Source organism: Piliocolobus tephrosceles, chromosome 1 (assembly GCF_002776525.5).
Source record: "Piliocolobus tephrosceles isolate RC106 chromosome 1, ASM277652v3, whole genome shotgun sequence".
Lineage (NCBI taxonomy): Eukaryota > Metazoa > Chordata > Mammalia > Primates > Cercopithecidae > Piliocolobus > Piliocolobus tephrosceles.
In genome coordinates this window covers 220,913,948-220,986,036 of record NC_045434.1, presented here as the reverse complement: position 1 = coordinate 220,986,036, position 72,089 = coordinate 220,913,948, and the positions used below count along the sequence as shown (strand labels likewise).

Genomic DNA, 72,089 nt, shown 5'->3' with positions numbered 1-72,089 from the left:
GTAATCCCAGCACTTTGGGAGACCGGGGCAGGAGGATCATGAGGTCAGGAGATCAAGACCATCATGGCTAACACGGTGAAACCCCGTCTCTACTAAAAATAAAATTTAAAAAAATAGCCGGGCGTGGCGGTGGGCGCCTGTAGTCCCAGCTACTAGGGAGGCTGAGGCAGGAGAATGGCATGAACCCGGGAGGCGGAGCTTGCAGTGAGCTGAGATCTCGCCATGCACCCCAGTCTGGGCAACGAGAGTGAAACTAACAAAAATAAAAATAAAAAAAGGAAAGAAGAGAAAAAAGGAAAAAGATTGCTGCTTATTGACAATTCACCTAGCTACCTAGAAGCTTAGATGTTGATGTACTTGGAAATTAATGTTATTTTCATGGCTGCTAATACAATATCTATACTTTAGCCTGTGAATCAAGGAGTGGTTTTGACTTTCAAGTCTTATTATTAAATAATAAATGCATTTTGTAAAGGTATAGCTGTCATAGTGATTTCTTTGATGAATCTGGATAAACTGAATTGAAAAACCTTTTGGAAAGGATTCACCATTAATCCTTTAATGATATTTCAACCTCCTCCCGTGAATCACAAATGTCCTTAATAGTAATCCTTAAATGCCACTAAGGACATTTGTGATTGATGGGAGGAGGTTGAAACATCAACATTAACAGGAGTTTGGAAGAAGTTGATTCCAGCCCTCCTGGATGACTTTGAGGGCTCAGGATGTCAGTGGAGGAAGTCCCTGCAGATGCGGTAAAAATCGCAAGTCAACTAGAATTAGAGCCTTATGATGAGATGAAATTGCTGTAAACTCATGATGATACTTGAACAAATGGGAAGTTGCTTCTTATGGATGAGGAAAGAAAGTATTTTCTGGAGATGGAATCTGCTCCAGGTGGAGATGCTATGAACATTGCTGAAATGACAGCGAAGGATTTGGGATATTCCATAAACCTGGTTGATAAAGCAGCTGCAAGGTTTGAGAGGGCTGACTCCAGTTTTGAAGGAAGTTCTACTGTGGATGAAATGTGATCAAACAGCATCACATGCTACAGGCAAATCTTCTGTGAAAGGAACAGGGTATCAATGCAACAAACCTCATTGTCTTATTTTAAGAAATTGCCACGGGCATCCAAACTTCAGCAGCCCCTACCCTGAGCAGTCAACAGCCATCAATACAGAGGCAAGATCCCCACCAAGAAAAAGATTATGACCTGTTCAAGGCTCAAAAGATTATGACCTGTTCAAGGCTCAGACATTTGTTAGTATTTTTTTTTTTTAGCAATAAAGTGTTTTTAATTAAGGTATGCACACACAGTTTTTAGACATAAGGCTATTAACATACTCATTAGACTACAGTATAGTTTAAACATAACTTTTATATGCACTGGAAAACCAAAAAATTTGTATGACTAACTTCATTGCAACATTTGTCTTCTTGCAGTGGTCTGGAACCAAGTCCACAATACTTCTGAGGTGTGCTTGTAGGTTTTTTGTTGTTTTACGTTTTGAGATGAGGTCTCACTCTGCCACCAAGGCTAGAGTGCAGTGGCATGATCATAGCTCGCTGCAGTCTCGAACTCCTGGGGCCAAGTGATCCTCCCATCACAGCCTCCTGAGTAGCTGGGACTACAGGCATGCAATACTGCACCTGGCTAATTTTTATTTGTAGAGATGGGGTTTCACTGTTGCCCAGGCTGGTCTTAAACTCCAGGGCTCAAGCAATCCTCCCACCTTGGCCTCCCAAAGTGCTGAGATTATAGGCATGAGCCACCACACCCAGGTTATCTGTAGTTTTTAAAACAAAAATATACTTTAAAAGTTAAAATATATTTTTACAAATGTATATATCTACCATAATAGTATCACACAGAATGGTTTTACTGCTGTAAAGATTCTCGGTGCTCTGTGTATCCATCTCTTCCTTCCCCTTGGTTCATGGCAACCACTGATCTTTCTACTGTTCCCATAGTTTCACCGTTTCCAGAATGTCATATAATTGGAATCGAACAGTATGTAGCCTTTTCGGATTGGCTTCTTCTCCTAGCAATACGCATTTAAGTTTCCTCCTTGTATTTTTTTGTGGCTTGATAAATCATCTCCTGTTAGCAGTGAGTAATATCCCATTGCCGTTATACTTTTGTCAAGATTCAGAACGTACAACGTGAAGAGTAAACGTGAATGTGCACTGTAAGCTTTGAGCGATAATGAAGGGTCCAGGTAGGCTCCTGGTTGTCACAGGTGCACTCCTGTGAGGCAGGAAGCTGTAGTGGGGAGGCTGTGTGTCGGGAAAGGGACACATGGGAAGTCTGTACTCGCTGCTCCGTTTAGCTGTGAACCTGCACTTCTCTAAAAAATAAAGTTTATTTATTAAAACTAAAAAAAAATTAAAAAATTAAAATTTACAATATGTCATATAGTTTCCAAATCACAAGACAAAGACATAATAAAACAAAATGTAGAAAACAACAAATATAGGAATAAAACATCAGTGACAGAAGGCAGAAGACAGAAAAGCGGAGCCAAACACATTATGTAATTATTAGTTATATTCATTTATGCTAACTTATACTGATTTAACATATTATTTTTCACTAAATGGCATTAAAGGAGGTTTGAGGAATTTGCTCATCACCTTCTGGATGAGAGGACTCAATAATATTAACTCATTAATTTGCTGTAAATTATTTTAAAATATGCTCACATTTCAATACAAATTCCATGAAGAATATTTTGGAACAAGAAAATGTGATTTCAAATTCATCTGACGAACAAACACACACTGAGAGCAAATATTACAAAATAAATCTGTAAGATATTTAAGGTCATTATAACTTTTCAAAATTAAACATTTGATATGGCACAAAAATAAACATATAAAAGAAAGAGAATTAAAAACACAGAAATTTTGTGTAATTCTGTGTAGTAATGGGGTAACGCTTTAAACCTACAAATCAAGAATAATTATCCCATTGGTGGTATGATTAGAGTAATAAATGAAACTGCCTAAAATGTAAAGTTCTTACACATTTGAACACTATGTAAAAAACACAAGACAAACAACTGGGGACATTTTTACAATTATCTTACATAAAAGTTAAAATCCTTATGACATATACAATGTATAAAACAGTATGATTACTGCTATTAATACCATTACGATTACCTAGTCTTCCCGCACACCAGTCCTCTTCTGGTGCCCTGTGGTGAAACAGAGCCCTCCCTCTCTGGCCACAGGGAGGGATCCAGCAGGAACCTGAGCCAAGAAAGGCTCCAAACCCGGACCCTGCCTAAACCCACAGAGAGTGTGAGCCAAGCCGGGACCTCACAATCCCTCCTGCAATGCAGATACGCACTCACGGCAGAGGTTGGGTCCCTCTCTGGAAAAACTGTGTAACAATTATTGCAGAAATTTCTTATGTTCCCAGACACATGGAGAAAGCTGGTATGGAAGACTGATGTCCACGTGCTAAGAGAAGCAGTCACCATGACACACACACTGCACACACCACACCATGTGCACACGCACACATACCCCACACACACCACACCATGTGCACACGCAAACCCGACACCAAACAGCACACACCACACCATGTGCACACGCACACACACCACACACACTGCACACACACCATGTGCACATGCACACACCCTCCACACACTGCACACACACCACACACCCCACACCCACTGCACACACACCATGTGCACACATACACCCCACACACACTGCACACACACCATGTGCAGACACACACCCCACACAGACACCACACTGCACACATACCGTGTGCACACACACACCCCACACACACTGCACACACACCATATGCAGATACACATCCCACACAGACACCACACACTGCACACACACACACCCCACACACACTACAGACACACCACACGACACACATGAACCTCACACACATCACACACACAGCACCACACACACCACAAACACATCACACACATACCACACACATACACATACAATACACAGACACCACACACAATACACAAACTACACACCCACACCACAATGCACACACACACCACACACATAATACACAGTACATCCAGCACACATCACACACACGTCACACACACACCCTGCACACACGTCACACACCTACACCCCCACATACCTCACGGCATACATACAATCCTCACTTTTTGGAAATTAATTCAGTTTTTACAGAGCCTGAATAGTAAAATATTTTATTGGCTTTTGAACGAGCCAAGAAAATGCAGATAAATACACATGTGTAACCCCAAGGGCACAAGTAGCACGATGGAAATCACAACAGGAGATTAAACGCTGTAAATTGTTTATCGTTTTAAAAAAACGAGTCTTTCTCATTTTACTAGAAACTATTGACCAGAGTAAACTAACGAGATTCTTACTGAGGTTAAAAGACTTTCTGGAAAAACTTCTCCTTGATGAAATTGCACTTAGAACATCACTTCCATCGTGAAGTATTTCTTTAAGATGTTCTTGGTCCCTTTCCTGTTATGTGGAATTGTCACTTCAAATTTTAAAAGTGACTTTGAGATGTTTTTCATCTATTATTTTAAAAACGTTGAAGTGGTTTTTAATTCTGCCTTCAACAGAGATTGAGACACTTCTGATTACGACATAAAACTGAATGCGTTACTCTGGCAGGCTTTCTCTTCTGCAGCACAGCTGCCATCATTATTAATAAGGATTGAACACATTTACTTCATGCAAAATCTGTATTGCCTCCTTTATATAGAAATCTAATTCTCACTATAAAGGCAGATAAAAGTAATCCCTTCAGCCTACAGATGTCTGAATGGTTTACCAATGCACTTAGACTTTAAATAGCATTTATCGAATGTGTGTATATATCTACACAGATTCATACGAAGAACATGTAGTTTAAAGCATTGCAAATTTTATGCTTTTAATGAGTTGTGATGGTGATTAGTATTTTTATCACATTTCCCCAAAGATAGGCTAATTACTGTTATCATTTCCAGCTAGAAATATAAAATGTATTCTCTATTTTTTAAGATTTTGAAATATAACCCTTAGAATATAATATCTGGGTATAATATCTATGAAAAGCATGATATCAATAGTCAAACAGTATGTATTTATCCATAATGAACATTTTCTCTACAATAACATCTATCTTCTTTACCTGATGGGCACACAAAAATCAAGGTTTCTAACATGGCTAGACGTTATTTACATGAAACTGGAACCACCATCAAGTGCAGCAGAAACTGGGCAAGAGGCCAGAGTACACAATGCATGCACACGCGCGCACGCACACACACACAGAGACTTGCATTATTGTACTTACCTAAGTGCCTGAAGAGGTGGATGAATGTTCTCCACAACAATGATTTGTATGGGGCCTACTGGAAAGTATGGCTGTAGTTTGAGTGAGATGCCTATAGGAGATTCAATCTGGCCACTATTTATTGAGTATCCAATTTTGAAAATACTAACAGAAGGCTCGTGAGATAGAAATTTCCCTCTAAATCTCTGGGAAGGGTGCTCCTCGATTCTGTAGCAAAGAGTGGTGTGGCAATTGTAAGACACATCTAATATCTAAACCTTTGGTTTTTAATCCAAAATCCTTATGGGGGTGACTGTGTATGTCAATTTGAACATTCCCATTAACAAGATAAATAGCCAGCCCGCCTCTATAAATTAATAATTTACTTCACCTGCTCTATGTTTTGAGGGCTGTGCTTCTCCTTTGACAGTCACAAGATTCACCCAGGGATCTCCTTAAAATGCAACACCATAGACCACACTCTGACTAGCTGGGATAAGGGGTCAGAGCATCGAAATGAGTGTGTAGGAGACTGTGCTAAGATTCTACTGCTCATCTGGGCACTGGCTCACCATACAAACAAAGCTGAGGACCTCCAGTCCTTGCTGGAAAAGAAACTCACATTCATAGGATGTGACTGTGCATATGGAATATCTGTTGTGTTCCGGACATTGTTCCAGACACTAGAGATAAGAAATCAAATAATCCCTTGTCTCTATCTCAAAGGAGTTTCCCACACAGTGGCTTCTGGAGGTCTCTGAAACTGGATTCACTTTCGGGTTTGATCATGACATTTATGATTTGATATTGCCATTCAACCCCGTGACATATTTTTTTTCAGAACCTGCTAGAACAATTGACTTTGCTCTCAGCATTACAGAGCTACTTGGGGGCAAGTAAATAGCTCTCTTACTTTTGTATGTAAACCAGATAGGAATAACTTGAAGGATTTTTTTAACCATCTTTCTTTGTTTTTGTTTTTGAGACAGGGCTTCAGTCTTTCCCTAGGCTGGAATGCAGTGTGGTGTAATCTCAGCTCACGGCAGCTTCAAACTTGTAGGCTCAAGCGATTCTCCCACCTCAGCTTCCTGAGGAGCTGGGACCACAGGCACATGCCATCACGATTGGATAATTTTTAAAATTTGTTTTGTAGATATGATTTTTTTCCACGTTGCCCAGGCTGGTCTTGAACTCTTGAGTTCAAGCGATCCACCCATCTCAACCTCCCGAAGTGCAGAGCCTTGTTTTTAGTTCATTTTGAACTGTTTTATAATCGTTTTGAATCTATAAATTTGGATTCACTCTGATATTTACAGATTTACCATCCTACTTCCCACAATGCTCATATCCTTGATCCATTACAATAGACACCTCGTCCATCTCTGCTCACAGCCTCGATCCATTACAGTAGTCACCTCGTCCACCTCTGCTCATAGCCCCTTTATCCATTAGACACCTCATCCATCTCTGCTCACAGCCTCGATCCATCACAGTAGCCACCTCGTCCACCTCTGCTCACAGCCTCGATCCATCACAGTAGCCACTTTGTCCATCTCTGCTCACAGCATTTATCCATTACAGAAGCCACCTCGTCCATCTCTTCTCATAGCCTAAACTAATCTATTAGTTTAGTTTAGCCAGAGGGAAGAAAACGAAGCCAACGCGGGTCCAGAACACACATTTTATAAGAGCATAAGAAATTTAAAAATAGCAAAGTATATCATGAAGTTTGTAATAGATATGCATGATTAAAATTACTATTTTAATCAATATATTCCATAAATGGAGAAATTTAAATACGTGAAAAGACAATTTTATTATCAATGTACAATTAATGTCAAGAATGTGGCTTATGTTTTTATCTTTGCAAAACGTAGGGGCACTTGGAAGGAAGAATTTATAATCGTGGGGAGTGCATACGATACTGGAGGGAGCCTTTTGACAAGGGGGGAAATGGCACCATGAGATATGCTATGGTCATAGCTATGTGGGAGCACAGCTAGCTCTGGTCTCCCCCATCCACCCACTGGGCAGCGTTCAGTTACCAATACTGAGGTAGAGCTCACTCTCCCAGGTCAGAAGAGAAAATCTACACTGCAGTCAGAAGCCACTGTGTGGGAAACCCCTTTCAGATAGAGACAAGGGATTATTTGACCTTTTCTCTGCAGTGCCTAGAACAATGTCCAGAACACAACAGATACTCCATATGCACAGTCACATCCTCTGTATCTGTATTTTTTTTCCAGCAGGGACTGGAGGTCCTAAGCTTCGTTAATATGGTGAGCCAGTGCCCACATGAACAGTATCATCTTAGCACTGTCACCTGGACACCCATTTAAATGCTCTTATTTTAGCTAGTCAAAGTGTGGTCTATGAGTTTGCATTTTAATAAGATCCCCCGGTTAATCTTGTGCATGTTACAGGGAAGTACTGGGGTCCTACATCGTATGTGACAGGCTCTCACAGTCACCATCATCACGGGAAGCTGCATTTAGAGCATTTAACTATATGGGCTCTGAAATCAGATGACTTAGGTTTAGCCTTGCTTCTACTTCTTACTAAGCAGAGAATTCTGGGGTGAAAACTTTACGAGGCCCAGTTTTATCACATCCAAATTGGAGGCACGGGGAAATTATAGCATTTTGCATAGAATATCGTTTTAAGTATAAAATGAAATAGTATGCAGGAAGCTTCTGCCATATGCTAAGTGCACAATAATTATTAGTTAATAGTAACTCATTTAATCCAAAGAGGTCTATAGATTTGTACATAATTTTTTGTGACTACCCAAATTTTCATAATTAATCTAGATTTAAAATCAAGGAATGTTCTTACTTGTAGTTGGCAATCAGTATGACATACCAAAATCATATGTATTTTATTGTTGGTGGGGATATAAGAAATTTGCCATCAAAAGAGGGAGGATAATCTTTGTTTGCAGACTCCAGAAAGCTGTCTCTCACGTAAGAGTTTGCAATTTCTGGGGGAAAAGAAGAGAAAGTTGATTGTGTAAATAAACATTACCATAGAGTCTTCTCTATGGCAACATCAGAAATGAAAGCTGATTCTCATCTTCCTAACAATCTGCAAAGATGAGTGAAATGCAAAAGACTGAGCATCCAGTTAAAGAAGGAAAGAACTTGAGTGGCACAGGAGGAAACCATGTTGCCGCTAGGGAAATCAACATGACCAACATTCCTCTGCCCTCCTCCGAGCCTAAGGATGGGTTAAATATCAGTGGCTGACCTCAGATAATGGAATGAGCAAAAGAGCTATAAAAATGCCTGCATTACATAACTAAGAGGGTGGGAAGGGAATTTTTTAAAAAGGCAATTCCTAGTTGGGTTCCTTCCTGTTTACCCCATTGGTGACGAAGCTAGTGTTGCCCTAGGATTCTGGGAATGGCTGCAGACACAACAAACACTGAGCAGACGAAATTCACAGTAATTTACTCATCACACATACTCAGCCCAGCAGAGGAAGACACTGCATCTACGCAGGTCTACCCGGGGATTGCACTCTGGAGCAGAGGGTGAGGGAGGCAGGCCTGGTAGAAATCAGAGGGTGGGGAAACCCCTGGTCCCTTGAGGGATATGCTTGACTATTTCAAAGAGTTTTGCAGTCTGGTCGGGGCATGAAAGCCATTACACTGAGGACCTGGTGGGGTGCTGCATGAAATTTTAGGTGTCACAATACAATTGACCCCTGATGCTTTAACATCCGATATTTACTTTAATGATGACTAATATTTTAAGAGGCTGAGAGAAGGCTGTTGAGACACTGTAATAAGTGCTTGCGGCATGAGAGGTTAGTAAGGCCACAGTTATGAGTAATGAAATGTGGAAGCAGATGCAAAGCTACTGCCCCATTTGTTTAGCAGGAGGCAAGAAAGGAGGCCTCTGGCAGCACAACTGTGTTCCTAAATATTTGGGTGACTTCATGCATTCCCCATGCATTGGTTCTGGCAAGACAAGCATGTTCGTAAATATCTGGGTGACGTCACACATTCCCCATGCATTGGTTTAGAGATCTGGGGTCTCTGGCAGCACAAGTGTGTTCGTAAATGTTTGGGTGATGTCCCGCATTCCCCATGCATTGGTTTAGAGATCCGGGGCCTCTGGCAGGACAAGCATGTTCGTAAATGTCTGGGTGACATCATGCATTCCCCACGCATTGGTTTTCATGTTTCCAGTTAGTTGGTTGGCAAGTCTGATATTACTGATCCACATGCAGCAGGCAGCTTCCTGTACGGAGCTACCTCCACCCCTTGGACAGTCCAGGACTGAATGGTTGTCAAAAATGCGAACTCTTTTGATGTCCATTAAAGGCAACTGAGGGAACTGTGTAGCACTGGTGTAAAAGTGCACTTTCCTAAGGAGTATGAACTTAGAGTAATCAAAGCCTGTGGCAATAGTGGAACCCAGCAGGGCATCCACTCGCTGCTTTGTAACTTAAATAGGAGTTCTTTGAGGAGCTCAGTCTATCTCTCAACTACAGCAGCTGCCTGCAGCCGATAGGGGCAGTGGAAACTCTACTGGACATCTTCTTCACAAGCCCAGCACTGTGTTTTCTGATGAGATGTTGCCTTGGTCCCCACCAGTAGTGTCTGGAACTCTGCAGGGGATAAGGAGTGTCCCTGTAAGATCCATACTGTGTCCCTGGTTAAAATAAAGGCATCTGTTACCTTGACTGATATTCTGAATATCCCTGAGACAAGAAGTTTCTTTAACTCAATGGGGAGCGGAGGTGGACAATTCTTGGCAATTGCCAAAAAGTTTGTAAAAATGTACAAATGGGGCTAATTGTTGGCCCAGCATCAGTGCTGAGATGACCATCTAAAGTTTGGCCAGTTGTGCTGAGGCCTGGGTGTCATCCTTTATCAGGGACATCCTAGCTGAGGGAGGAAAGGCAGCAGCATCCCACTGAGCTCCATCATGTCCGATGATGCATCCATTCAGAAGGCGGACGAACTTCATTGCTGGTCACTCGGGATCCCAAGGGGCCTGGGAGAGGGGTGACGTCAGCACCACAGCCTGAGGACGAAGGAGGCCAGTGCTTCCTGCAGATGAGAATGGCAGGGGTTCCAGATTTGACTCCATCCTGAGGCAAGGAGGTCTCTGCAGCTGTGCCAAGGCTGTGGGGTGCTGCTTCCCAAGGCTTGATGTCCAGATGGGCATGAGGGCTCACAGACATGGACACAGAGCCCTCTGTTTCCAGAAGGTCCAGTATGTGGTCAGCAACTACTGCCCTGATGCTGTACAGCACATGGCCAAAAGAGGGCAGGTTTGTTTTCTACATCAGAAGCCCATGGACAACTTGTAGCCACCATATGCAATCCAGATACTTCAGGAAGCATGAGAAGAGGTTGCTCAAGCATCTGCAGTGTGTTCTCTGATGAAATTCATAGGAACACCTGTTAAGTTAAATTTGGACCGATTCCAGGATCGCTTGAGCCCAGGAGTTCAAGACCAGCCTGGGTAACATGGCAAGACCTTTTCTCTACAAAAAAAAAAAAAAAAAATTAGCTGAGTGTGGTGGCACACACCTGTGGTCCTAGCTACTTGGAAGGCTGAGATGGGAGAATTGCTTGAGCTCCAGAGGTTGAGGCTGCAGTGAGCGGAGATCATGCCACTTCATACCAGCCTGGGTGACAGAGCAAGACTGTGTCTCCAATAAACAAAACACAAATTAAAGAATGTTGGGCTTGTATTGACTTTGTGGACGCTCAGAGAATCAATAACTGTTTCTTGAAAGTGTCAGGAATAGAGCAGCCGCATGTTTACCAAGGAATTTTCAGGAACTGAAGCAAAGTGGCAGGCCCTTGCACTATTGTGCTGGGGAAAGGTCCATTCCCTTTGTGGAAGCCTCCTTGTGTCTGTGTGTCCTTAGTGTGTAAAATGAATTTTCTCTGAGAATGATGTGATCAGTATGTCACACCTGTGCTCCTGTAGAAAGGTGGTTGTAGTGTGATCTTGTCTGTGAAGCCTGCATGCAATGACAAGGCTGCCAAGGCATTTCATGGGTCACCTGGTCCCTTCAGAGATGAAGGCAGGCTGTGACTGAGACTCTGTTAAAATAGGTACAAAACAGAACATGTTATCCAAATCTATAACAACAAAATACTTACCAGTTGCATGGATATATATATAGGTTTATTATGAGGAATTGGCTCATGTGGTTATGGAAGCTAAGAATTCCCAGGACCTGCAGTCAGCAAGCTGGAGACCCAGGATTGCCAATGGTGGAATTCCAGTCCAAGTCTAGAGTCCTGAGAACCAGGAAAGCTGATGGCGTAAGTTACAGTCCAAGTCTGACTTCAAAGGCAAGAGAAGAACTACATCTCAGCTCTGAAATCATCAGACTGACAGAGTGAATTCTCTCTTCCTTACCTTTGTGTTTTATTTGGGTTTTTAATGGATTGGATGAGGCCCTCTTACCACTTTACTAAGTCTACATATTCAAATGTTCATCTCATCAAGGAACACCCTCACAGACACATGCAGAATGTTTAACCAAGTATCAGGCAACCCAACTTGGCAAATAAAATTAACCATCATAAGGTGAAAGATGTACACGATCTGAAGAGAAACCAGCGATGCAGGGACAGTTAAACATCTGCAAGTCAATAAATGTGATACACCATATAAACAGCATTAAAAACAAAAATCACATGATCATCTCAATTGACGCAGAAAAAGGATTTGACAAAATCCAGCATCACCTAAAACCCTCAGCAAAATCGACATAGAAAAAGCATTTGACAAAATCCAGAACTCCTTTATGATTAAAACCCTCAGCAAAATCAACATAGAAGGCACATACCTTAAGGTAATAAAAGCCATATATGACAAACACGCAGCCAACATTATACTGAATGTGGAAAAGTTGAAAGCATTCCCCCTGAGAACTAGAACACGACAATGATGCCCACATTCACCACTTCTATTCAATATAGTACTAGAAGTCCTCGCCAGAGCAATCAGATAAGAGAAACAAAAGTTATCCATATCTGTAAAGAGGAAGTCGAACTGTCACTCTTTGCTGATGACATGATCGTATACCTAGAAAACCCTAAAGACTCATCCCAAAAGCTACTAGAACTGGTAAATGAATTCAGCGAAGTTTCAGGATACAAAATTAATGTACACAAATCAGTGGCTCTGCTATACACTAACAGTAATCAAGCTGTGAATCAAATCAAGAACTCACCCCCTTCTACAATAGCTGCAATAAAAACCTTAGGAATATTATAATTCCTATAATTATAATAGTATATTCCTACAATTGTAACTTGCATACAATCTTTGCAGATAAAATCTTAAATATATCTGGAACACTTAACCGAAGAGGCAAAAGATATCTACAAGGAAAACTACAAAACACTGCTGATAGAAATCACAGATACAAACAAATGGAAACACATCCCATGCTAGTAGATGGGTAAAATCAACACTGTGAAAATACCAGACAGCCAAAAGCAGCCCTACCCTAAACCTAACCCTACCCTAACCCTAACCCTAGCCCCATCCCTAACCCTAGCCCAATCCTAATCATAACCTGACCCCGACCCTTTAATGCTGAACATGACGTTGACCCTAACACTTGACCCCCGACCCCTACCCTAACAATAACCCTAACCCTAAAGCTACCCTAACCTCTGCCCCGGCCCTAACCCTAATCCAACCCGAACCCTAACACCTAACCCCTTAGCCCAAACTCTAACCAAAACCCCTAACACCTAAACCTAACCCCTAGCCCTAACCCATAGCCCTAATTCTTAACCCCAATCCTTAGCCCTAATTCTTAACCCTACCCCTACCCTAAACAGAACCCCTAACACCTAGCACTAAACCCTAACCTCTAACCCAAACACTTGCCCTAACGCTAGCCCTAGCTCTAGCACGGACCTGGCTCTAACTGTAACCCGTAGCCCTAACCCGAAGCCCAAACCCTAACTCAAAGCCCCGACCAAAACCTTGACCCTAACCCCTAACCTTAACCCTTAACTCTAATCCCTAAACCAAACCCTAGCCCTACCCCTACACTTAACCCTAAACCAACCCTATGCCTAACCTTTACCCCTAACCATGACCCTGACCCCAGCCCCAGCCCTGAAGCTAATACCTAACCACAAGCCTAATCCTAGCATTAACCCTAACTCTTAACTCCTAAACCCTAACAACCCTAACTCTAACCCCTAACCCTAAACTTTAACCCCAAACCCTATCTGTAACCTGACCCTGAACCCATATCCCTAACCCTCTAACCCTAACCCTCATCCTAATTCTAAGCCTTCACCCTAACCCCAACCCTTACTGTAACACAAACCCTTTAATCGTAGCCCATAACCCTAACCCAAACTCTAAACCCTAACCCTAATCCGACAGCAACCCCTCACCGTAACTGCTAACGCTGACCCAAAACATTAACCCTAACCTTAAAATGTAACCGCAACCCAAATCCCAAAGCTGACATATCCTAATCCATAACCCCCAACCCTAATTCTAATCCTAACCACAATCCCTAAACCCTAACTCCTTATGCTAACGCCATCCCCAACCCCAACATTATACCCTAATCCTAACCCTCACACTGACAGCAACCCTAATTCTCACATAACAATCGTAAACCTATCTTTGGATTCTAAGCCATGACCCTGAGTGACCCTAACCCTGCTCCCTTGTTACACATTCCCATTTCACGATGCCGTATTTGGAATCAAGCCGTGTCACTCCACTGCTGCAAAATCCTATTTGTCAAGATCCTGTATATCTTACCTTGCCTCAGAGGGTGTCTGTCTTTGACACGTTCTTCAATACTGCTCTTCCCCATTAAACTACTGTACTCAGGGGAAAAACGTTGCCACACTTGTGTGCACCACTTGCCATGGATTAACACACGTCCTAAAGGAGTAAGCCAAGGATAGACATTCAGTTCGATATTTTTATTTTTAATTTTTGTTGGGACATAGTAGGTGTATGTGATTCCTTCAGTCTTAAAGCAGTCACCTTCTCCCACCTATGGCTCCCAAGGCCATCACAGGGGTCCTCAGCACTTCAGTATCACAGGATCTGAGAAAATGTGGAAGGCTTTATGTCGTCCTGTGTAAGGGCCAGACCCGTAAGGATCATCACTTGCATACTTTGTTTTGTTTTTGAGACGGAGTCTTGCTCTGTCGCCCAGGCTGGTGTGCAATGGCGCAATTTTGGCTCACTGCAACCTCTGCCTCCCGGGTTCACAAAATTCTCCTGCCTCAGCCTCTAGAGTAGCTGGGATTACAGGTGCACACCACCATGACAGGCTATTAATTTTTCTATTTTTTAGTAGAAATGGTGTTTCACCACATTGGTCAGGCTAGTCTCAAACTCCTGACCTCGTGATCTGCCCAACTCAGTCTCCTGAAGTGCCGGGATTACAGGCGTGAGCTACCACTCCCAGCCACATGGGTACATATTCTACTGCAGAGCTCAGTTATCTGATGCACCCACAAAAACAGAGGGTTGAGAAATGCAGTCTATGTGTCCAACAGAAAAAGGTGTGAATTTTGTAGAACACATTTAGCCAGTCTCTGACACACAGGATTTCTCTCTTGTGTGAATTTCCTAATACCATTACATTTTTTTTTTTTTTTTTTTTTTTGAGATTGGAGTCTCACTCTGTTGCCCAGGCTGGAGTGCAGTGGCACCATCTCGGCTCACTGCAAGCTCCATCTCCCAGGTTCACGCCATTCTCCTGCCTCAGCCTCCTGAGTAGCTGGGACTACAGGTGCCTGCCACCACGCCCAGCTAATTTTTTTGTATTTTTAGTAGAGACGGGGTTTCACCGTGTAAGCCAGGATGGTCTCCATCTCCTGACCTCATGATCCACCCTCCTCGGCCTCCCAAAATGCTGGGATTACAGGTGTAAGGCACTGTGCCCAGCCCACATTCATTACACTCTTAGGCTTTCTCCCTTGTATGAATTTCTTGATGCCTCCTGAGGTCTGACTTCTGCTAAAAGGTGTTTCCAACACTCATACAGCCACAGGGCTTTCCCTGTGTGACTTCTCTGACTGGTAGTAAGGCTTGACTTGTGGCTGAAGGATTTCTCACACTGGTTACATGCACAGGGTTTATTTCCTGTATGCATCCACTGATATGCTGTAGGATTTCATTTGCTACTAAGGCTTTTCACACCTTCAGTATGTTAACAGGCCTCTTCACCTGAGTGAGTTCTGTAATGTACAGTGAGGGCTCACTTCTGGTAGAAGGCTTTCCTACATTCTTTGCATTCATATGGTTTCTCACCTGTGTGAGTTCTCTGATGTCTATTGAGAGTTGACTTCTGGCAAAAGCTTTTCCCACATTCTTTACATTCATACGGCTTCTCCCCTGTGTGAATTCTTTCATGTATCATGAGGGATGACTTCTGGTAGAATGTTTTCCCACATTCCTTACATTCATGGGATTTCTTCCCCATGTGAATTCTTTCATGTACAGTGAGGGCTGACTTCTGGAAGAAGGTTTCCCTACATCCATTACATTTATAAGGCTTCTGACCTGTGTGAGTTTTCTGATGCCTGCTGTAGTTCGCCCTCTGACGAAAGGTTTTTCCACATTCGTTACACTTGAAAGGTTTTTCTCCTGTGTGAGTTCTCTGATGCGCGGTTGAGCACTGACCTCTGGTAGAAGGATTTTCCACATTCATTACATTCGTAGGGTTTCTCCCCTGTGTGAGTACTCTGATGCATCCTCAGGTTTGATTTCTGGCTAAAAGTTCTCCCACATTCATTACACTCATAGGGTTTTTCCCCTGTGTGAGTCCTCTGATGTTTAGTGAGAACTGCCTTCTGGTAGAAGGTTTTCCCACATTCATTACACTCATAGGGTTTTTCACCTGTGTGAGTACCCTGATGCATCATAAGGTTTGACTTCCGGCTAAAGGTTTTTCCACATTTATTACATTCATATGGTTTCTCACCTGTGTGAGTTCTCTGATGTATAATGAGAACTGAATTCAGGCAAAATATTTTTCCACATTCATTACATTCATAGGGTTTTTCTCCTGTGTGAGTTCTCTGATGTACAGTAAGTTTTGACTTCTGAGCAAAAGTTTTCCTGCATTCTTTACATTCATATGGCTTCTCACCTGTGTGAGTTCTCTGATGTACCATGAGGGCTGACTTATGGTAGAAAGTTTTCCTACATTCTTGACATTCATATGGCTTCTCACCTGTGTGAATTCTCTGATGTACAGTGAGGACTGACTTCTGATAAAAGGTTTCCCCACATTCATTACACCTATATGGTTTCTCTCCTGTGTGAATTCTCTGATGTACATTGAGGGCTGACCTCTGGTAGAAGGTTTTCCCACATTCCATACATTCATAGGGTTTCTCTCCTGTGTGTATTCTGTGATGATAAATAATGGCTGACATTTGGCAGAAGGTTTCCCCACATTCATGACATTCATAGGGCTTTTCCCCTGTGTGGATTCTCTGATGAACAAACAGGTTTGACTTCTGACAGAAGGATTTCTCACATTTGGTACATGCAAAGGGTTTCTCCTGTGTATGTGCTCTCTGATGATTTGCAAGGTATGATTTCTTAATGAAGGATTTCTCACATTGTACACATTTATAGGGTTTCTCTCCTGTGTGTATTTTCTGATGTTTGGTAAGCTTAGACTTTTTACAGAACACTTTCCCACATACACAACATTTGACATTTATCTTCCGGGAAGTGAGTGCTGACTTATCGCAGGATTTCCCACGCTCACTGTAAGTACATGCAGTCTCTCCACCATGACCCTTCTCTGCCTCAGTGCTGAAGGCTTTTCCTTGTCCGCTATACTCAAAAAGCTGCTGCTCCATATTAATCTTGTTATGGTGACTAAAATACTCATGACACGTGAGAGATTTCCCAGTTATACTTTGAACATCAGGTTTTCCTCCTGCCTGCATTTCATGAGGCTCAATCGAGATAAATATGTTCTGACTTACATTTAACTCCTCAGGCCTCTTTCCTGAATAGCTTGTGTTATTTACCATCATATTTGGAATATGGTTTAAGCTCAAATTAAGTATTTTTCCTAATTCAACTGTTTCCTTGGTTGACGTTTTGCTGTTGGTGATTGCAACTTGCCATATATGTCTATGATGAATTTCCTGGCTTCTTTCAATTATGTCAACTGTCTGGACATCTGCAACGAAGAAAAAACAAAACAAAACAAAATCCGTGAGCCACACACAAGCATTTGTTATGGAATGTAAAGACTCAATGAAGTTACTTTCTCTCCTAGTGGCATAAGATTCTTTAAAAATCAATAATCAGGACTGGTTTTATGAGCACATGGCTGTTCCTACTAACTTAATATAAGAAATTACATTAATAGATTTTCTAATGTGAAATTATGTTTTCACTCTTGTTTCATTAAAAATATTTGGTAAAAAATATTCACCTACACCTAGTTGTGATTTTCCCCTAAGGGCTTATCACCTGCCAATTGTTTTCTCTATTGTTTTTCTCCATTTCATTCTTGTAACAATGGGAGGCATCTTGTGCTATTTTTCTCATTCTGCATTGAAGATAAGGTATTCCTGGATCAGCTACCTGCAGGTGCCCACCATGGCCACTTGTCTTCAGGACCAGATTTTACACCAGTGTTTCTTTAGCTTTCATGCTTCCCTGGGAATGTCTATAGGTCTCTGGGCATTTTTCAAATACAAAATCTCCCTCCAAACTAGGTGAAGACTGCTTCTTTCAAATTTCTATTTTAACCTGACCCGCTTAGCTTCTCAGAACTGTCGCAGGTACATGAAGCTCCACTCCCCACGGCGGGCACCCCTCCCTGCTGGTCCTCAGGACTCAGTTCTGGAACTCGGGGGGGGGGGGTCACCATCTTTGAAAAATCATTTATTGGCTCCTTCCAAGATGAACAGACCTGATATTCTCCCCCCAAATTCTTGGCACATCCATCCCTGCTTCATAATTCAATGCTTCTGAAGGCTTTTGTGTGTTCAAGTTTCAGCTGTCTCCTCGTTTCAGAGAAAAATGGGGTCTCTTGTACACTTCTCATTGTCAAACGCCAAACAGAAATCTCAGCCCTTCAACATGAAACCTCTGCTTCAATAGGCTTTGGAATCCAGAATCTCCTGGTTCTCTTCCAAATTCCAGGCCTATCCTGTTCCATGCTCTTATGCTGGGTCCCCCTCACTGTAAGGATTTCTGATGTCATTATAAAAAAAGCCTCACTATGAGATTGCTCTTATTTTTTGTTCAACTCCCTAGGTGACCTCCTCTATAATTATCATTCTAAACACCAGCTTTGACTTACCGATTTTTAAGTTTGTATCTCCAATTGTGATGTCCACTCTTTACATATATATTTATATTCACCTACTATGTGCCACAATTGGAAAACAGTTCAATTGAACTGGAGCTATGCCAAAGTTAACAACGCCTCTGACACTGCATTGTCTTACCATCTTTCCTAAATTATATCCCTTTTTTACTCACTCTGGTTAAATATTCCACATGGTTCTTTTACAACTACTTAACATACATTATTTTGTTTCTCTTATCACGATGTACACTTTAAGAAAAAAGACATTATTTTGACCATTGCTGTTATAAATGCCAAGTATAAAGTTACCATGGCTTAAAAGCTACTCAATTAAGATGTGTTGAAAGAATCAATGGATGTATGAATAAATGTCTGGGGGAAAAAAAACAGTCCATGAAAATGGAGGAAAAGAAAACAGTTCAGAAAACTGAGAAAATGAATAGCAAAGAAACATGTCTAAGAAGAGCAAGGTAGAGACTAGATTGAGTAAATATTTTAAAATACTCGCAAAATAAAATGCACGGATATATGCATGAAACCCTTCCTTGGAGATGATAGAATTCACATGTTTGATGCATAAAGACCAGATGTCCTCAGGTATGGGACCTGGGAGAAAAAGTGGTGAAAACAAGTCAACGATACAAATATCTGCTGGGCTTTACTCTTCCTGGCTTCCCTGCCCAGGATGCAGTTGACTAACCTGAGAGGCACTGGTTTGCCCATTCTTCTCCTAACCATGGCTCTGCTCCTTGCTCCAACTTGAAGATCACCTCAGGTTTGGTAATGCAATGGCCTGGTAATGGGAAATAAGGGAGGACTTAGCTAGACTGCAAAGTAAGGTCCTTTTCAGAATGACAACAGCTCGGTTTCAGAAGCTGTGTAATAAAGTAGCCTATTTGAATCTTTTGTTAGAGAGGGTTGACACATTCTTCACATGGAATAGCATTAAACCTTATAAATGCTTCCTATATTTACCAACATGGAAGTAAGTGCTGCTTCTGGGGGTTACTGCGGAGCTTCACTCACCCAGTGACACCAGGCTGCTGTAGGTCTCCAGCATCACGTCCCTGTATAGAGTCCTCTGTGCATCATCCAGGTCCTGCCACTCCTCCCAGGTGAAGTGCACGGCTACCTCCTCAAAGGACACGAACTCCTGTAATGGCACATTTCTCCTCAAGTCATCAGCCCAGGGTCACAAGATAGGAATGTCAGAGTTCATTCTTCCGTAGCGGCATGTCTCTTATGTGTATCTTACATAAACTGTAGCTTCTCTGTACTCTATATGGAGAAAGAACAAGCATAGTAGAAGTATCCTGCCACTATCATGTTTTGTTAATAAAATAGATTACAAAGTTTACCTTGTAGATGTAGAATCATCCTTATTGCGAAAGATAAAAGTAGAAAAAAATTCTGTGATCTGGTATGGTGACAAAAATTATAAACACATACCTAGAACAACATGATAGATGAATTAGTAGAGGTAAGTTTAACGTCGACTGCAGGAAGAAAGGAGAATACAGTTCTTTATTGCATTAGAAGGTTGCACTTCATTGAAAAACCAAAGATGCTTAGTACTTCATGTGAACCATGTGTTCTCATGACTATGAGGCAACACCGGAGTCTAGTCATAAGGACACGAAGAACACATACCATATTAACAGAACTGCACACAGCACCACGTCTAGCTGAATGATCCCGGGCTGTGATGAGAGAGAACACAACACTGAAGGAACTGATTATGGAGTGGTCAGCATGTAAATATCTGACCTAACTCCAAAAGTTACTTTAAAATTATTTATAAATTAAAATAATGTACATAAGCACCTGAACATTTCCTTCCTCACACCCAATGACTGCTTGTGTCCACCCTAGGATGAACGCTCCTATTTCCCTAACCACCAGGTTCAAATAATGTGTAAATCTGTGTAATGTTTACACTCATCTGTGAGCGTAATGTGCGTAAATACCTGTAAGAACAAGTATGTTACACGACCAAATACGCCTTTTCACAGTCACCTAGAGGGAGAATGGGTAAGGACTTCGGGGAGATTCAGAGCGGAAGAAAACAGAGTGACAGATGACCACATTCATCCCATCACAGAGCAGTGAGAACACAGAACAGGGAAGTAATCCTTAAAAAGGAAAAGGGGAAAAGAAAAAGAATTTGGTGCTAATTTGCTGTGCAGAGGGTAAAATGGGGAGTTTCACTTTCAGATGATGCAGAATCATGTCTAGTGAGGTAATGGCACTGCAAATTTAGAAAATTAAAAATATGATGACCAGAAGTGACACAGACTTAGATTATATTGGAAACATCTGAGGTACCGTACGTGGGGATGTCCAACTAGCAACCAGATATACAATTCCAGAGTTCAGAAAAGATATCTAAGCAGAAGATAAATATGTGGAAAGTATCAGAATTTGTAAGGTACTCGTAGCCATCACAGTTTAAGAGATTGAAAGAAAAAATGAACAAATGCAGAATCTACAGAAACACTGACCAAGACAAACTTTCTAAGATTATTCAACAAATAAAGCTCAATATTAATAAGTATACTAATATAACCATATTCACAGTTCTATAAAGAAAAAGTCTTCAATTTTGCACATAGACATACACAAGGTACTTTTAGAAACACATTCCGGGTTTCTATTTCTGCATGTAAGAAGCTTGAAAGTCATCATTCCATCTTAACAACAAATGAAAAGCTGAAGAAGCTGAAAATCAGTAACTCTTCTTGGACCTGTAAGGGAGGAGAACACAGGACAATCCACTGCCCCAAGACTGGAGATATAGACAGGCAAAAACAAGAACAGAGATTCACTAGCAAAAATCACCATGGGAATCAGTGCAGGAGGAGGAAATTCCGAACTGTAACTAACAAACTGTGAGAGGCTCAGTGCCAACAACTCCAAAAGTTAAAAACTCCAGGGGGACCCAGTCATGAGGGTGACTCCACAGTACTGTGAAATTTACCGCTAGGAGCTTAAGTAGCCTCCTACAGTAAATACTGGAGACAGCTCCCCTCCTGCTTCCACCTGCAGGCCGGAGGGGAAAAGGCAAATCATTTTGAAATATGATAGACATTCAGCTTAGAATCAAGCCTAACATATCGTATGCACTAAGTATCAATCAAACCAATTTTTAAAATTATCACTTTCATACTATTAAAAATTATTTAGAGAGAAGAAAAAGATACAGGCCATATACCTGGATCTACATAAGGAAAGGAAGAGCAGTAAAGAAAGAATGAGGGTATCTTAACCCATCTACATATTATGTACAAACATATGCAATTATATACACATGCACGATTATGTGTGCTTATATGTAGTGGAAATGAATGATGACAATGACACAAGGGACAGGAAGATGGAAGAGAAAAATTATGTTAGAAGATAGTCATGCTACTTGTGAAACAGTACGGTATTATTTGAAACTGGACTTGTAAGTGTATATTGAAACCCTAGGGCAACTTTTTTAACTAGTATAAAAAGTTTAAAAAATTATAGCTATAAAGAAAATACATGCTAAGAAAGAAGAGAAAATGGAATCATATAAAATGCTCAGTTAACATCTCAAAAGGCAGAAAGAGTAGAAGACAAAACAATATGGGAATAATAACAATAACAAATACAGCAGATATTAATTCAACTATATCAATAATCACTTTGAATATCAATGGTCTAAATCACGAATTAAAACAGAGATTGTCAGAGTGGATCAAAATACAAGACCCAACTATATGTTGTCTACAAGAAACCCATTTTAAATATAAAACCACACATTAATTAAAAGTAAATAGAGAAAAATATACAATGCTAACAATAAGAAAGCAGGAGTGGCCAGGTGCAGTGGCTCACACCTGTAATCCCAGCACTTTGGGAGGCTGAGGTGGGTGGATCACTTGAGGTCAGGAGTTCAAAACCAGTCTGGCCAACAAGGTGAAACGTCTCTATTAAAAAAAATACAAAAGTCAGCTGGACATGGTGTTGGGCACCTGTAATCCCAACTACTTGGGAGGGTGAGGCAAGAGAATCGCTTGAACCGAGGAGGCAGAGGTTGCAGTGAGCTGAGATCACGCCCTTGCACTCCAGCCTGGGCAACAAAAGTGAAACTCTGTGTCAAAAAAAAAGAGTAACTATATTTCACACAAAGTAGACTTCAAAGAAAGAAAGTTATCATGGAAAAAGAATGGTACTTCATCATGACATAGCAGTTAATCCTCCAAAAAGATGACAATCCTTAATGCGTATGCACCTGACAACAGACTGTCAAACGACATGAGGCAAAAACAGAACTGGAAAGAGAAATAGATGGATCCACTATCACAATTTGAGACATCAACACTCTCCATTAGAAACAGACCCAGCAGGAAGCCATATGTAGAAAGCTGAAACTGGATCCCTTCCTTACAACTTACATAAAAATTAATTCAAGATGGATTAAAGACTTAAATGTTAGACCTAAAACCCTAAAAACCCCGGAAGAAAACCTAGGCAATACCATTCAGGATATACGCATGGGCAAGGACTTCATGTCTAAAACACCAACAGCAGTGACGACAAAAGCCAAAATTGACAAATGGGATCTAATTAAACTAAAGAGCTTCTGCACAGCAAAAGAAACTACCACCAGAGTGAACAGGCAACCTACAGAATGGGAGAAAATTTTTGCAATCTACTCATCTGACAAAGGGTTAATATCTAGAACCTACAAAGAACTCAAACAAATTTACAAGAAAAAAACAACCCCATCAAAAAGTGGGTGAAGGATATGAACAGACACTTCTCAAAAGAAGCCAACATTTATGCAGTCAAAAGACACATGAAAAAATGCTCATCATCACTGACCATCAGAGAAATGCAAATCAAAACCACAATGAGATACCATCTCACATCAGTTAGAAAGGCGATCATTAAAAAGTCAGGAAACAACAGGTGCTGGAGAGGATGTGGAGAAATGGGAACACTTTTACACTGTTGGTGGGACTGTAAACTAGTTCGACCATTGTGGAAGACAGTGTGGCGATTCCTCAAGGATCTAGAACTAGAAATACCATTTGACCCAGCCATCCCATTACTGGGTATATACCCAAAGGATTATAAAACATGCTGCTATAAAGACACATGCACACATATGTTTATTGCAGCACTATTCACAATAGCAAAGACTTGGAACCAACCCAAATGTCCATCAATTATAGACTGGATTAAGAAAACATGGCACATATACACCATGGAACACTATGCAGCCATAAAAAAGGATGAGTTCCTGTCCTCTGTAGGGACATGGATGCAGCTGGAAACCATCATTCTCAGCAAACTATCGCAAGAACAGAAAACCGAACACCGTATGTTCTCACTCATAGGTGGGTATTGAACAGTGAGAACACTTGGACACAGGAAGGGGAACATCACACACTGGGGCCTGTTATTGGGTGGGGGGAGGGTGGAGGGATAGCATTAGGATAAATACCTAATGTAAATGGTGAGTTAATGGGTGCAGCAAACCAACATGGCACATGGATACATATGTAACAAACCTGCAAGCTGTGCACATGTAGCCTGGAAATTAAAGCATAATTAAAAAAAAAAAAAAAGGAAAGAAAAAAGAAACAGATCCAGCAGGCAGAAATTAGTAACAATATAGTTGAATTCAGTATTAATATAAACTGGATACTGACAGAGCAGGCGCACCATCACCTCGGACAAACACCGCCACTTTAAGTTCCAGCTCCCTTCTTTGCCTCATGCATTTCAAGGAAATCGTTTCTCTTCTAACTACAAGTAGCCAGAAAGAGCAGACGGTAAAATACCAATAAAACAGCTCAGCCCCAGAGGGAGGTGAGGGGAAAGTCTCCTGGGTAAAGTTCGACTGCCAAACTTCACCCTCATACAACAGGCCCAGTAAAACAGTGGGCCTTGATAATTTAATAAGCACATGGCTTTCCCTTCAGGTGCACTAAGACAGGGAAGCTAAAAGCAGACCCGGGACATGCCTGCAGCTGCAGAAAGATGCATGGGGACAGACACACAACTCTTCCTCCCAGATAAGCACAACAGAGACACAGAAGCAGTCCAAGCCTTAATAAACTTTCCCGCCCTGAATCCTTAAAACTCTGTCTGTAAGAGTGAGCCTCTGACCTAACTCGGCCAGAAGGCATCTCTCAGGTTTGTTTTCTCTAAAATAAATCTGTCTTAACTGGCAAGACACCTTTCATGTTTCTCTTCTCTTTATTTAATTCTTACAAATACAATTGCTATTTATAGACTTCATCCAACAACAGTAAAATATACATTCTTTTCAGGCTCAATAATTACCAAGATACACCACATTGTGGACCATAAAATACCCTTTAACCAATTTAAAATAACAAATCTTGCCATATGCACTCTTAGACCACAATGAAATCAAAACTTAAAATGAGCAATAGACAGACAAGTGGAAAATCTCTAAATATAATGAGATAAAAGAACACCTTCTAAATAATGAATGGATCAAAGAAGAAATCTCAAGAGAAATTAATATTTTATTATTAGAGACAGGGTCTCACTGTCACCCAGGCTGGAGTGCAGTGGCATGATCAAAGCTAACTGCAGCCTTGAATGCCTGGGCTCAAGCAATCCTCTCACCTCAGCCTCACCAGTGACTGAAAATACAGGCACATGTCTCCCTGATAACTTTTTAAAATGTTCTTGTAGAGATAGGGTCTTGCTATAGGTGCTCAAGCTGATCTCAAACTCCTAGCCTCAAGTAATCCTCCTGCCCTGGCCTCCCAAATCTCAGCCTCCCTGGCCGAGATTACAAGTGTGAGCCACCATGCTGGGCCTAACAGATATTTTCACTAAATAAAAATGAAAATAAAAACACAACGTATCAAAATGTGTAGAATACAGCAAAAGCATGGCTTAGAAGAAAATTTATGGCATCAAATGCACATATTAGAAAATAAGAATGATCTAAAATAAAGAAAAAAATAAGCAGATTAAATCCAAAGAAAGAAGAAGAAAATAAATTATTGCAGAAATCAATGAAATTGAAAACAGAAAAATCAAGAGAATATTATCAACAACAAAGCTGGTTCTTTTAAAAGGCCAATAAAATTAAAAAGCCTATAGCCAGGTTAAGAAAAAAAACAGAAACTAATAATATCATAAATGAGGGCCAGGTGCAGTGGCTCAAGCCTGTAATCCCAGCACTTTGGGAGGCCGAGACGGGCGGATCACGAGGTCGGGAGATCGAGACCATCCTGGCTAACACAGTGGAACCCCGTCTCTACTAAAAAATACATAAAATTAGCCAGGCGAGGTGGCGGGCACCTGTAGTTCCAGCTACTCGGGAGGCTGAGGCAGGTGAATGGTGTAAACCCGGGAGGCGGAGCTTGCAGTGAGCCGAGATCCGGCCACTGCACTCCAGCCTGGGCGACAGAGCAAGACTCCATCTCAAAAAAATAATAATAATATCATAAATGAAAGAGGGGATGCCACCACACATCCCGTGGACGTTAAATGGATAAGGAAATACTCTGAACAACTCTGTGCATACATCTGATCATCCAGTTCAAATGGGCTGCTTCCTTGAAAGACACAATTTACTGAAACTCACACAAGAAGAAACACACAGGCCAGGCACGGTGGCTCACACCTGTAATCCTAGTACTTTAGGAGGCTGAGGCAGGTGGATCACGAGGTCAGGAGAATGGAGACCACGGTGAGACCCCGTCTCTACTAAAAATACAAAAAATTAGCCAGGAGTGGTGTCAGGCGCCTGTAGTCCCAGCTACTCAGGAGACTGAGGTAGGAGAATGGCGTGAACCCGGGAAGTGGAGCTTGCAGTGAGCCAAGATCGCGCCACTGCACTGCAGTCTGGGCAACAGAGCAAGACTCCATCTCAAAAAAAAAAAAAGAAAAAACACACAATCCGAATAACCCATTTTTTAATAACCTTCAGAGCAGAAAGTACCTGACCCAGATGTATTCACTGGTAAACTGACCAAATATTTCAGGAAGAAATTATACCCATTCCCCACAATCTATTTCAGAGGATAGAAGCTGTTGAAATACTTCCTAGTTCATTCTGTGAGGCCAGCATTATTCCAACGACATTTCAAAATAGAAAACCACAGACCATGATCTCTCATAAAAATACATATAAAAATCCTCAAAAACATTGGCACATCAAATGCAACAATATATAGAATCATACACCATCACCAAGTGAGATTTATTCTGGGGATACCAGGCTGGTTCAACATTTGAACATCAATTAATGTAATTCATTATATCAAGAGGCTGAAAAGGAAAAATCACATGATCCGGTGCAGAAAAAGCAGTTGACAAAATCCAGCATTCATTCATGATAAAAACTCTCAATAAGCTAAGAGTGGAACTTCCTGAAATTAATAAAGAATATCTACACAAAACTACAGTGAACATAATACTTATAATCAGAAACTCAAAGCTTTTCCACAATATCAGGAGGAAGAAAAAGATCTACTTTCTCATCACCCCTTTAAATATCATACTGAAAATACTAGCGAATGCCATCAGGCAAGAAAATATAATTAAAGGCATACAGATTGGGAAGGAATAAATAAAATTTTGTTTACAGACGACAGGATTGTCTACGCAGAAAACCTAAAAAAAAAAAAAGAAAAGAAAAGAAAAGAAAAAAGACCAAACCAAAAAAAAACCCTCCTGGAACTGAAAAGCAAGATTACAGAATACAAGGTTAAAGGAGAAAGTTAATTGCTTTCCAATGCACCAGCAACAACCAAGTGCAATTTGCTATGAAAAACAGAGTGCTACTTATATTTAGCACCCAAAAGATGAAATACTTATGTATAAATTTAACAAATGTAACAAGATCTATATGAGGAATAGTATAAAACCTTAATAAACAAAATACAAGTAAACCTGATTCTAAAGTTCACATGGAGAAGCAAAAGACCAAGAATAGTCGATTACTGAAGAACAAAGTTGGAAGACTAACACTACTAACTTTAAGCCTTATTATATAGATTCATTGTAGGCAAACATAACAATGGAACAGAATAAAGAGCCCAGAAATACACCCACATAAATACAGTAAACTGATACAATAAAGCAGAGTTGCTATTTTCAACAAATGGTGTGGGGACAACTAGAAATCCACACGTAAAGAAACAAAAAACAAAAAACTGAATCTAGATATAGATCTTATGCCCATCACAAAAATTAACTCAAAATGGATCATAGATTTCAATGTAAAATGCAAAAGTAAAAAACTGTAGAAAATAACAAAGGAAAAAACCTAGATGATCCTGGGAAAGGTAATGACTTTTTAGATATAACACCAATGTCAAGATCCACTTTAAAATGATTCATAAACAAGACTTCATTAAAATTGAAAACTTCTGTTCTGCAAAAGCCAATGTCACAAAAATGAGAAGAAAAGCCACAGACTGGGAGAAAATATCTGCAAAAGACATATCTTGGTAAAGAGACTGTTACACAAAACATTCCAAAAACACTGAAACCTCTACAGTAAGAAAACCACTAAATAAAACAGACCAAAGACCTTAACAGATACCTCACCAATGATGAGAAACATACAGGAAATAAACACATAAAAGAATGCAGTACATTGTGTAACATTAGGGCAACATATTAAAACAACGAGATACCGAGATACTGCTACATATCTAGTAGAATGGCCAAAATGTGGAGCACTGACAACAACTGACAGTGAGAATGTGGAGCAACAGGAACTCTCCTTCAGAGCGTGGAAATGCAAAATAGTCTAGTCACTCAGCTGGAGGACAATTTGGTTCTTCTTACAAAAGTAAACATATTCTAGGCCAGGCGCGGTGGCTCAAGCCTGTAATCCCAGCACTTTGGGAGGCCGAGACGGGCGGATCACGAGGTCAGGAGTTCAAGACCATCCTGGCTAACCCGGTGAAACCCTGTCTCTACTAAAAAATACAAAAAGCTAGCCAGGCGAGGTGGCGGGTGCCTGTAGTCCCAGCTACTCGGGAGGCTGAGGCAGGAGAATGGCGTAAACCCGGGAGGCAGAGCTTGCAGTGAGCTGAGATCCGGCCACTGCACTCCAGCCCGGGCGACAGACTCCGTCTCAAAAAAAAAAAAAAAAAAAAAAAGTAAACACATTCTTACCATATGATCCAGCAACTGCACCTCTTGGTATTTACCCAAAGGAGGTGAAAATAAATGCTAGCATAAAAACCTGTAAACAGGGATTTATAGCAGCTTTATTCAAAATAGCTAAAATTTGGAAGCAACCAAGATGCCCTTCAGTAAGTGAATGGATAAACTATGGTATACACAATGGAACATAATTCAGCACTAAAAAGAAATGGGCTATCTTGTCCTCAAAAGATAAGGAGGAACCTTAAATGCATATTACTAAGTAAAACAAGGCAGTCTGAAAAGGCTACTTACTATATAACTGCAACTATGTAACATTCTGCAAAATGATGGAGATGGTTTGCAAGGTTAGGGATGATAAATAATAAACAGGAAGAGCAGGGATGGCTTTTAGAACAAAGAAAGTGTCCTGTGGGGTATTGTAAGGCTGGATACATGTCATTAAACATTTACTCAAACCCATAGCATGTAAAACCGCAAGAGTAAACCCTAATGTAAACTATGGCCTTTGGACAACTATGATGTCTCAGTGTAGGTTCCTCATTTTAACAAATGTACTACTATGGCGGGGGCAGGTGTTGAAAAGGGCGAAGGCTACATACATATGTGGATCAGGGTATATGGGAAATCTATGTACTTCCTAATTTTAAATTAAAACTGCCTTAACAGAGTATATTTATTTTCAAAAAGAATCTAACCATCTAAAAATGTTTTCAATAACAAAAATTAAACCAATATTAAAAACCACTTCCCCGTTTGTAATAAGAACTCTCAAGAATAATGAATGCATAAAGAAAATGTGGTCTATACACGCAATGAAATATTAGCCTTAAAAAGGAAGAAAATCTTGCCATTTGCAAAAACATGCACATACCAGAAAGATATTGTGCTAAGTGAAGAAATAAGCCAAACAGGAACAAAGTATTACATAATCCCATCTGGATGTATGCAATAGTCTGGATGTATGTATTCCCCTCAAATTCCTATGCTGAAATCTAATCACCAAGGTGACAGTACTGTAAGGTGAGGCCTCCAGGGAGAGATGAGGTGAGGGCTCTTCCCTCTTGAATGGGCTGGGAGTGCATTCATTCTCCATCACTCTTTTGCCTCCACCATGTAAGGATACAGGAAGAAGTCTCTCATCAGGCACCAGATGACAATGCCTTGATCTTGGACTTCCGAGCCTCCAGAACTGTTAAGAATAAATGTCTGTTCTTTATTAATTACCAAGTCTGAAGTATTTTATTGTTCCAGCACAAATGAAGCTATATTTTCTGTACAGCCTGTGGAACTCCATGTACATAAAAATGTGAAACAGTTAAACTTACAAAAACATAGAGCTGAATCGTGGTTACCAAGGGCTGAGGGGGAAGGGTAAACTGGGGAGGTACTGGTCACAGGGTATAAGTTTTAGTTATGCAATGAGTAAGTTCTAAATATCAAATCTACAGACCAATGCATGTAGTTAATATTGAATTGCATACTTAAAAATTGGTTAGGAGGATGGTATGGTTTCGATTTGCTTACTTGTCCAAAGCTCGTGTCAAATTGTAAGCCTCAAGGCTGGAGGTGGGGCCTGGTGGGAGATGACTGGATCAGGGGGCAGACTTGCCCCTTGCTGCTCTTGTGATAGTAAATTCTCATGAGATCTGGTTGTTAAAAGTGTACAGCACCTCCCCCTTCAACACCCACTTCCTCCTGCTCCAGACACAGAGGACGTGCCTGCTTCCCCTTCATCCTACATCATGACTGTAAGTCTCCTGAGGCCTCCCCAGCCACGCTTCCTGTACAGCCTGTGGAACTGTCAGCCAATTAAACCTCTTTGCTTCCTGTACAGCCTGTGGAACTGTCAGCCAATTAAACCTCTTCGCTTTATAAATTACCCAGTTCCAGGTAGTTTTTTATAGCAATGGGAGAACGGACTTATACAGAGAATGTATCTTATGTCAAATGGTTGTATCCCAAAAAAGGGCGGGGAGGGGGGAGGAAGAAACTCGTGGAGGCAAAGGTTGTTTATCGCACTGCTTGTGGTGATGGTTCCATGGGTGAATACTTTACAGGTAAGTATATTTTGCACATGGGAGGAATGTAAATAATTTGTAGCCAGAGGGAAAACTGGTTTACTAAAGACTGCTACAGATTCTCACTATTCCTCTTATTGAAAGGTAGAAGCTAATTACTCTCTAATCTAATACCGTATGTAAAGGAAGAGAGAAGGATGTAACTTTTATTTTGGATTTGTTAAGCTTGAGGTGCCTTTCAGATAGCTACAAAGAATCATTCAATGGAGAGTTGAACCTGTGGTCTAGAGCAGCGATCCCCAACCTTTTTGGCACCAGGTTTTGTGAAAGACAATTTTTCCATATACCAGGGTGTGACCCCTCACATGGTTTTGGGATGAAACGGTTCATCAGGCATTAGATTCTCATAAGAAGCAGGGAACCTAGATCCCTCACATGCATAGTTCACATTAGGGTTCATGCTCCTATGAGAATTTAATGCTGTCATTCATCTGACAGGAGGCAGAGCACAGGCAGTAATACTTGCTTGCCTGCCACTCACCTGCTGTGCAGCCCAGTTCCTCACAGGTCACAGACTGGTACCAGTTCATGGCCTGGGGGTTGGGGATCCCTGGTCTAAAGGCTGGAGAAGTCCAAGCTGGAGAGAAACACAACTGCTACACCAGAGAGCAGAACTGGTAAAACAAACAAACAAACAACAACAACAAAAGAACTGCACAGTGCGATGGATGGGGAATTGGATCAAACAACTGGACAAGCTATGTAAAGGAGAAGGAGAATAATTCAGGAAAAAAAAGACAAGCAGCATCAGTGAGGTCATGATAGAAACTAACACAGAAGAATTTCCAGGAGAAAAATCATGAACGATAATTTGAAATGCAAGAGTCCCCCCTTATCCACGGGGGATACACTGCAGGTCCCCTAGCAGATCCATGAAACTGTATAGTATCAAACCTTATATACACTATGGTTTTTCCTATACATACATACCCTTGACAGTTTAATTTATAAATTAGGCACAGTATGATACTAACAACAATAAAATGGAACAATTATAACAATATATTATACTAAAACTTATAGGAATGTGGTCTCTCAAAATATCTTATTCTACTGTATTCAACATATTCAAAATATCAAAATATTTAAGATATTCAAAATATCTTATTGTCTTTTCTGTCTGCAGTTGACTATGGGTAACTGAAACCACAGAGAGTGAAACTGTGGATAAGGGGATTACTGTATGGCACAAGATTCAAGTAAGGCAGACTAGAGAATAGCCAATGGATTTGCATATAATTTAGGTTAATGGTGAGCATCAGAACAAACGAATTAAGACTACACTGAATGAAAGCGCAAGTGAGCAGTGGAAATATTTGTCAGAAAATACAATTGTGAACAATCTGCTACAAATTCTCCATGTACACATGAATTGACAGAAACATATGGGGGGTTAGTTAAGGACCTGTGGTCAACTCAATCCTCCAGATGTTCTAGGTTTTAGCCATGAATCAAGTAGGGCCTTCCAAAAGCTGTCTGAGATCACACTGTTTCAGCAACTCCAGAAAAACCTTATTACGGGAGTTGTGCTTTAGCACTAAGTGACTATTTCTACTGCAAAATGCTAATAGTGTTTATTTCCAGGTTGGTAGTAAAAAAACTTTTCACTACATCATCTCTGTGACCAATGCAGTCAATGTTCCCGACTCTAGTGATAGCAAGTCTTCCCGTCCCATGAGAATGTAGCACATACTTTCCAGGTTCCATTCCAATCACGTAACAAATGTGACTGTCTTTTTGTTGCAGCATCAGAAAGACCAGAGACATATCTGTACTCTAGCTCCATGGCTTATAACCTGCATATGTCTACAAGCCAGCATTATTTTATTTATGTGCATTTCCTTTAACCTGAATTTTACTTATTTCTATTTTTTTCATTTTAATCCATGGACTCCATAAAGGCAAAAAATGCAATGTAAAACAAAGTGAGGAATATATAAACAAATAACTCACCAGAGATTTATTCATTGTTTGTTGATTGTGGAAACGCACAGAGCACTCTGGAAGCATAGCTGGGAGAACAGTCGAATGGAGTGGGTTAAGGAGAGAACTGGTGTGGCTTGGTCCTAGATTCTCCTGCCCAAAATGCTCTACACAATAGCTGGAAAAGACTAAAACAACAACAAAAGCTCCCTGTGACAGAATAGTCATTCATGCCTCAATAAGGGACAACAAATATCCCACTGAAGATGTACCCACAAGTACATTAACTAGTGGACATACACACAATTTATTTTTGGATTAATGAAAACATGTATTACCTACTGATTTAGGAACAATTAATTTGCCCAAAGAAACAATGTTATAATTTAAACCAAAGAAATATACACTTAGTCTTCAATGAAATTAATATTGTAGAAATATAATTCAGCCACATTAACTATTTCACTACTAATATGGAGATTCTACACGATTCCATATAGGTGTTTCCACTAGAACACATCTTGCTTTTATACCTTTGCATCATTGAAAGGATGCATCTTTTATATACCTACGCATCATTGAAAGGATGCATCTTTTATATACCTACGCATCATTGAAAGAATGCATCTTGGCCGGGCGTGGTGGCTCAAGTCTGTAGTCCCAGCACTTTGGGAGGCCGAGACGGGCGGATCACGAGGTCAGGAGATCGAGACCATCCTGGCTAACATGGTGAAACCCCGTCTCTACTAAAAAATACAAAAAAATTAGCCGGGCATGGTGGCAGGCGCCTGTAGTCCCAGCTGCTCGGGAGGCTGAGGCAGGAGAATGGCGTGAACCTGGGAGGCGGAGCTTGCAGTGAGCCGAGATCCGGCCACTGCACTCCAGCCTGGGCGACAGAGCAAGACTCCGTCTCAAAAAAAAAAAAAAAAAGAAAGAAAGAATGCATCTTGCAACCCAACATTTTTTGCCCACAATTATATAGGGGGAAAAATGTACATATTGTATATTTCTTGGGATATACTGTTTTAGTAATGTTTCCTAGTGACATGTCTCCCTGTATCTCAGACCCCATAGAGTATGCTCTGATAACGAACAGGGCTCTGCCATTTGACTTGCTTTTGCCAATGGGACATAGAAAATATGATGAAAATATAGGCTGCAAAAGTACTTGCCCACTGGTGCTTGCCTTCTTGGACAAGGGTCAGCATGAACCACCAGACATGTAAGTGAAGGCGCCAGATGACTCAAGCCTCATTTGTGATCCAGACAACATTAGCAAAGGAAATGCCCAGGTGAGCACACGCCAAAATGTGAATCAACAGAACTTCTATCAAATAAAACGGTCACTTCTTTTTAAGCCAGTGAGTTTCGTTGGTTCTTTAGACAGAAAATAGTAACTGATACACCTAAGCCACCAGGACTCAATGTTTTTAAGAAAATCATGTGAAGGAGATAATGTGAAATTACTTGTCACCTACAATTACTGGAACATCACAACCTCATGTAGAAGTTTTGCAAATCACAATGCCAACTTGATGGAAATCAGTGAGACTGCTGGTGCTAAGAGACCATGTGAATCGTAAAAAGCAACTCTTTGCATATTAGTAAATTGTGTTTTAAGGTTCTTCACATCATAAAAATGTCTGTTGACTTTAAAAAAACATAATACACGAAAAGGATCTCTTATAAGGAAGCATCGTACTGTATTTTACTTACATTTTAAGACACTGGTTTGGAACAGAAGTGAGACACGGTCTAATCTTCCCTTTTTAAATATGTAAAATATGCTATTATTTTCCTACAGAATTTATGATTCCAAGAACAGATTACTGACACTAAGTGGGAAACACTTGTGTTATTTGCCTTTGAGGTCACATAATTCACAGGAAGAGTTGGGGATAACAAGGAACAGAGATGGTTAACGGAATGTTTCTGCTTGGTTGGTTGGTTGGTCGGTTTTGAGACAGAGTCTCATTCTCTCACCCAGGCTGGAGTGCAGTGGCATAACCACAGCTCACTGTAGCTTCGCCCTCCTGGGCTCAGGTGATCTTCCCACCTCAGCCCCCCAGGTAGTTGGGGCCACAAGTGCATGCCACCACAACCAGCTAATTTTTTTTTTTCTTGTAAACACATAGGGTATCCCTATGTGGCCAAGGCTAGTCTCAAACTCCTGTGCACAAGCGATCCTCCTGTCTTGGCCTCCCAAAGTGCTATGATTACAGCTGTGAGACACTATGCCCGGCAAGGGAAAGTACTTTATTTTTTCCAGTGGGAGGAGTGGGCAGGCACGGAGGGGCTGAGAAAGTACTTTAAAGCAATGTTTGTTCTTAGTTGACTTCAGTGTCAACAAAAATCTAAAAACAAAAAAAAAGAAAAAAAAAACTTTTGACTTAATTGGGGCAAAATGAATAACACTAGCCAAAAAATCAGGAAGCATAACATCTGCATATCATGTGACCCCGGCAAGTCACAGCTCCTCAAAGCCAAATTTTTTTCATCTTTCTCATAAGGTGGAAATAGTTTGGCAAAGCCTTACCGAACTGCCAGGAAGAGCTACCAGGATAGCGGGAGCTTCCGCATATCACTGGACGCTAAATTTCGTGACTGCACGCTAAATTTCGTGACAGGCTTTTTTTTTTTTTTTTTTTTTTGAGACTCAAGAGTCTCGCTCTGTTACCCACGCTAGAGCAGGGTGGTACAACCTCAGTTCACTGGAACCTCCCCCTTCCGGGTTCAAGTGATCCTCTTGCCTCAGTTTCCCAAGTAGCTGGGACTATACAGGTGTGCACCACCACGCCCAGCTAATTTTTGTATTTTTTAGTAGAGACAAGGTTTCACAAAATGTTGGCCAGGCTGGTGTTGAACTCCTGACTTCAGGTGATCCTCCTGCCTTGACTTAGACTACTTTTAAGAAAGTTCAGCCACTGGAAACAATGAGAAAAGATTGAAGGAATTAAAGTGTCTTTACAGAGTACTCCAGACAAATCCTCTCAGGTATAACAGGTTATTTTTCCACCCAGGACAACACTATTAAGTCCCCTCCAGTAAGTAACATCTCTTTGGCCCTTGCCTGTCACCCGCAGCCAAACTCCCCTCTTCCTTCTGAATGTTGGTCCAAACCTTCCGCTACCACCCAGTATTTGAGAGCTACTGGATAAGGTATTATCAACCAAATCTGGACCACTCTGGGGAGTGGGAAAATAATTGCTTGGGTCATACAAACTGGAATCTTCGCCTGTGACACTTCCTCTGCTTTGAAGCACCAGTGAGCGGGTTAGTCCAGAGGTGTTCTTTTAGGTGGGATTCCTAAAAGGCGCCCTCCTCCAAACTTTGTAACACCTACTTTATTATAAAGAAAACAGGAACATCATCTGGCACCCCCAACTTCCCTAGAAACCAGATCTTGTATAAACTTCTATAAACTAAAGCGGGGATGGGATGCGTAAGAAGGGGACACAAGCAGAATCTTCACTTGCTGAAAAGACACCGGGAAACCCCACTAATACACTCACTCGCCAGGTAGTAGGACGGTGTGCACGCGCTTCATACTCCTCATCTGGGAATGAGGTGCAACTTCCTAGAACTGTCCGTATGCCGACCTTATAAGGGGGTGCACGGAATGCCGCACAAGGTCCATGCGGTGCCGGAGCGCAGCCTCCCCGCAGACCTCCCAGGTAGGGGCGGCCTGCAGATCCCGTCCCCGCGCCACCGGCTTCGCCCACCCGCTCCGGCGACTCTGGAACTCGCTTCAGTGCCGGGATCCCACGCCCGCCCTCCCAGCAGCACCGCCCTTTCAGCCCCAGCGCTAGTCCGCCGCCCGCACCTGCGCGTCAGGCCCCCAGCAGCACCGCCCTTTCAGCCCCAGCGCTAGACCGCCGCCCGCACCTGCGCGTCAGGCCCCCCCCCCCCCCCCCGAGATGTGCCCACGCCTCTGCTCCCACCAACTGTGGCACGTCGGCCCCGCCTCCCTATGGTGCCTCCAAGCCCGCTGTCTCCTGTTTCATCCTACCACCAACCTGCAGGGATGAACACCCCAACCCCAGAGCTTCCAGAGCAGCCTCCTAAAGGCAGCAGGACCCGGGTTTCTCCGGCGGAAGACGGTGGAGTAGGCGGGGCGGCGCATGCGCAAAGGCCATCCGGAAGAGCTCTTCCCACCGTCCAGTGCTGGTGACGTCATTGGAAGTCGCGACGGCATTTCCCACGAGCCACTGCGGTACTGCGGCGGGAAATTCTGTTCCAAGCCGGAACCGAGGACGGATCGGGGTTGGCGTCTCCCCGCCTGACACACGTGGAATCTGGTTAGTAAATCCTGGTTTGACAACCAGGCACATTGTGGGAATATTGGGAAAATTCGAATGCAGCCAACTAGTCAATTATATTAGCAAGTAATCTTACTTCTTTTTTACTTCTAAGTGTTGCTGTTACAGAAAAAACTTTTTTTTTTTAACGGATTCTCCCCCCGTCTCCCAGGCTGGAGGGCAGTGGCGGGATCTCAGCTCACTGCAGCCTCCACCTCCCGGGTTCACGCGACCCTCCTGCCTCAGCCTCCAGAGGAGCTGGGACTACAGGCGCGTGCCACCACGCCCGGCTAATTTTTGTGTTTTTAATAGAGATGGGGTTTCCCCATGTTGCCCAGGGTGGTCTCGAATTCGTGGCCGCAAGTGATCTGCCCACCTTGGCCTTCAAAAGTGCTGGTGTTGCGGGAAATAGAGAACGAGAGAGACTAGGCAGACCAATATGGAGAACAGAAGGATTGTTTATTTGAGGGTATGCACTGGATTCGTGGATTCATATCTAAAAAGCTGAGCATTGAACAAAGACGGAGCGGGGCTTTTATAAGCAAACTCACAGAAGCAAAACAAAAGCTGTTAATCATACAGTGACCGGTCACGTGATCTATAGGGTAACTGTTGACTTGGCGTAACTTGTGGCCTTGAGTAGCCGGTGGCCTTGTAGCTGCCTCGAAAGAAAAATAAGAACCGGCTAAATACAGACATTTGTAAATACATCATCATGCTTAAGAAGCCAGGGAAAGCAGTAACAGTAAAGGAATTTGTCTTTCTCTCTCTTGTTTTCTTTTAACTTTGCTCTGAAAGTGGGGGTTGTCTGGAGCCTATTCCTTTGGCATTGACTTCTCAAACAGTGTTAGCTTGTAACTGTCTTTGAAGTGAGCTTACTAGGCAGAGGAAAACTTGTTCTTTTCTTTTTAACCTTTGCCTTGCCTGTGACATTTCTTGGAGTGAATGAATGCATATTTATTTTTAAATTCGTGCCTCAGTTTCCTCCTTTTGATGCCTTTTATAAAAGAAGTTTAATAGAAGGCATCACTATTACTTAATTCTGCCTGAAGAGACAAGTTTTCTTCTTTAGGCACAGGCTGATATTTACACAGATCCATTGGCTGAGTGGTAGTTTGCTTAGCTACTGTTGCCTCTATAGTTGACTGAATGCTTCTAACAAGGAGGGGTAAGAGGCAAGGGAGTACTGGGCAAACTCTTAGTATGTCCAGGACTATTCTTATTAAAGGCAGTCTCCAGATTCCCTCTTTGGAGGCTGGTTTTCCTTCTTCAGTGGATTCTTCCAAAGAGGGAATCTGGAGACTGCCTTTTCCAAGTTTGGACTGGAACGTGGGGTAATTTTCTCATTCTTGCAGTTATTTCTATAACTGCCTTTCCATTGTCATCAGTTTCCAGGAAGCAATTTGTTAGACTGAACTTTCCACATACTCCTCCTTCCTGGGCTAGGAGGTAGTCTAAAGCTAATCTGTTCTGATAAATAGCATTCTTCATTTTCGTGGCTTGCTGAGCCAGTAAATCTAATGCATTTACTGTTTCATTAGTGATCATTTCAAGTACTGCCTGCAACCTTATGATGCAGCTAAGCATGTAAATAGGAGTGCGGTATCCTCATGACCTATCTTGTGCCTACGTAGCTGGTCTATAGTATTGAATTATTCTTTCAGGGGGCCAATCTGTGTCTTTCTAATCTCCTATTTCTGTATCTCTTTTTATGTCTGCATCTCTTTTGCTTCTTCTAACTTCATCATAGACGGGATACCTTAAAGTTTCTCCCTGTTGCAGTGGGAGAAGGAAGAAACATGGTCTAATTGTTTCAAACACACAGGACTTTGTCCATTTAGCTGGCAACTGTCGATAAGCCTGTGGCTTACAGATGCAATAAAGACCAGGGGGTGCTTGCCAAGCATTTGGAGCTTCAAGCTGATACCAGGTGTGGTTTAGAGGAGAGAAATGGGAGAACGGATTTGGATGAGGTGCTTTGGAGTCATCTCTGCCTCGCCACAAAGTTTTCTTTAGTGTTTCATTATAATATTGCTGTGCTAAGCAGGTTAGTTCTCCTGCCTCGGCGAGCAACACAGTATCTCTTGATAATAGAAGTTTTTAAGAGCCAGACACTTGAACTTGTGAGTAATCAGTTCTGGGGAAGAGTCAATTAGAGTTAAATTATCTTGTGGCATTAACTCTTTTGCTTCCTGAGGCCACTGGTCTCCTATGTTAGTCTTTCTACAAGCATAACATGAAATGTCTGGGCTGCCAGCAGTGTTTTCAGCCAGCTGAGCAAACAGGTTTTCAGCTAAAGGAGTAGGCTCTGGTAACTTCTGGTCTACTTGCTTATAGAATGATTTAAGAGTTGGAACTGTTGCTGGGCTGGCTGGGTCCGGGGTCTTTTTTTGATGACATATACGTAGGTTGCTGAGTGTGTGTATATACAGACATGTATGGGGTGACCTGCAGTCTACATGGGTATGTCTGGCTTTCGAATGGTGACATTTACAGGATTAAAGGTTTTTGCTTCACAATCTGGTTTCACTGGCATTTTGGTAAGCATAATTGGCCTTTGTTGTGTGCCAGGGTGCTACGATATGCAATGCCAACAATCTTTTTCTGGGGTCCTAGGGGAACAAGGTGGAGTTACTCTTGGCATGCATACATACTTGTTGTCATTTCTACATCTTTCTACAGGTAAGTTACCACAGACAGGGGAGTCTTGGTCTGCTGCCTGGCAAGCATCAAAATACAGAGAAATAGGCCCTTGATAAACAGGAGGGACCCTGGTTTGGTTTAAGAGGGGACCTTCCTTTGACCTCTTACGATGAGTCTCTTGGCAATATTTCTTCAGTAACTGCTTGAGTGTCTGGTTCATGCGTTCTACTTTTCTTGAACTTTGCGGCCGATAGGCTTCTTGTTATGTTTCATGTTATGTTTGTAGAAAGACTAACATAGGAGACCAATGGCCTTAGGAAGCAACCTCTATTTTATTTGTTAAATCTTGCACTATTTCAGCTACAAATGCTGGCCTATTGTCTGACTTTAAAGTTAGAAGCTGTCTAAACCTGGGGATAATGTCTTTTAACAGTACTTTAGTCACCTCTCGTGCTTTTTCTGTCCTGGTGGGGAAAGCCTCAAACTATCCTGAAAAAAGTGCAAATAAACACTAGCATATACTGACAGCCTCTGGCACGGGGCATTTCGGTAAAGTCTATAACCAAGTTTTCACAAGGCATGAAGGCATGGCTCCTTCTCCTGTTCAGTTTCTTAGAGGAGGGGTTCTTTTTTTTTTTCTCTCTCTCTTTTTTTTTTTTTTTTTTTTTTTTTGTAACTTCACATAACGCCTTAGCCATCAGTGAGAAATTTATAATCTAGATACAGGAGAATCTTGCTGCTTTCAACCTCTAATGTGACAATGGGCTCTTGGAGGCCTAATGAGAAGGAGCGCGGTCTGTCTTAGTCCTCCCATCTTTCAGCTCCTGCTAGCCTGATCAGATCAGTATCTGGTTCCTCTAAGGTGCGCCAGCCTTTGGCCAATGGCCTTTTTGTCTCATGGCCTTGGCCATTTCTTTCATTGCCTTATGGACATTCATCTTTCTAGTGTCCTTTCTTTTTGCATCTCGTACACTGATCCTTCTCTAGCCTTGGTCAACTTTCAAATCCTTGTCTAACTTGACTTCTTCTATGTCCACGTCTGCGTCCACATCATCTTACACTGCTAATCTCTTTTTCTATAAGAGCTGCTGCCAACAGATCTTAAGCCTCCAATCTGCTTCTTTCTTTGCCTCCTGGTCACAGACACCTTGGAGGCTACTTCTGTAAGCTGAGTGGCATTCATACCTGCAAAACTTTATAACTTCCTTTTCTTCTTTTTTTTTTTTTTTTTTTTAGACGGAGTCTCGCTCTGTCACCCAGGCTGGAGTTCAGTGGCACAATCTTGGCTCACTGCAACCTCTGCCTCCTGGGTTCAAGCAATTCTCTGCCTCAGCCTCCCAAGTAGCTGGGATTATAGGTGCCCACCACCACACCCGACTAAATTTTTGTATTTTTAGTAGAGACGGGATTTCACCATCTTGGCCAGGCTGATCTCGAGCTACTGACCTCATGATCCACCCGGCTCGGCCCCCCAAAGTGCTGGGATTACAGGCGTGAGCCACCACGCCCGACCAAAACTTTCTAACTTCTGAAGCTTTCGTTTGATTTCACCTTGGGCCTGTCCTACAAATGACGTATTCACTATACGCTGATTTTCAGCGGCCTCAGGGTCAAACGGGGTAAAAGCCAGTATACCTCACAGAATCTTTCATAAAACTGGCTAGGGCTCTCATCACTTCCTTGAAGCACTTCTGAAATCTTTATATTAATGGCTTTCTTTCCACCATCTCAGCCTTTGCAGAGGTGCCTCTTAGTACCTCTGCAAACGCTGAAGCTGAGTTGCATCCTCTGGGTTCTAGTTAGGACCTTGGTCTGGAAACTGACCTTGAGTGTATGCCTGGGCATGCACTGTGTCGGCTGATGCATGGGCTGCTAGCCAGCGGGGAGCTGCCTGGGTTACTCTCCTGCGCTCCTCAGTGTTAAATGACGTGAGGAGGAGCTGCTGGCAGTCTGGCCAGGCTGGATTGTGTGTCAGAAAGATGGATGCATCAGACCTGTAAGAGCTGGAGGCTTCTCCGTGTAGGAGGGAGTGTGGTGTTTCCGGTTTAAAAGGTCAGTGGTTGGAAAGGCTGACTGATGGAAGTCCATTGCCTTCTCTGGACTTGGCCTTGGTCATCATAATAAATGGGTCCTCGCGTCTCCTAGAGAAGCATTTGCAGAGCTTGAGCACCGCCAGATCTGAGACAGCCTGCTTGACTATCTTGACTTCCTTCCCTGGCCTCTCAAGGCTCTGATCCTCCCCTTCAGGGTGAAACTTGGAGAATGCTGGCTCTTGAGTCTGGCTCCTGGGGGGGGGGCTGTTGGACTCAGTAAAGGGGGTTAGGCTGGGACATATGGAGGAAGAATCTCTGTTCTTTCTGGCCACTTCTGCAAAACTGACTTTTCTTGCTCTCTGGGACTTCTTTAACTCTGTGTCTGCCAGTGAAACTGCTCTTACTTTCACTCTTGGCTGGGCTCAGGCTACACGTGTTTTGCAATAAGCTGCTAAACAGGGCTGGATCCAGGCCGGTCTTGTCTGTGCTATACTTAACTATGAAACAATATAAGGAAATTGATCTGGATGCCTCGGCTGTCCTCTGACTCTTGTCACCACCTTAAATACACAGCCAATTATTTCCTTATCTATAGTTCTTTCAGTCAGCCATCTAACACTAAAGGAAGGCCATTCTAATTCACAGAGAGTTCTCAACCCCTGTGGGATTAGCTTAACTCCATAATCCTCTGCAAAACCTTTCTTAAAGTTCTGTAACATGCCCTCTATTGGGGTGAGTTTTGATGACTTTCTTCCTATTCTTCCTTTTACGGCACAGCACACTCTTCCCTCTCGTTTCAGCCTACCATACTGTCTCCTATTATGGGAGTTTTCAGACACTGCTTGGCTCTGGAGAGTTCCTTATTCCTGCTACGACTCTGAGCTGTAGGGCAGTTCTTATTAGCCACATGCAGATCGCTACTAGTCTTAGTCAACCTTATACTTCGCTCGGAGCACACAGTCCACGCTAGGAGATCTGTGACTCCTTACTTCGCAGCTGATGAGCTTAATTAGGCCTTTTCATTCACACACTTTCACACACTTCTCTGCTCCTCGTTCCTGTGTACCTAACTGGGGTGGCAAGCCACTCTCTCCATCTCTAGTTTCTTTTTCTTAACCGACTTGCAAGCCATTCTCGCACCTTGCGTCGGTTGGGATGTGAGTTTCAGCTGAACTGGCAAACCTTTCTCGCTGCCTTTAGCCTCTCTGGGTTGGACTGCTAGGCACACCTCGGGAGGTGATCAAGCTCCTCTTCTGTCCTTGTGGGACAGGTCCTGCCTTGGACCTTAAAACTTCTGCAGTTCTTGAAGCTTACTGTTTCTGGAATCATCCTGTAGCCTTTCTTTAGGTTCTGTTGTGCTGCTGGGTAGGGGCACTGGGTCGTGTGAAAGCCGATCTCCTCTGTGGGCTAAAGTTCTCCTGGTGGCACCTGGGGTCACAGGTCTCCTGAGGTCTGAGGCCCTTAGAGGCAAAAGAGACAGTAAACTTACTGACTCTGGTCCCTTTATGGTCGCCAGAAATGTTGCGGGAAACTGAGGACTAGAGAGACTGATACGGAGAACAGGAGGATTGTTTATTTAAGGTATGCGCCAGCTCAGCTTTTTTTTTTTTTTCTTTTTTGAGATGGAGTCTGGCTCTGTTGCCCAGGCTGGAGCACAGTGGTGCAGTCTCAGCTCACTACAACCTCCGCCTCCTGGGTTTAAGCGATTCTTGTGCCTCAGCCTCCCAAGTAGCTGGGTTTACAGGTGCACTCCATCACACCTGGCTAATTTTTGTGTTTTTGGTAGAGACGGGTTCTCACCATGTTGGCCTGGCTGGTCTCAAACTCCTGACCTCAAGTGATCCACCCACTTTGGCCTCCCAAAGTGCTGGGATTACAGGCATGTGCCACCATGCCTGGCCCACTTCTCCTTTTCTAATCTAGATGGTTTGCATTTATTTCTGTTGCCAAATTGTCCTGGCTAGCACCTCCAGCATAATATGAATGGATGTACTGAGAGTGGATTTATCTACCTTGTTCCTCATCTTAGGATGTAAGTATACAGGCTTTCAACATTAAGTATGCTATTGGCTGTGGTTTTTCATATGCCCTTTATTAGTTTAAAGATGTTCCCTTCTTTCCTTCTTTGTTGAACGTTTCATAATGAAAGGATGTGGGATTTGGTTTCTGAACTATTGAGATGACCGTGGTTTTGCTTATTGTATTCGTATGGTGTATTATATTAAATAATTCTGGCTGCTATCCAACCTTGTATACTTGGGATGAATTCAACTTGGTCATGAGGTATAATTATTTTCACATGTTGCTGTATTCTGTTTGCTTGTATTTTATTTATTTTATTTATTTATTTTTTGAGACGGAGTCGCTCTGTCACCCAGGCTGGGATGCAGTGGCATGATCACGGCTCACTGCAAGTTCTGCCCCCCAGATTCATGCCATTCTCCCTCCTGCCTCAGCCTCCCAAGCAGCTGGGACTACAGGTGCCTGCCACCATGCCTGGTTAATTTTTTGTATTTTTTAGTTGAGACGGGATTTCACCATGTTAGCCAGGATGGTCTCAATCTCCTGACCTCGTGATCTGCCCGCTTTGGCCTCCCAAAGTGCTGAGATTACAGGCGTGAGCCACCGCGCCTGGCCTCTTTGTTGGCTTGTATTTTATTGAAGAGTTTTGCGTCTGTATTCATAAGATATATTGGTCTGGATTTTTCTTTCCTCTTGATGTCTTTGTATAGCTTTGCTGTCATGGTAATACTGGCCTCATAGAATGAGTTGGGACATGTCTCTCTCTACTACTTCTATTTTTTGGAGAATTTGGAAAGAATTGATCCTAAATCTTCTTCAAATATTGGACAAAATTCACCAGTGAACTTTCTGGGCTAGGGCTTTTCTTGGTGTGGAGTTGTTTCTTTTATCAATAATTCCATCTCTTTACTTATTATGTCTAGTGAGAGCATTTTTTCTTGCATCAGTGTCACTGGTTTGTGTCTAGGAATGTGTCCATTGTATCTAAATTATCTAATATATTGGCATACCATCGTTCATATTAGTTTTCCTTAAATGTTCTTTTCTTTTTGCAATGCTGGAAGTAATATATCCTCTTTCATTTCTGATTTTAGTTAGTTGAGTCTTCTCTCTATTTTTCTTAGTCAGTCTAGAAAAATGTTAGGAAAACTCCCTGCCAGAACTGAGTTGTCCTACATAATGGAGAGAAAGCTCTCAGACCAAAGAAAGAGAGAGACCATTCCAGGCTGGTAGACGGTCGAAGGTTTATTCAGGAGGATCTTACTGAGGTGGTCTTGGGCAGCAGAAAGATGAGGCAGATCTCCACATTTGCAATGCATGCCTGTCTAACCTTTTATATCATGAAAATAAAAAGGGGAAAAAGAAAAAAAGCCACCTAAATCACTCTCTTAATTTATTTACTTTCTACTTAAAGGAATTGTTCGGGTTTCCTACAAATCTGGTCGGCATTTTTAGGTGAGGGGATGCAGGGGGGATGTTCCTAGCAGCAGCAGTTATCTTGGTCCTCCAGTTCCCGTGTCCTTCAACTCACTACTTCTTGTTCGTATACCCAAAATACGTTCTCATGACAATAAGGTTGTCAATTGTGTTAAGCTGGTTTGAATGTGCTTTTGGTTTCATTGCTTTTCTTCATTGCTTTTCTATTCTCTGTTTCATTGGTTTCTGCTATGATCTTTATTATTTCCTTCCTTCTGCTTACTTTAGCTTCTATTTGCTGTTCTTTTTCCAGTGTCCTTAGGTTGAAAGTTATGTTATTGATTTGAAATAGTTCTCTTTTTTATTACAGGTATTTACAGCAATAAATTTCCCTGTAAGCATGTCTCTAATTGTCTTTCATTAAGTTTTGTATATTGTGACTTCATTTTCATTCCTCTCAGTATATTTTCAAATTTCTGTTTTGATTTCTCCTTTGATTAATAATTTGGATGTGTGTTAATTTCCACATATTTGAGTTTCCCTACTTTTTTGTTATTAATTGCTAGGTTCGCTCTATTGTGACGGGGGTACATGCTGTTCAGTTCCTTTAATGGCTTAGCGTAGAGTCTATGATGGACAATATTAATGAGCCCTTGAGAAGAATGTAGCTTCTTTTGTTGTGTGGCATGTTTTGCACGTGCTTTTCAGGTCTAGTTGAACTATGAAGTTGATGGTGTTTCTATCCATTAGTGGAAGTGCAATATTGAAGTCTCCAGTCATCATCAGTTTTGACTCATTTCTGTCAGTTTTTGTTTCATGTACTTTGGTAATGTTTAATTGGGTGCATATATGTTTATACTTGTACTTTCTTACTGATGAGTTGGCCAATTTATTTTATTATTGTAAAATGTCCAAACCAGCAAGGAGGCAGAACAAAGCAAATTCTCTGCGGACCCAGGAGATACCCTGGGAGCTGGAAGAGGGGTCAGGGTCACCTCATGGCACGTGAAACGAGCTCAGTTGCATCGGCCTATCCCTAAGTCTGCCTAGCTCCTGATCAAGTCGCAGGGGAAACTTACTCTTATGTGGTCCACTTACAGCTGTGCAGCCTGCAGTGTGCTCCAGATGGAGCAGCTGTAAGATGTCAGAGCTAGCAACAGCCTAGGTCCCTGAGGCACTCTGTGGAGTCCACATACCCCTCACCGACCTGCATAGGAAGGTGAGTGAGAAATCAGTTCTCTTCTGAAAATTAGTCAAAATTTCAAAAACTACACAAAACAAAAATAACCATTCACAGTCTCTGCAAATGGTCCCAAGAGCATACAGCAAATAAAGTTTTACTCACATGCAGGAACTCAAGGAACTTCAAATGAGACAAACATAAAGAGATCCATAGACACATCATAGTAATGATGCTGAAAGCTGAAGACACACAGGAAATGCTGAAAGCAGAAAGTGAGATAAAGAAAGAGGAGCCATTGAGCTTAAAAGGGATCCTCTAAAACGGTTATAAATAGGAGGAATCCCAAGGAGACTAACAGCTGATTTCTCACCAGAAACAGTAGAGGCCAGGAAGAAGGGGAGTAACATATACAAAGTCTGAAGAAAAAAATCCTGTATTCAGCATGGCTATGGTTCAAAAATGAGGGTGAAACAAAGACATACCTAGATTAACAAAACTGAGATAATTCATTGCTACCAGACCTATCTCACAAGACATATTAAAAGAAGTTATTCAGGCTGAAAATGATTACCCAGACAATAATCCAAATTTACACACACACACACACACACACACACCCCTACCAGTAAAGGTAGACATGTAACTCTAAAACTAATATATTTTATATTATGAAAAGAATAAAAGGCAGTATAAATGCACATTTTTCTATTTTTTGTCTTAATTTATTTAGAAAGCAATTTATAAAACAATGTCTATTCAATGTATTGTTTGTCCTGTGACTTACAGAATTTAATATGTTTGCAATAACAGTCTAACCGAGGTGAGTGGGAACAAAACTGTATTGGGTTAAGACTTCACTAGGATTTAGATAGGTAGAGGCCAACCGTCAGCTAGCCGGTGGGTGAGAACATTTGTGTCCAACAGAAACGCTTGGTGGAACATGACACAGCTTTCGATCATCACTTAGCCCATGCCGGGGGCTTTTGTGTGGTGCTGAACCAGACCGAATGTTCCACTATCTTTCCCCTGATTTTACTACTATGGAGAACTTAATTTAAAAGGTGGCCGGTAACACTGTTTCTCCAAACACTGCCATTGAATACATTAAGGGAATTTCTCAGGGGAAGGAAACACATGACATGCTTCTGGGAGCAGCATGTGGCTCATTTGTAGGCCCCCTAATGATGGGTGGCCAGCTTGACTATTCCAAGGTTTTCTGATTTTTGTTTCATCTAGTCCAGGTTACTGTGACTTGTGTTACCCCACTGATACGCCTTGGATGTTTTTTCCCCCTCCAAATCTCGTGTTGAAACACGACCTCCAATGTTGGAGGCGGGCCCACGGAAATCTCGCGTTGAAACGTGACCTCCCACGTTGGAGGTGGGCCCACGGAAATCTCGCCTTGAAATGTGGCCTCTGGTGTTGGAGGCGGCCCACTGGGAGGTATTTGGGTCATGGGGACAGATCCCTCATGAATGCTTGCTGCTGTCCTCATGGTCACAAGCAGGTTCTTACTCTGAGTTCACATAAGATCTGGTTATTTAAAGAGGCTGGCATCTCCCTCGTCTCTCTCTTGCTTACTCTCACCATGTGATGGCCAGCTCCATCTTAGCCTTCTGCCATGATTATAAGTTTCCCAAGGCTTCCTTAGAAGCAGATGCTGGCACCGTGCAGCTTGTATAACCTGCAGAACTGTGAGTCAAATAAACCTCTTTTCTTTCTAAATTACCCAGCCTCAAGTATTTATTTTTAACAATACAAATGGAGTAAAACACAGACCAACCGAAAGCATGAGTACCTCTTTGAATCAGGCCACTTCACTGTGAACTACGGCTCTGTTTTTTTTTTTTTGGTTTTTTTTTTGTTTTTTTTTCGAGATGGAGTCTCACTCTGTCACCCAGGCTGGAGTGCAGTGGTGCGATCTCGGCTCACTGCAAACTCCGCTGCCTCCCAGGTTCATGCCATTCTCCTGCCTCAGCCTCCCGAGAAGCTGGGACTACAGGCACCCATCACCAGGTCCGGCTAATTTTTTTTGTATTTTTAGTAGAGACGGGGTTTCACCGTGTTCGCCAGGATGGTCTCAATCTCCTGACCTCGTGATCCGCCCGCTTCGGCCTCCCAAAGTGCTGGGATTACAGGCTTGAGCCACCGCGCCCGGCCTAAGGCTTTTATTTTAACACCCTAATCCCTAAACCAGAACCAGACCTTAACCCTAACTTGAATCAGGCCACTTTACTGTGAACTATGGCACTTCATCATCATCATGCCCCAACAAAGACTGTGACCAACAGGACCTGAATACTGTAGTATGGAGTGGCCATGGGAGGACGGAGCATCTAGGAGAGAGAGCTGAGTGTGGTTGGATACTCCCCAGGCTCTGTGAGGGAGCTGTGGATAGAAGGGAACCACCAAGGGTCTTGGTGAGGTTGGAGGGGCAGCACTGAGCTGAAGGCTTGAGGAGACCGAGGAGGAGCAACCCTGAGGACCTGGAAATGACTGGGAGGACCAGAGGCAGCAGTGGTGGAGGAGCACAGGCTGGCAGCCAGCAGGACAGGCCAGGGTCTCCTGGCAGCAGCAGGGCCCCGGGTGCTGCCACAGGAGGCACCCCCTGTGTGCAGGTCCACCGGTTCCCAGTACCATTGCCTCTCACCAAGCATGTTAAAAATTCCATGGGGTGTCAGACTGGTGCCATGGTTCACACTTGTAATCCCAGCACTTTGGGAGGCCAAGGAGGGCGGATCATGAGGTCAAGAGATCGAGACCATCCTGGCCAACATGATGAAACCTCATCTCTACTGAAAATGCAAAAATTAGCCGGGCGTGGTGGCGGGCGCCTGTAGTCCCAGCTACTCAGGAGGCTGAGGCAAGAAAATCACTTGAACCCGGGAGACGGAGGTTGCAGTGAACCGAGATCGCACCGTTGCACTCCAGCCTGTTGACAGAGTGGACTCCATCTCAAAAAAAAAAAAAAAAAAAAAATCCATGGGGTGTTTTAAGGACTCCCAGGTCAGACCCACCCAGGACCCTAAGTCAGGCCTCAGATGTGGGCCCAGAGAAGAGGTGTATGGCCTGGGGTCCCTGCAAGCGTTGGCACCTGGGTCCCCAGCAGGCCTAGGAGCACAGCTTTGGCCAGAAGAGATTGGCAGTTTCAGGCCTGGGACATTTCAGGTGGCATCTGCAACTGTGGCCACCCCAATGACACTGACCCAGGCTCGCTGTGCCCTTCACACAGACACCCAGTTACTGAGATAAGGGGCTTTGTGGTAAAGATTTATTCATGAAGATAAAATCCACTGTTTGCATCCAATTATTTTTGTTATTGTTTTGCAAACCTAAGAGTCTGTATCAATATCTCATGGCTAATTCTGAAGCAAAATCTACAGGATCTTTGTTTTGTACGAGTGTGTATGTGCATGTATTTTGTTACATGTTTTTGATCACAAGGCAGCAAATTTAGCTTAAACTTCAAGAGTGCCCATAAATTAAATAACCCAAATGTTTTTCAAGTTCACATGACTTATTGATCGAGCAATTTCATACTTATCTCTGCAACATACTATAAGGTGTCAGAATTTGGCATAAAAGTTATAAAATTGGCTGGGTGCAGTGGCTCATGCCTGTAATTCCAACACTTTGGGAGGCCGAGGTGGGTGGATCATGAAGTCAGGAGTTCAAAACCAGCCTGGACAATATGGTGAAACCCGTCTCTACTAAAAATACAAAAATTAGCCAGGTGTGGTGGCTAGCGCCTGTAGTCCCAGCTACTCAGGAGGCTGAGACAGGAGACGAACTTGAACCCAGGAGGTGGAGGTTGCAGTGAGCCGAGTGGCGCCACCACACTCCAGCCTGGGTGGCTGAGCGAGACTCCATCTCAACAAAAAAAAGTGATAAAACTAAACCCAGCCACCAAACAGAATTATCTCTGCTTGTGTAATTTTTAAACCAGCAAGATGTTAATATTGTGGGTGTAATGAAAACAGGTAAATCTTGAATTATTGGTAAAATAACTATATACTCTTAAGGTTCTTAAGTAATCACCTGAAATTCACAGGCTACAAAAATAGGATGGACGTGAGGCAGGCAGCTATGCCACCCTGGCAACACTACAGGACAGAATAAAAATTGGGTGGGCACTGCCTTGGCCAGAAGGGGGAGAGTGTTAACCAAAAGTGGAATTCTAAGGTCCCCCAGCAACCATCTGAATGGACCCCTGCTCTTGGCCAAGGGCATTCCGGAGGTAACCTGAAGCTCTAGTTCAGGGCATGATGAAAGAGGGGGTTGGAGATGCCTCATTATACCCCTCCAGCATTAGCATCAACACAGACCTCAAGTGTAATAAGAAACATTTACAATCTATTTTCTCTGAGGCCTGCGACCCAGTGGCTTCATCTGCACGACAAAACCTTGGTCTTCTGGATCCAGTGGCTTCACTGATTAATTTTACCAAACATTGAAGGAAGAATTACTGTCAATCCTACTCAAACTATTCCAGAAAACAGAGAAGGCTGTTGTATTTCCAAACTCATTCTATGAGGCTACTATTACCCTGAAACTAAAACCAAAGAAACTGCAGGTCAATATCACTGATAAACATTGATCCAGAAATCCCCAATACTAGCAAAAACCAAATTCAACAACACATTAAAAAGACCATTCATCATGTCTAAGTGGGATTTATCCCAAGGATGGCAGCAAATGGTTCAACACATGTCAATCAATCAATGTGACACATCACATCAACACAATGAAGGACAAAAACCATGTGATAATTTTAATTGATGCTGAAAAACATTTAATAAAATCCAACATCCCTATGATAAAAAGAAACCCTTAAAAAAACTAGGTATAGAAGGAACATACCACAACACAATAAAAACCATATGCAACAGACCCACAGCCAGTATCATCCCGAACAGGGAAAAACTGAAAGCCTTTCTTCTAAGATCTGGAACAAGACAAGAATGTCCACTTCCAACACTGTTACTCAACATAGTACTGGAAGTCCTAGCTAGAGCAATTCAGACAAGAGAAGAACAATAAAAGGAAAGAAGTAAAATTGGAAATTGGAATCCAAATTTGAAAGAAGTGAAATGATTATTTTTTTCTTGTTTGCAGATGATTTGATCTTATATTTGGAAAAACCTAAGGACTCCACCAAAAAACTATTAGAACTGATCAACAAATTCAGAGTCACAGGAAATCAAACTACAAAAATCAGTAGCATTTCTAAATGCCAAAAATGAACAATCTAAAAAAAAAAATCAAGGAAGTAATCCCATTTACAATAGCTACAAATAAAATATCTAGGAATAAACGTAACAAAAGAAGTGAAAGATCTCTACAATGAAAACTATAAAACACTGATGCAAAAAAATTGAAGAGGACACCAAAAAAATGGAAAGATAGTCCATATTCCTTGATTGGAAGAGTAAATATTGTTAAAATATCCACACTTCACAAAGCAATCTACAGATTCAATGCAATCCCTATTGAAATACTAATAACACTCTTCACAGAAATAGAAAAAAAAAATCCTAAAATTTATATGAAACATAAAAGACCCAGAATACCCAAAGCTGTCCTGAGCAAAAAGAACAAAACTGCAAGAATCACATTACCTGACTTTAAATTATACTACAGAGCAATTGTAAACAAAATCGCATGGTACTGCCATAAAACAGACACATAGACCAATGGAACAGAATAGAGAACCCAGAAATAAATCCATACATTTACAACTAACTCATTTTCAATGACGGTGCCAAGAACATACATGGGGGAGAGGACAGTCTCTTCAATAAATTGTGCTGGGAAAACTGGATATTCATTGGCACAATAATTTTTTTTTTTTTTTTTTTTTTTTTTTTTTTTTGAGATGGAGTCTCACTTTGTTGCCCAGGCTGGAGTGCAGTGGCGCCATCTGGGCTCACTGCAAGCCCCACCTCTCGGGTTCACGCCATTCTCCTCCTCAGCCTCCCAAGTAGCTGGGACTACAGGTGCCCGCCAGCACGCCCAGCTAATTTTTTTTTTTTTTTTTTTTGTATTTTTAGTAGAGACGGGAGTTTCACCATGTTAGCCAGGATGGTCTCGATCCTCTGCCCTCATGATCCGCCCACCTCGGCCTCCCAAAGTCATTGGCAGAATAATTAAACTAGAACCCTCTCTCGCCCTGTACACAAAAATCAAATCCAAATGGATTAAAGACTTAAATCAAAGACATGAGTCTACTGAAAGAAAACATTAGGGAAACTCTCCAGGAAATTGGTCTGGGCATGGATTTCTTGAGTCATACTCCAAAACCTCAGGCAACCAAAGCAATAATGAACAAGTGGTATCACATCAAGTTCAAAAGTTTCTGCATAGTAAAGAAAACAAAATGTGAAAAGAAAATCCACAGAATGGAAGAAAATATTTGCAAACTACATATCTGATAAGGGATTAGTAACCAGAATATATAAGGAGCTCAAACAACTCTATAAGAAAAAAACTGGCTGGGCGCGGTGGCTCAAGCCTGTAATCCCAGCACTTTGGGAGGCCGAGACGGGCAGATCACGAGGTCAGGAGATCGAGACCATCCTGGCTAACACGGTGAAACCCCGTCTCTACTAAAAATACAAAAAACTAGCCAGGCGAGGTGGCGGGCGCCCGTAGTCCCAGCTACTCCAGAGGCTGAGGCAGGAGAATGGCGTAAACCCGGGAGGCGGAGCTTGCAGTGAGCTGAGATCCTGCCACTACACTCCAGCCCAGGCAACAGAGCAAGACTCCGTCTCAAAAAAAAAAAAAAAAAAAAAAACTAATAATCCAATTATTTAAATGGGCAAAAGATCTGAATAGACATTTCTCAAAAGAAGGCATACAGGTCAGGCGCAGTGGCTCACACCTGTAATTCCAGCACTTTGAGGAGCCAAGGCGGGTGGACCCCTTGAGCCCAGGAGTTCAAGACCAACCTGAACAACATAGCAAAGAATTTTTAAAAACTCCCTGGGCATGGTGATGTATGCCTGCAGTCCCAGCTACTTAGGAGGCTGAGGTGAGAGGATTGCTTGAACCCTGGCAGTCAAAACTACAGTAAGCCATGATCATACCACTGCACTCCAACCTGGGTGACAGAGTGAGACCCTGTCTCAGAAAACAAGCAAAAACAAAAAAGAAGATATATAAATGTCAAATAGGTATATGAAAAGATGCTCAATATCATTGATCATCAGAGAAATGCAAACCAAAACTACAATGAGGTATCATCTCACCCCATTAAAATGGCTTTTATCCAAAAGACAGGCAACAGCAAATGCTTGCAAGAATGTGGAGAAAAGGGAACCGTCTTACTCTGTTGGTGGGAACATAAATCAGTACATTCACTATGGAGAACAATATGGAGGTCCCTCAAAAAATTAAAAATAGGGCTATCATATGATCCAGCAATCCCACTGCTGGGTATATACCCAAGGGAGGGAAAATTAGTATATCAAAGAGATATGTGCATTCCTATATTTATTTCAGCACTATTCATAATAGCCAAGATTTGGAAGCAACCTAAGTGTGCCCCAACAGATGAAGGGATAAAGAAAATGTGGTACATATACACAATGGAGTACTCTCCAGCCATGAAAAAGAATAAGACCCTGTCATTTGCAACAACGTGGATGGAACTAGAGGACATTATGTTAAGCACAATGAGCCAGGCACAGAAAGACAGACTTTGCCTGTTCTCACTCATTTGTAGGAGCCGAAAATTAAAACAATTGAACTCATCAAGATAGAGAGTAGAAAGAGAGTTTCCAGAGGCTGGGAAGAGTAGTGGTGTTATGGGATCTTTGGGGTGTCACTTTTCTGGACAAAAACCTCTATGGCTGGTGGCACCTTGGCCTGAGTTTTGCTTGGGCCCACTGGGCTCATTCTGCCCACTCAGCCTGGCAGGCTGTGCTCAGCTCATGCTACCAGGTTGGATCCCTGGGAGACTACGTGGAGTGGCAAGGGGGTTGTGAGCATGCATGGGGTCTGGTCACTGTGCAGTCAGACCTGCTGGCTGCTGCAGTGGGGCAGGTAGCTCCAGGTGCCAACACGGGCACCAGCTCTCCACAAGGCTGTGGCTGGACCAGGGGCACCGCAAGCAGCTTCCACAGCTGGCATGCTGAGAACACAGTGGCACCCAGACGCTTGGAAATACGAGGAACCACAGGGCCCCAAAGAGGGAATCACAGCCCTGGCTGGGGGAGCTCCCAGGTCTGGGCTCCCCAAAGGCCCGCAGCTCTTCTTGCCTTCTCTTTGCCCACAATGTGGTGAGCAAGGGGCATGTCTCAGCCCTGTTTGTGTTACAGCTCTTTCAGCCTCTTCCCCAGGATTTGTCGTAATTAATTCACGTACTGCCTTACATGTGTTTCAGTTTCAGAAGATGTATGGATCTAAACACAACATGGTGTGCTAGCTGCCATATGAATTTCTCCCTGTCCCACCACTCTGTAGCCTGAAGTTATTCTGTCATCCATGACTGTCCTGGCTCAGGAGTCTAAAGATATTTGTTTGGTAGCTATGGCTTCAGCAACTCCATTTGCTAAGTTACCTACAGTGGTTGACAGATTTCTAATTATACGTTCATGAGAGGTTACTCCCCACCATTGCGAGAGACTTCTGCCAAACATAGGCCAAAATCTGTCTCCTTGGTTTGCAGGTACGGTTTGTCTAATCCTGGAAAGTAATTTTGATGAACTAGTTCAGTGTTCAATAACATTGGAGTTAGAAAGAGGGAGAGCCACATAACCTACTAGACAATCACCTCTCATATGCCAGCTGTCAGCACATTCGTAAGCCCATGGGTGGTTGATCCAGGGACCACACAGGGTCCCTGACGGATTCTGAAAGTTAAGGCTTTGGTTCACTGGTAACAGAGACAGGTTAAAGTACATGCCTTCAGTCTTGAGTGTAATCAGTCTGATTTTTTTTTTAATGAGACAAACATCAGGTGAACACCTTGACAAGAAGGAAGAGAAAACCCGAAATTCTATAATCATAATAATAGAATTGTAATTGCTAATTTAAGCAGTCCTTCAAAAATACATCTCATTCCTGACAGGCTAAAACAAGTTTTTAAAATATATTATATCCAGGTTCACTAAGGGACACTTGGAGCCAGGAAATAATTCAGGATTCAGCCAGGATTCAGGCAAATAATAATAACTCAAAAACGATGATCAGGGTTGGAATCTAATAGTATATGTCATAGTTTTCTTTTGGAACATAAATTTTCTCTCTCTAGTCCCTCATTTTTATCAAAGACAAATCATAGTAGGACCAATGTGTGTGCAAAATACGTTTTAGTCTTATCATACCTGGCCTGATTATTTGCATAAAGTGCAGCAAGAATATTTATTGGCCATATAGGCTTCTTAAAATTGGCTTTGTTGGAACTTTTTAATAAGGAATCTTGGACTTTTAAAAGCCTCGAGGCTAGCCACATCAAAGATTTGCCATCAGACTGTGTCTGTAATACTTTTTGTAAAAACCTACTTTTTTTGTTCTGGGGTACATGTGCAGAATGTGCAGGTTTGTTACATAGGTATACATGTGCCGTGGTAGTTTGCTGCACCCATCCATCAACCCATCACCTATATTAGGTATTTTTCCTAATGCTATCCCTCCCCCCGCCTCCACCTCCCAATAGGCCCTGGTGTGTGATGTTCCCCTCCCTGGGTCCATGTGTTCTCATTGTTCAACTCCCACTTATGAGTGAGAACATGTGGTGTTTGCTTTTCTGTTCTTGTGTTAGTTTGCTGAGAAGGATGGTTTCCAGCTTCATCCATGTCCCTGCAAAGGACATGAACTCATCTGTTTTTATGGCTGCATAGTATTCCATAGTATCTATGTGCCACATTTTCTTTATCCAGTCTATCATTGATGGGCATGTGGGTTGGTTCCAAGTCTTTGCTGTTGTGAACAGTCCTGCAATAAACATACGTGTGCATGTGTCTTTATAGTAGAATGATTTATAATCCTTTGGGTATATACCCAGTAATGGGATTGCTGGCCAAGTGGTATTTCTAGTTCTAGATCCTTGAGGAATAGCCACACTGTCTTCCACAATGGTTGAACTAATTTACACTCCCACCAACAGTGTAAAAGCATTCCTATTTCTCCACACCCTCTCTAGTATCTATTGTTCCTGACTTTTTAATGATCACCATTCTCACTGGCGTGAGATGGTATCTTATTGTGGTTTGGATTTGCATTTCTCTGATGACTAGTGATGATGAACATTTTTTCATATGTTTGTTGGCTGCATAATTGTCTTCTTTTGAGAAGTGTCTGTTCACATCCTTTGCCCACTTTTCGATGGGGTTGTTGTTTTTTCTTACAAATTTGTTTAAGTTCTTTGTAGATTCTGGATATTAGCCCTTTGTCAGATGGATAGATTGCAAAAATTTTCTCCCATTTTGTAGGTTGCCCGTTCACTGTGATAGTTTCTTTTGCTGTCCAGAAGCTCTTTAGTTTAATTAGGTCCCATTTGTCAATTTTGGCTTTTGTTGCCAATGTTTTTGGTGTTTTAGTCATGAAGTCTTTGCCCCTGCCTATGTCCTGAATGGTATTGCCTAGGTTTTCCTCTAGGGTTTTTATGGCTTTAGGTCTTACATTTAAGTCTTTAATCCATCTTGAGTTAATTTTTGTATAAGGTGTAAGGAAGGGATCCAGTTTCAGCTTTCTGCCTATGGCTAGCCAGTTTTCCCAACACCATCTATTAAATTGGGAATCCTTTCCCCATTGCTTGTTTTTGTCAGGTTTGTCAAAGATCAGATGGTTGTAGATGTGTGGTGTTATTTCTGAGGCCTCTGTTCTGTTCCTTTGATCTAGATATCTGTTTTTGGTACCAGTACCATGCTGTTTTGGTTACTATAGCCTTGTAATATGGTTTGAAGTCAGGTAGCATGATGCTTCCAGCTTTGTTGTTCTTTTTGCTTAGGATTGTCTTGGCTATTTGGGCTCTTTTTTGATTCCATATGAAATTTAAAGTATTTTTTTCCAATTCTGTGAAGAAAGTCAATGGTAGTTTGATGAGGATAGCAGTGACTCTATAAATTACTTTGGGCAGTATGGCCATTTTCACAATATTGATTCTCCCTATCTATGAGCATGGAATGCTTTTCCATTTGTTTGTGTCCTCTCTTATTTCCTTGAGCAGTAGTTTGTAGTTCTCTTTGAAGAGGTCCTTCACATCCTTGTAAGTTGTATTCCTAGGTATTTCATTCTTTTTGTAGCAATTGTGAATGGAAGTTCACTCATAGTTTGGCTCTCTGTTTGTCTTATTATTGGTGTATAGGAATGCTTGTGATTTTTGCACATTGATTTTGTGTCCTGAAACTTTGCTGAAGTTGCTTATCAGCTTAAGTAGATTTTGGGCTGAGACGATGGGGTTTTCTAAATACACAATCATGTCATCTGCAAACAGAGACAATTTGACTTCCTCTTTTCCTAATTGAATATCCTTTATTTCTTTCTCTTGCCTGATTGCCCTGGCCAGAACTTCCAATACTATGTTGAATAGGAGTAGTGAGAGAGGGCATCCTTGTCTTGTGCTGATTTTCAAAGGGAATGCTTCCAGTTTTTGCACATTCAGTATGTTATTGGCTGTGGGTTTGTCATAAATAGCACCTATTATTTTGAGATACGTTCCATCAATACCTACTTTATTGAGAGTTTTTAGCATGAAGGGCTGTTGAATTTTGTCGAAGGCCTTTTCTGCATCTATTGAGATAATCATGTAGTTTTTGTCATTGGTTCCGTTTATGTGATGGATTACATCTGTTGATTTGCATATGTTGAACCCACCTTGATCGTGGTGGACAAGCTTTTTGATGTGCTGCTGGATTCAGTTTGCCAGTATTTTACTGAGAGGATTTCTGCATCAGTGTTTATCAGGGATATTGACCTAAAATTCTCTTTTTTTGTTGTTGTGTCCCTGCCAGATTTTGGTATCAGGATGATGCTGGTCTCATAAAATGAGTTAGGGAGGATTCCCTCTTTTTCTATTGTTTGGAATAATTTCAGAAGGAATGGTACCAGCTCCTCTTTGTACCCCTGGTAGAATTCAGCTGTGAATCTGTCTGGTCCTGGACTTTTTTTGATTGGTAAGCTATTAATTACAGCCTCAATTTCAGAACTTGCTATTGGTCTATTCAGGAATTTGACTTCTTCCTGGTTTAGTCTTGGGAAGGTGTATGTGTCCAGGAATTTATCCATTTCTTCTAGCTTTTCTAATTCATTTGCATAGAGGTGTTTATAGTATTCTCTGATGGTCATTTGTATTTCTGTGGGATTGGTGGTGATATCCCCTTTATCATTTTTTATTGCGTCTATTTGATTTTTCTCTCTTTTCTTCTTTATTAGTCTGGCTAGCGGTCTATTTTGTTGATCTTTCCAAAAAACCAACTCCTGGATTCATTGATTTTTTGAAGGGTTTTTTGTGTCTTTATCTCCTTCAGTTCTGCTCTGATCTTATTTATGTCTTGTCTTCTGCTAGCTTTTGAATTTGTTTGCACTTACTTCTCTAGTTATTTTAATCGTGATGTTAAGGTGTCAATTTTAGATCTTTCCTGCTTTCTCTTATGAGCATTTAGTGTTAGAAATTTCCATCTACACACTGCTTTAAATGTGTCCCAGAGATTCTGGTACGTTGTGTCTTTGTTCTCATTGGTTTCAAAGAACATCTTTATTTCTGCCTTCATTTCGTTATTTACCCAGTAGTCGTTCAGGAGCAGGTTGCTCAGTTTCCATGTAGTTGTGTGATTTTGAGTGAGTTTCTTAATGCTGAGTCCTAATTTGATTGCACTGTGGTCTGACAGACTGTTATGATTTCCATTCTTTTGCATTTGCTGAGGAGTGTTTTACTTCCAATTATGTGATCAGTTTTGGAATAAGTGTGATGTGGTGCTGAGAAGAAGGTATATTCTGTTGATTTGGGGTGGAGAGTTCTGTAGATGTCTATTAGGTCTGCTTGGTGCAGAGCTTAGTTCAAGCACTGGATATCCTTGTTAACCTTCTGTCTCATTGATCTGTCTAATATTGACAGTGGGGTGTTAAAGTCTCCCATTATTATTGTGTGGGAGTCTAAGTCTCTTTGTAGGTCTTTAAGAACTTGCTTTATGAATCTGGGTGCTCCTGTATTGGGTGCATATACATCTAGGATAGTTCTTCTTGTTGCATTGATCCCTTTACCATTATGTAATGTCCTTCATTGTCTCTTTTGATCTTTGTCTTAAAGTCTGTTTTATCAGAGACTAGGATTGCAACCTTTGCTTTTTTCTGCTTTCCACTTGCTTGGTAAATCTTCCTCCATCCCTTTATTTTGAGCCTATGCATGTCTTTGCACATGAGATGGGTCTCCTAAATACAGCACATCAATGGGTCTTGACTCTTTATCCAATTTACCAGTCTGTGTCTTTTAAATGGGGGCATTTAGCCCATTTACATTTAAGGTTAATATTGTTATGTGTGAATTTGGTCCTGTCATTATGATACTAGCCGGTTATTTTGCCCACTAGTTGATGCAGTTTCTTCATAGATAGTGTCGATGGCCTTTACAATTTGGTATGTTTTTGCAGTGACTGGTACCATTTGTTCCTTTCCACGTTTAGTGCTTCCTTCAGGAGCCCTTGTAAGGCAGGCCTGGTGGTGACAAAAATCTCTCAGCATTTGCTTGTCTATAAAGGATTTTATTTCTCCTTTGCTTATGAAGCTTAGTTTGGCTGGATATGAAATTCTGGGTTGAAAATTATTTTCTTTAGGAAAGTTGAATATTGGTCCCCACTCTCTTCTGGCTTGTAGGGTTTCTGCAGAGAGATGCGCTGTTAGTCTGATGGGCTTCCCCTTTGTGGGTAACCCAACCTTTCTCTCCAGCTGCCCTTAACATTCTTTCCTTCATTTCAACCTTGGTGAATCTGATGATTATGTGTCTTGGGTTTGCTCTTCTCAAGGAATACTTCTGTGGTGTTCTCTGTATTTCCTAAATTTTCAAGTTGGCCCATCTTGCTAGGTCAGGGAACTTCTGCTGGATAATATCCTGAAGAGTGTTTTCCAACTTGGTTCCATTCTCCCTGTCACTTTCAGGTACACCAATCAAACATAGATTCAATCTTTTCACATAGTCCTCTATTTCTTGGAGGCTTCGTTCATTTCTGTTCACTCTTTTTTCTCTAATGTTGTCTTCTTGCTTTATTTCATTGAGTTGCTCTTCAATCTCTGATATCCTTTCTTCTGCTTGGTTGATTCAGCTATTGATACTTGTGTATGCTTCACAAAGTTCTCATGCTGTGTTTTTCAGCTCCACCAGGTCATTCATGCTCTTCTCTAAACTGGTTATTCTAGTTAGCAATTCATCTAACCTTTTTTCCAGGTTCTTAGCTTCCTTGCATTGGGTTAGAACATGCTCCTTGAGCTCGGAGGAGTTTGTTATTACCCACCTTCTGAAGCCTACTTCTGTCAATTCGTCAAAGTTATTCTCTGTCCAGTTTTGTTTCCTTGCTGGCAAGGAGTTATGGTCCTTTGAAGGAGAAGAGGCATTCTGGCTTTTGGAGTTTTCAGCCTTTTTGCACTGGTTTCTCCCCATCTTTGTGGATTTATCTACCTTTGTTCTTTGATGTTGGTGATGTTAAATACTATTCCTTTCTGTTTGTTAGTTTTCTTTCTAACAGTCAGGCCCCTCTGCTGCAGGTCTGCTGGAGTTTGCTGGAGGTCCACTCCAGACCCTGTTTGCCTGGGTATCACCAGCAGACGCTCAGTTGGAAATGCAGGAATCACCCACCTTCTGTGTTGATCTCACTGGGAGCTGCAGGCCGGAGCTGTTCCTGTTCGGACATCTTAGCAGTCTAGACCTCTCTTCTCAAGGTCCCCAGATATCTTGAGGTTCCTGAGCCCGTCAGAAAGTGACACTTTACTTCTTACCACAAGGACAGCAACTTTGTAAAGGACCCTTGTAGACAAGACACCAGGCCAGTCATTCCAAGGGGCTTTGTATTTGTGCTATAAAGTCAACCTCAATTCCTTAAAGTTGAGGAAAGTATGGTTGTATTGAAAATATGCCATTCGAGTTAAAGCCTTGGTAAAATAAACAGTGTCTCCAATTGAATTCTGTTACCAAAAACAGATTTGTATGGAACTTATGCAAATAATTATATTGCCATAATTTAAGAACGCTCACGAATGGCTTCTGAATTCTGGAGAAATCAGTTAGAGAGACAGATAAATGGCTCAAATTTTTGTTCACAATATAGTTTATCTAATGTATTGTAAGTTAAAAATCGCTGAAAAGAAAAAATTTTCTTGACTTCAGAAAACAAAACATAGAGAGAATCAATAATGTTTCCAATAAAAAGGACATGAATTAAATCTTTTTCATCTTTTATAAGTTCAGTCCCACATAACTAAATCTTGTTCTGCTTGATTTCAAATAGCAATTCTCATTCAGCTTTTTGCATTCTGCTTGATCTCAATTAGAAATTCTCATTCATCTTTTTAGAGTCCTGTAAGATTTTCCTAGTTCAGTGATCTCCAAAGTGATCAGAAACCATATTTAAGAGTACCTGTCAGAGTCCTTTCCATTAAAAGTAATTTACGAGACAGGCGGATCACGAGGTCAGGAGTTCGAGACCATCCTGGCTAACAGGGTGAAACCCCGTCTCTACTAAAAAATACAAAAAGCTAGCCAGGCGAGGTGGCTGGCGCCTGTAGTCCCAGCTACTCGGGAGGCTGAGGCAGGAGAATGGCGTAAACCCGGAAGGCAGAGCTTGCAGTAGGCTGAGATCCGGCCACTGCACTCCAGCCCGGGTGACAGAGCGAGACTCCGTCTCAAAAAAATAATAATAATAATAAAAGTAATTTAGATGATAGCTGACTGTAAAGGCTTTTTTTTTTTTCCCCAGACATGGTCTGACTCTGTCACTCAGGATGGAGTGCAGTGGCATAATCTTGGCTCACAGCAATCTCTCCCTCCCCAACTCAAGCCATCCTCCTACCCCAGCCTCCCAAGTAGCTGGGACCATAGGCATGCACCACCATGCCTGGCTAATTTTTGTATTTTTGTAGAGACAGGGTTTCACCATGTTGCCCAGGCTGCTCTCAAACTTCTGAGTTCAAGCAATTCACCCACCTCGGCCTTGCAAAGTGCTAGGATTTTTACACGCATGAGGCACTGTGCCCAGCACTGCACCCGCCACCGCGCCCGCCACCGCACCCGGCCTGTAAAGGGTTTTAGAGAAGAACTTTAAACAATCACTGTGGATAACAAAACTTAGAATAGTCTTTGGTTAAAATCCAGTGAAAGTTCTCAACTGGCAAGAAAATTTAGTTATTTCTGTTATATGCAGCATTTTAAGATAACAGCCAGAATCATGACTGACAGCAACACATCAGATCCATCAGACTTCCACAAATTTTATATAATCTTTAGAATATTTATATTAATATTATATCTATACACATACAACTTTAGAAAGGATTTAACAGCATCAAAATTATGACTGATACCATATTAGATATTTATAAATTTATATAATGTTTATAACATTTATATTAATAACATACATATAAATGTAACCAAAAGAAGATTGAGGCCGGGCACGGTGGCTCAGGCCTGTCATCCCAGCACTTTGGGAGGCCAAGTTGGACAGATCACCTGAGGTCAGGAGTTCAACACCAGCCTGGCCAACGTGGCGAAACCTTGTCCCTACTAAAAATACAAAATTAGCCGGGTGTGGTGGCACGTGTCTGTAGTCCCAGCTACTTGGGAGGCAGAGGCAGGAGAATCACTTGAACCTTGGAGCAGAGGTTGCAGTGAACTGAGGTCACGCCACTACACTCCAGCCTGGGTGACAGGGCAAGATTCCGTCTCAGGAAAAAAAAACAAGAGAGAGATTTAGTGTTACTTTTTGGCAATGCTTCCCACACAATGTTATCAACTAAGTTTTAGCAAAGGTGTCAGAAAATTAAAAACATTTGACCAAAACAGAATGACAGTTGTCTTTTTTTTATTTTATTTTATTGTCTTTTTGAGACAGAGTCTCACCCTGTTATCCAGGCTGGAGTGCGGTGATGCAATCATGGCTCACTGCAGCCTCAACCTCCCAGGCTCAGGTGATCCTCCACCTTAGCCTCCCAAGTAGCCAGGACTACGGGCACGTGCCACCACACCTAGCTAGTTTTTATATTTTTAGTAGAGATGGGGTTTTGCCATTTTGCCCAGGCTAGACTTGAACTCCTGGGCTCAAGTGATCCACCCACCTTGGCCTCCCAAAGTGCTGGAATTACAGGCGTGAGCCACTGCACACAGCCCCACATCATTTTTAAATAACAGTCGTTCATTTAAATAGCATGACAACCAAAAGACATCAAAAGCAACATAGAAGGTTACATGGATGTGAAAACTGAAAACCCTAAGTTTTCCCAAGTAATAAAAAAAACAATAAAGGCAACACATGGATTTTCTTGATAAAACCTAAAATCTTTATTACAGGCCAGTCATTTAAAGGGCAAAACATTCTGTGGTATAATTGTATCTTCCTATGGGAAGCCAATTTAAATCACTTGGAAGTCAAACCCGATGACAAGGGGACTTGAATTTAGACATAGAAAGATTGTGTGCAGGGCCATAAGTGAGCATAATACAGAGGAATGTAAACAGGAGAACCAGAACACAGAGCAGTGGGGATCCACAGCTCAGAGTGATAGCATGGGAAGTTTCCTAGTTCCATGAAGTAATTCAGCCAAGAGTACAAAATTAGACCTGACGAAAAAGCTGAAGGAGTTATCATCCCAGCCAAGCCTTCTACTCCTTCTCAAGAAGGAACAGAAGACAATGATGTCACCTGTGAATCATGAGTAATATGAAAATACAGGAAAAGTTAAACTTCTGATATACAAATCGGAAAAGTTCTTTATAGTAACAGATTTCAGGATTAAAAATCAATATTTATTCTTATTAAGAGCAAATAAATACTTTTAGAAAACCTTGTTGTTTTAACCAAAATTTTTAGTTTTGTATCACTGTTTTTAATATTACAGCTAATTTAAATAAACTTTATAAACAATCTATCTAATCTCAATCAGTTTTGACCTCGAGGTAAGATTGACATAAACTTTTAATAACCTTGTATAATGTTTCCATCTTTCCCAACTTTTTATACACATTTAGGTTTATCATTTTTTATTCCTTCAATTTAAAATAATCCTTAAAAATCTCTTAAGCAAATTCACTTTCTCTGAAACAAAAACCTGTATACATTTTGCATGCAGAATTGTTTCTCTTGTATCTAGTAATCTTCATCACATATATCTATCACAGTATTAACCCTTAGTAGCCCGTATTTTAATAAAAAACCTAAGAAGCAAGAAACCTTGAGTTGTCTGTCACACAGCAGTATCTTACAGATGAGAATGATTTCATAATTTAGAAATATGTTTTCCTGAAACATGTTTTTTTTAAGATGGAGTTTCGCTCTGTCACCCAGGCTGGAGTGCAGTGGTACAATCTCAGCTCACCACAACCTCCGCCTCCCAGGTTCAAGCAGTTCTCCTGCCCCAGCCTCCCAAACAGCTGGGATTACAGGTGCCCGCCACCACACCCAGCTAATTTTTTGTATTTTTAGTAGAGATGGGGTTTCACCATGTTGGTCAGTCTGGTCTTAGGCTCCTGACCTCAGGTGACCCACCCACCTGGGTTTACAGACATGAGCCACCCCAGCCACCACGTGGCTCATGTGGGATTACAGGCATGAGCCCAAGTGCTGGGATTACAGGCATGAGCCACCACGCCCAGGCTAAAACATAAGTTTTTAAATTGGAAATAACCCAGATATTTAATGAGTGTCTATTATTTAATTTAACATAACTAAAATTTCAAAAATAGGCTGGGCATGGTGGCTCACACCTGTAATCCCAACACTTTAGGAGTCCAAGGCAGGAGTATCATGAGACCAGCCTGAGCAAAGTGGTGAGATGCTGACTCTACAAAAAATAAAAATAGAAATTAGCTGAGCATGGTGGGGCTGCCTGTAATTACAGCTACTTGGGAGGCTGAGGTGGGAGGATCCCTTGAGCCCAGGAGGTCAAGGTTGCAGTGAGCTGTGACATGCCACTGCACTTCAGCCTGGGTGACAGACAGAGACACTGTCTCAAAACAATTTCAAAAATACATTACAATGTCTTGTATAGACCTTTATCCATTTACATTTACTTATTTTTAACAGTTTAGAGTATTTGTGAGAACTGAGATATTAGACAAACCTAGTCATCATTTTTAGGTTATCTTCTTGTTAACCATTTTATAGCCTGTGAATATCAGATGTTCACGTGTGAGGACTTCAAAGTTAAATACACGGGTATTTTGCCAATAACTCAGAAAATTCCATTATTTTTGTTCAACACACCGTATTAAATTGGTCTTACGTATTTAAAAAAAATCACATAAACAAATATTCTTTTTTTCCTGTGTTTACAGCTTTATAACCTTCATGCCAAACCCTAACACCTTAAAATATCTAGCAAACGTAAATATAAAATACAGTCAAAAATATGTGCTGACAATTCTGAATACATTTCTATTTTTATTTTATCAATACTTTTTAAATTATTTTTATTTATAAAAACACTCTTTCAGCCGGGCGCGGTGGCTCAAGCCTGTAATCCCAGCACTTTGGGTGGCCAAGACGGGCGGATCACGAGGTCAGGAGATCGAGACCATCCTGGCTAACACGGTGAAACCCCATCTCTACTAAAAAATACAAAAAAAAATCTAGCTGAGTGAGGTGGCGGACGCCTATAGTCCCAGCTACTCGGGAGGCTGAGGCAGGAGAATGGCGTTAACCTGGGAGGCGGAGCTTGCAGTGAGCCGAGATCCGGCCACTGCACTCCAACCTGGGCGACAGAGCGAGACTCCGTCTAAAAAAAAAAAAAAAAACACTCTTTCATCAGGTACAGTGGCTCATGCCTGTAATCCCAGCACTCTGGGAGACTGAAGCAAGAGGATCACTTGAGCTCAGGAATTTGAGATCAGCCTGAGCAACATAGTGAGATCCCATCTCTACTAGGAATAAGATAAAAAATTACCAGGCATGGTGGTGCATGCCTATTGTCCTAGCTACTGGAGAGGATGAGGCAGGAGGATTGCTTGAGCCTGGGAGGTTGAGGTAACAGTGAGCTCTGATCCCACGACTGCACTCCAGCCTGGGAAACAGAGTGAGACCTGAGAGTGAGACCTTGTCTCAAAAAGATTAAAAAAATAAAAATAAAGAATTGTTTCATTTTTTTGTTCCTTTTCAGCCAAGTAACCTTGAATCAGTAACACCACAGACAGTAAGTTTCATCTCAACACCAGCAGGCAAGTCAGCAGACTCAAAGTAGGCAGGGAAAAAAAAAATAGGCAAAAGAACTGAGACTTTTTCATTTTAGGGTTTTTAAAAATAGAAACTGTTTGGGAGTTCTGAATTTTCTTTCACGTAATTTGGCCATCAGGTTTAAAGTGTGCACTAGAGGCCAGGTGTGGTGGCTCACGCCTATAGTCCCAACACTTTGGGAGGCTGAGGCAGGAGGATCACTTGAGGCCAGGAGTTCAAGACCAGCCTGGCCAACATGGAAAAACCCTGTCTCTACTAAAAACACAAAAATTAGCAGGGCAGGGTGGTGCACACCTGTAATCGCAGCTACTCAGGAGACTGAGGCAAGAGAATCGCTCAAACATGGGAGGCAGAGGTTGCAGCGAGCTGAGATTGTACCACTGCACTCCAGCCTGGGCAACAGAGCAAGACCCTGTCTCAAAAAAAAATGTGTGTGTGTGTGTGTGTGTGTGTCTAGAATGGTCCACAATATATAGCCAGCTCTAGTCCCAGAAAACCTAGCAACCTTACGTTCAGAGCTTCTCATTTTGGCCTTTTCAGCATGAAATCTCCTTCCCCTCTAGGGAGGTACTTGCCAGAGCGCTGCCTGGAAGTTGGTTTTCTGATGCCCTGTTGCTTCTATTCTGAATGCTTCATTTCTCATTTTAAGGGTTCAGCAAAGCAGGCAGAGTTAAAAAGCAGAGACATGAAGACTTTTTAAAATCGTGGACTTCACTCCTACACTGAACCTCAGGTCCCCAGAAAGACAGAAGCACCATGGGACCACAGCAAAGGCAGGAGTGAGAGAGGACAGAAGAGCAAACAGGAGTTGTTCTAAATGCTTCATGTGTGCCATTTTCTGTAGGTTTTTCTAGTTTATGGAGTCTCTTTGTTCCAACTGAGCACACAGATAAACTAGAGATCTCACAAGGCTTTCACTGAGACCATCACAGCCTTTAACCTCTGTTGGGCCAAATATTTTAGACCAAAAATACAGATAGACGCACAAAAGCCAGAACCAGACCAGATTGAGTATCTCAGTGACTGCAGCCTTTATTCACTTTATTCTTTAGGATTTGAACTCAAACCAGATTCAGGGTTCTAACCCAACCAGGATCCCCCTGGGGTGAGACTGAAACCCAGTCTAGACAAGGGTGGGGATCTTTTTTTAATCCTTTTTTTTTTTTTTTTTTGAGACGGAGTTCCGCTTTTGTTGCCCAGGCTGGAGAGCAATGGTGCAATATCGGCTCACTGCAACCTCCACCTCCCGGGTTCAAGCACTTATCCTCCCTCAGCCTGCCAAGTAGCTGGGATTACAGGCATGCACCACCACGCCCTGCTAATTTTGTATTTTTAGTAGAGACAGGGTTTCTCCATGTTGGTCAGGCTGGTCTTGAGCTCCTGACCTCAGGTGATCCACCCGCCTCGGCCTCCCAAAGTGCTGGGATTACAGGCGTGAGCCAGTCTGTCTTTTAATTGGTATATTTAGACTGTTGATGTTCAAAGTGATTATTGATATAGTTGGGTTAATCTGTACCACATTTGTTACTGTTTTCTATTTATTACCCTTGTTCTTTGTTTTTACTTTTGTCTTCCACACATTTTTTGCCTCTTGTAGTATTAACTGGGCATTTTATATTATTCTATTTTCTCTTCTTTCTTAGCGTATTTTTTTGCAGTTACACTTTTTTGTTCTTTTAGTGGTTGACCTCGAGTTTACAACTCATTCAAGTCCACTTTCCAGTAACACTATCCCATCTGATGGATAATGTGACTGCCTTATAATAAAACCATCCAAATTACTCCCTCTAACCCTCCCATGCCTTTACCATAGTAGCTGTTCATTTCGCTTATATATAAGCAAATGCGTGTGTGCATACAAAAGAGAGTGCAATGTTACTATTATTTTGTACATAGTTCTGTTAGATCAATAAAGAATAAGAAAAATGGAAGCAGAGCAGTGGAGCCACTGCCAGGTACCTCTCATCCACACCACCCACTGCGCTGCACCATGGCAGCAGAGTGGAGACCACCCCCGGGAGGTGGGAGCCCCTTCCCCAAGCACGGGCAGACCTGTGTCGAGCACGGCCCCAGGATGCTTGAAGACGGAAAGAAAGTTGATTCCTCCCGGGACAGAAACAAGCCCTTTAAGTTCATGCTAGGCAAGCAGGAGGTGACCAGAGGCCGGGAGGAAGATGAGGGTGGGTCAGAGAGACAAGCTGACCCATCTCCAGGCTACGCCCAGCAGGCAGCCTCCTACCACTCACCATTCTCGCTGTCCATGAGGAGCTCCTACAGCTGGGGAGACGGGAATGGCCTCCTCCCTCAGCTCCCAGTTCTTCGATCCACCCAGGAGAAACCTGGGGCCTCCAGACACTACGCAGGAATCCACAGGGTTCTTCCTGATCTCCCCACATGGCGTAGACGTCTACCCCAGCGGAACGTGTGCTGTCACTCAGCTCTGCTTCCAGCAGCCCCGCTTCCTCCTCCCATTTCCCCTCATATGAGCCTTGACCTAAACCTTACCCCGTAAACCCCAGGTCACTCCTGTTGTTTTGTTTTCATTTGGGGGTGAAGATTCAGTTTCTGTCTTTGGCTCTAGGTTTCCAATTAAGCATATGGCCAAGTATTAACAGCACAAGTGATGGGTTAACTTTACAACAGAAGTTGGTGTGTGTAGGGGGGCGGGAGGCTGCAAGAACTGCAAGAATCTTTTTTTTTTTTTTTTTTTTTTTTTGAGATGGAGTCTCGCTGTGTCACCAGGCTGCAGTGCAGTGGTGCGATCTCGGCTTACCACAACCTCCACCTCCCGGGTTCAAGCGATTCTCCTGCCTCAGCCTCCCGAGTAAGCTGGGATTACAGGTGCGTGCCACCACGCCCGGCTAACTTTTGTATTTTTAGTAGAGATGAGGTTTCACCGTGTTAGCCCGGATAAGAATTTTTTTAATGAGATTTTCATCTATTAGATATTAAACATTCTTGCTGCTGTGGTGCAAAGCCATAGCAGATTTGAGGTACTGTTGAGGGCTGAATTATTCGTTAGGTTGAGATATGTTCTTGGGTTAAATTAAAAGCCCAACCCAAAACTGAAGAGGAGAGCCTTTGCCTCCGCCAGCCCCACCCTCCCCTTGGCCATCTGCCTTTTGAAAGCAGGCGCTTTCACTGTGATGGTGGACACTGCAGGGATCCGTCCTGACCAGCAGGGTCCTCTGAAGCTTTCATGGCCTCGATTTTTTTTTTTTTTTTTTTCAATCCTGTGGTTTTTCTTTTTTTTTTTTGAGACGGAGTCTCGCTCTGTCGCCCAGGCTGGAGTGCAGTGGCGCAATCTCGGCTCACTGCAAGCTCCACCTCCCGGGTTGACGCCATTCTCCTGCCTCAGCCTCCCGAGTAGCTGGGACTACAGGCGCCCACCACATCGCCCGGCTAGTTTTTTTGTATTTCTTTAGTAGAGACGGGGTTTCACCGTGTTAGCCAGGATGGTCTCGATCTCCTGACCTCGTGATCCGCCCGTCTCGGCCTCCCAAACTGCTGGGATTACAGGCGTGAGCCACCGCGCCCGGCCTAATCCTGTGGTTTTTCTAATAAACTTTCAGGAATTTTGTAATCTCATAACTTTCCAAACTTCACCACTTCCTAACCTAAACTGTAAGAACTTTCAATTGAAAGTTTAAAATGGAAGGTGCTGTTTGTGCACTTACTCAATGAAAGCCCAGCCATCGGGACAAATGCTTGAATGACAACAAGCTCATTTAGGAAAACGAAGCTGCCCAGGCAGCTCACACCTGGAATCCCAGCGCTTGGGGAGGTGGAGGTGGGAGGATCCCGAGTTCTAGACCAGCCTGGCCAACATGGCGAAACTTCTACAAACAACATTTTTTTTTTTTTTTTTTTTTTTGAGATGGAGTCTCGCTATGTCGCCCAGGCTGGAGTGCAGTGGCCGGATCTCAGCTCACTGCAAGCTCCACCTCTGAGTTTACGCCATTCTCCTGCCTCAGCCTCCCGAGTAGCTGGGACTACAGGCGTCTGCCACCTCGCCCAGCTACTACAAACAACATTTTTAAATTAGCCAGGCGTGTGTGTGCGCGGCTGTAGTCCCAGACACTCAGGAGACTGAGGTGGGCCCGTCACTTCAGCCTGGGAGGTTGAGGCTGCAATGAGCGGAGAGTGCGCCACTGCATCCAGCCTGGGAGATAAAGCAAGACCCTGTCTCTAAAAGAAAAAAGGAAGGAAGGAAGGAGGGAGGGAGGGAGGGGGGAGGGAAGGAATGAAGGAAGGTCATAGACTTTGGCAACTTTAAAATTACATAAACTCTGCCGGGCGCGGCCGGGCGCGGTGGCTCACGCCTGTAATCCCAGCACTTTGGGAGGCCGAGACGGGCGGATCATGAGGTCAGGAAATCGAGACCATCCTGGCTAACACGGTGAAACCCCGTCTCTACTGAAAAATACAAAAAATTAGCGGGGCGTGGTGGCGGGCGTCTGTAATCCCAGCTACTCAGGAGGCTGACGCAAGAGAATGGCGTGAACCTGGGAGGCGGAGCTTGCAGTGAGTCGAGATCGCGCCACTGCACTCCAGCCTGGGCAACAGAGCGAGACTCCGTCTCAAAAAAAAAAAAAAATTATATAAACTCCAATCCAGCAATGGCACAGAGGGGTAGGAAGGATGGGTTCTTGTTTCCTCACATCACAAAGCTGAGGCTAACCTCGAAGCCCACAGTTAGAAACTCAAGGCCTTCAACCTCATGGTCCTGCTCAAACCTCCGCCCTGTGCTCCTAGAGGTGCCACAGAGCAGCCCCAGGCACTGGTGACCCTGAGGAGACGCGTTCTCAACTCTTCTCCGGCCCTGGGGTCTCGTCCTCCAGGCGGGCCCCTTCCCCACTCCGCGGTGGTCTTCACCCCATCCCCACTCTGTTCATCCACCTGGGGCTGGCCCTGCCCTCCACGGTGGGCCCTGCTGGGAGACCTGTAGGTGGGCTGGGAACCTCTGTGCTTTGGGGCCCTCCACTTTCTCTAGTCACCTGACCTCCAGGGACCTGGCTTGTTCCCACAGAAACCTGGACCTGGACCCTCGCCTGGGGGAGGTGCGGGGTGGGGGTGCAGCCCCCTGCCCAGACCTCAAATCATCTGCTCAGCACGGATTCCAGCCCTGAGACCACAGAGAGCTGAATGCAGAGATGGACGCACAGGCAGGGGGGTGCCTAGCCCCTCTCCCATGCCCTGCAGGTACCCAGGAGTGAGGCTGGGCACCCCTTGCCAATGCAACCATCTCCCCTGGAACCGCTCTTGCCAAACAGGGCCCCTCAGTCCTCCCGCTCAGTGGATCCTGGCAGGGGTGTGCAGGACCTGTGTGTACTAC

The 72,089-nt window shown here is 42.5% G+C and overlaps 1 protein-coding gene and 1 pseudogene across 1 annotated transcript; both read right to left on the bottom strand.

The window, feature by feature from the left end:
• The window catches only part of LOC113225333, a 5,111-nt pseudogene extending 951 nt beyond the window's left edge, over positions 1 to 4,160 (bottom strand).
• Positions 4,161 to 15,767: 11,607 nt separating this feature from the next.
• LOC111529216 (zinc finger protein 717) lies at positions 15,768 to 36,885 on the bottom strand. Its single transcript, XM_023196108.3, has 5 exons — positions 36,804 to 36,885; positions 32,818 to 32,876; positions 19,664 to 19,790; positions 19,338 to 19,430; positions 15,768 to 17,494 (listed from the first exon to the last, which is right to left on the bottom strand). The coding sequence occupies exons 2-5, from the start codon at positions 32,872 to 32,874 to the stop codon at positions 15,915 to 15,917; spliced, it is 1,857 nt and encodes a 618-aa protein (XP_023051876.1). The 5' UTR covers positions 32,875 to 32,876; positions 36,804 to 36,885; the 3' UTR covers positions 15,768 to 15,914.
• Between the last annotated feature and the right edge of the window lie 35,204 nt (positions 36,886 to 72,089).

Bases quoted from the DNA above. Each gene is read 5' to 3' on its own strand.
- LOC111529216 (XM_023196108.3), bottom strand. From the start codon at position 32,874: ATGCTTCCAGAGTGCTCTGTGCGTTTCCACAATCAACAAACAATGAAT. The intron at 19,791-32,817 runs GTGAGTTATTTG...GTGCCATTACAG, and splicing joins AAACAATGAATAAATCTCTG to GAGTTCGTGTCCTTTGAGGA. The intron at 19,431-19,663 runs GTGAGTGAAGCT...TCCCATTACCAG, and splicing joins CAGCAGCCTGGTGTCACTGG to GCCATTGCATTACCAAACCT.